This window comes from Alexandromys fortis, unplaced genomic scaffold, assembly GCF_014885135.2.
Source record: "Alexandromys fortis isolate MF-2015 unplaced genomic scaffold, M_Fortis_MF-2015_v1.1 scaffold_46, whole genome shotgun sequence".
NCBI lineage: Eukaryota > Metazoa > Chordata > Mammalia > Rodentia > Cricetidae > Alexandromys > Alexandromys fortis.
In genome coordinates, this window is record NW_026067919.1 from 10,124,809 (window position 1) to 10,196,597 (window position 71,789).

Genomic DNA, 71,789 nt, shown 5'->3' on the forward strand with positions numbered 1-71,789 from the left:
GTAGGGGTATCCCTTCCTGGTCCTTGAGTAACTTCTGTATTTTAACTATGGCTAGTCCTGGTTCTACCCTCACACCCTGCTCCTCACGTTTGTGGCTTTCTGGATACAGAGGCTGCCATCTACTCATCTGCTGCTTAAGTGAGCACCTACAAGGATGACATGGTGTGGCCTACGGTGGGCCCCTTTAGAAGTCTGTGTGGGTACATCCCAAGGGTCTAGGCTTCTCAGATGAGCCGAGAATGGGACCAAGTAAAATCAGCAGTCTCAGGCTGGGCTAGTCTGCAAGTTTCTGAAAATTTGGTGGTGGTGGTGGTGGTTCTTATTCAAAATGACAATGATTGCTTGCTGTATGTGAGGGTGGTTGATTCTTTAGTTGTTGACAGTCGAGCAATGACAGACCACGTGACACCAGCCACAGCCATTATGACTGATACATTAAGCAAGGCCAGAGAAACAACATCAAGGAAGAACAGTATTACTCAACATGAATGCTCTTGGATATGTGTGCCTTTTATGTCATGCTGAAACATCTCCCCAGGAGAGTGTCTTTGTGTGGGGATGTACAGGTGAGTGTAGGTGTCTATGGGAGACCAGAGACATCTGATCCTTTGAAGCTGGAGTTGCAGGTAGCTGAGAGTCACCCAACATGAGGGGTGGGAGCCAACTTCAGGTCCTCTGCAAGAGCGGTGTGTATCCTTAACCACTGAGCCACCGCTCCAGCTACATCCCAGGATCTCTTTTGGGTAAAACTAGAAGCTGCCCATGACTGTAACATGACTTTTTAGGCATGCGGCATGTACACTTCAGCATATGCATAGTCTGCCTAGGTGAAAGTTTAAAATAGGCCCTGGGCAACTACGTGATAAAATAGGCACTGGGGAAACTGGCAATGTCACAGGATAGAGTAAGGGAAGCAAGAATTAAAAGATGAAGCTTACCTGTTGAGCATGTTGGTGGTTTCCCGAAAGGGTATCATTGCTTCTAGAGCATCCCTAGTGCTAATTCCTACAATGCTGTGATCTCAAGTCTTCCCAGCAACCTTGTAGGGTAGGACTAATTTTACAAGGGGGAGTTTACATGCATGTCACAGTGTGTGCTGAGTGGGCACCTTGGTCTTCCTACAGAGCATGTCCTGGATTCCTGGGCTGGCAAATCTTGGAGCCTCTGACCAAGTCGATCTCTTTGGCTAAGCTAGTCTGGAAGTTTCTGGAAAGCTGGGGTTTGTAATGCAAAATGCCATTTATTGGTTGCTTGCTGCACGTCAGGGTGGTTTATGCACTGGTGAGGCTTTAAGTTGGCCATTTGCAGCTGTGGGTTCTTTGACATTTTTTTTTAATTGCTCCACTCTGCCACTTGTAGAGTAGTGAGCTAAATGAAGTAACCAATAGATACACAGCTTCCCACTGGAGTCTCTGTGGTCACTGGTCTCTCTGGGGGGGTGGACTTTGTCTGGGTAGGTAGGTGCAACATTTTCCTTGCTGATGGCTTTTCAATAGGTCTTGGTGCGGGCTGGGGTTCCCTCAGTCTTGTCCCACCTATTTCCTCTGGGGGCCAAGGGCCTGGCCTGTTCTTTATTGTAATTTCCCTAGGAGGATCCAAATAGTGGGATCTCACAGGTGCCCACAGGACTTTCAGTCTGCAGGTGTCTTTCTGCCCTCCTTATCCCATGCAGCCTAACAGTCAGGCAGAGTGTGTGGGCAGCGGTCAAGCTTCGCTCCCTCCCATGTAGCTCCACTGGCATGTCAGGAAACACCATTGGGAGCACAGAGGCAGGGCTGGGTACCGGAACTCCAGGTGTTTACAGTGGTCAGGTCAGCGAGCGGCACCCTGTGCAGAGGACCTCATAGACTCACAGGCTTGATTCCTCGCTGAGCCACTGCCCAGCTCTGTGCCCTTGGCCAGGTCACTAAGCTTCTGAGCGGTGGCCTCATTTGTAGAATGGGGATGATGAATTGCATCATGAGGTTGCTGTGACAGTGGAATGAGAAAGTATTTGCAAAGGCTATGGCTGAGCCTGCAGCATTCCCAGCTGGCCTCGTCGTCACTGGAACTGCCTTTAGCTTTAGCACTTTCCCAGCTGGCGGTTGGGTGCCAGCGCTCCCTGAGGGCAGTCGTGGACCAGAGTCCTTCCTTTGCCACCCATCCAGTCTGACTTTGGGCATGAGGAACAGCTAGGATGGGGCCACTCCTTACCGAACTGGCTGTGTGCAGTGTGACTTGGTCCAATACAGTGGCCATCAGCCACATGTGACCAGTTATTTAAATGACCAGAAACAGTTTCTCGGTCACAGTGTTTGCACGACAGGTGCTCAGGGGCCACTTGTGGCGAGTGTCCACCACATGACAGGGCAAGGGTTAGCCTTTCCATCAAAGCCTGCAGCTGTACTGGACCAGACTCTGCCCTTAGGCTTCAAGACTGCCCCTGCTGTCCTGAACTCGAGACAGGGAGGTATTTCCTGCAGCAGAAGTTGAGTTCAGGAACACCGCCACATTCCATTTTGGTCATGCTCACCCGGCAGGGTGGTTGGTTTTCTGTCAGTCTTTATCAGCCTAAGGTAGGTGGGGAGGATTGGGATTGCCTAAACCAAAACTGTCGCCTTCTGTATCTGCCTTGCCTCTCTAGCCCATCCCTCCTGACAGAGTCCCAGGGTGATCGTCCCCATTTCAGGAGGGTTGGGCTGGCCCAGTTATCCTGACCCTCTGGCCCTGCCCATGTCCCATCTACCTGTCACTTTGCTGTGTCCCTGACTACTTGTTCCTCCTGGGTACTCTCCCCAGCCTTGGTTTCCATAATTCTCCAGAAAGCTTTCTCCTACCATCCCTGTGAGTTCCTTGTCTTGGCAGGGTCTCTCCTCAGGCAGCTTTGGGCACTTAGCCTACTCCTCCGTGGTCTTGTTTTTAAGTTCATCCTCTCTGTCTGCCACATGGCAGCTGTGCTCCTATTGGCAGCTGCACATCCAGGACAGGGTGCTAATCTGATGGTGAATACCAGGCCATAGCCCTGACTCTGCTACCTTTGGGCTCAGGGGAGCAGGGCTGAGGGTCAGCCAGAGCGTTCTGTCCCGGCTCCATGATGCTGAAGCCAGGGATGGAGACAGCCCAGCTGGGCCAGCTAGGAAAGGTCCTCAGGAGGAGATGGTGGGGTGAAAAGGGGTTGTGTTGAGTTTAGGCAGCTCGGGGGGGGCAGTGGTGGGGTGGGGCGGTGGTGGCAGATTTTGTGCTGGAGTAGGTACACCAGGAAGAGAGTTGACATTTTGCAGAGGGTATGTCTGATTTTTGTCATTGGGCATTTTTTTTTTTTCTCTCACTGCTGGATGGTCATCCCCGGGAATAGCCAGCACTAAATGATTCCCACGTTCCCAGCTGCGGAACAGTGAGTGCAGCGTTCAGCAGGGGCTCAGGAAATGGCTGCAGATGAAGGAACAAACAGAGTGAGGGCCGGCATTAAGGGCTGATGGCAATGTCTCCCTGTCCTAGGGGCAGGCGAGCGTCAGGATCCCTGCTTCCCTTCACCCTGACAGGACAGTCTGAAACGTGTCACTGTTCAGTAGGTCAGGCTGGAGAGGATGGTGGAAGGGCATGAGGGGAACCAGAGGAGTTCTCAGCTTATCCACACCCATTGCTTCCCTGTCCCCCAAACCCTGTGCCCAGGAGACCCCAGTACCTTTCCAAGTGGATGCTGTCAGTCATGCTGCCTGTTACAGGCTTCCTGGCTTGGCTGGCTGAGAGCTGTTTTCCCAAAGCCTCCCGATGATGCCACATGACTGCTCCTAGGCCCCCAGCTCACTTGGCCTTTCCCCCCGGGTTCCCCTCCCCCTGGTTCCTACACCCACAGCTATCTCATAAGTATGGCAAACAGCTGGCATGGTGGTGGTCTCTAGGGCCCATTTCTGGAGCGGTGACTATTAGATATTTGCAGTGTCATCTCTGTGACACATGCCAAGCCTGGTGTGGCTGGTATGTGTCTTGTCACTGATATCCTTATGGCTCTGATCAGTCAGGCAGGCTGGGACCGAAGCTACTTCCTCCGTGTGCCTAGCACAGTGTAAGCTCAGAGAAGCACGCAGGTGACGTGCCAACACCCGACTTGGCTTCACTAACTTCCTTCTCTCTCTCTCTCTCTCTCTCTCTCTCTCTCTCTCTCTCTCTCTCTCTCTCTCTCTCTCTCTCTCTCTCTCTCTCTTGTAGGCAACCATGAGTTCTAGCCAACCTGAACCTGGTGCCCGGGAATCCCAAGGTCCCCGTCCACAGCCCCTGTCCCAGAGTTCTTCCAGCTTGCTGTGTGAAGGCCGGGAGCAGAGACCAGAGCTGCGCAAGAGTGCCAGCAGCACTGTATGGCACGCGCAGCCGGGAGAGGCCAGCACGGGTCCCCGGACTCTGGAGGAAGAGGGGTGCCAGACCGAGAGCATGGAACAAGCGCAGGCCTCGAGCCCTTGGTCACAGGGTGGTGCTGGAGGCCACTGGAGAAGCAGGACTGTCGGCAATGTGTCTACCATGGGCATCAGTGACCTGTGTCGCCTGCGGGCTCCCAGCGTGGCAGCTGTGCAGAGGAGCCACTCAGACTTGGTCCATAGCGCCCAGACCCGGGGCCGTGGCAGTGCTCAGAAGGCCAGTCTCAGCTGTTCTGCCCTTGGCAGCTCACCTGTCCAGAGGGCTCAGCTGCAGCCTGGGAGTGTTGCTGGTCCAGATGGCCAAACTCCTGCAGTCCTGCAGAGTGACCTGGCTCCGGAGGGTGGGACTTCTAAATCAGCCCGCTTGTTGGAGGAGAGTCCGATGTCGGTGCCAACTGTAGAACTGGAAGGCACGACTGGTCTCATCAGCAGTCCCCAGGGTGGACCCAAAGCGACTGGACAGCCATCTCCCACTTCCTGCCAGGCTCTGCCCCCAGCTGCTCTGCTCTGTACGATGAGGGAGGCTACATCCGGTGGCTGCTGCCATGTTCTGGCCTTTCCCAAGTTGGTAGCATCTGTGAGCGAGTCTGGGTTGCAGGCTCAGTGTGGGATGAAATTCCACTGTAAGCTGCCTGGAGGGGTTTCTGGGCATCCTCACTGTTGTGTCCACCCTTGGGTGCCTACAGGGCTAGCCACAGAATCTGGCTCCAGGACCAAAGATGTGTGGACCATGACCTCAGCCACTGACTTGGCCTTGGGTGTGGCCTCAGCCCAGGATGCTGGAGTTCAGGTAGCTCCAGTGGCAGCCTGCAAGGCTGTGGCGACCAGCCCATCCCTGGAAGCACCTGAGACTCTGAACATGTTTCCAGAGGTAGTGCTGGCGTCCAGCCTGGAAGAAGCATCATCGCCCGTGAGGGACGTGCGGTGGGATGCTGAGGGCATGACATGGGAGGTATATGGGGCCTCAGTGGATCCCGAGGTGCTTGGCATTGCCATCCAGAAGCACCTGGAGATGCAGTTTGAGCAGCTGCAGCAGGCACCAGCCAGCGAGGACAGTCTATCTACAGAGGGCCGCAGGGGCCCTCTGCGGGCCGTCATGCAGTCGCTGCGGCGCCCCAGCTGCTGTGGCTGCTCGGGAGCTGCTCCAGAATGAGGAACTGTGACCCTGAAGCAGGTCTGGACTCTAGACTTGGTTCCAGGCCAGTGACAGGCACAGCGAAGACTCGGTGTCACCAGCACCCATCCTCTCACTTGCACGCCAGCCTTGGGCTTGCGGTTCCGTGCAGCTGGGCTGTCTTTTAAGGGCTGAATTCCCAAGAGCCACCTCTCCATTCTGGCCTCTGGACTTGGGACAGGGATTTTGCATTGCACATCGGCGAACTCCTGGTTTCTTTCCTGTAAAAGTACTTAACCTTTTGTTTAGTCCATCCGCAGAACTTGCTGTTACTCCCCCAGGAGTCTCGGTGGTTTTATTTAATAGCATTGCTAGGAAATAATGAATTTTTACATTACACAGGAGGCCCAGATGGCAGGGATGCCTTGGTCCTAAGAGAACCGACATCACTGGAGGCCCCTGCCTGCCCTGTACTGTGCTTGTCACCTACCTTGTTGTGGTTTCTCCTCTTTACTGCTCTTCTCAGATGTCACAGCACAAGCCCGGCAAGGATCTAGCTAATGAGCTCTGTGGCAGACAGTGCAAAATAGTACAGAAGGCTTAGAGCTAGGGCTAGGTTGAGCCCTGGTGCTGGCTTGAGACATCTACCTAGGCCTGCTCAGTGTAGCCAGGGACAGGAAGGACGAATTGAATGCCCGTTCTCTGCCAGGTTCTGCGGGTTTGTGAGGAGTGAGATGCAGTTACTGCACTGGAGTGCAGGGAGCAGAGCATTCCAGAAGGGCCACGTGTGTCACTTGGAGGGGGTTTCCAAAAGCTTGCCTCTGCAGGACACTATATCAGGTTCCCTGCTTCAGGAAGTGGAGAACAAGTAGCCATCTGTCCCCAGATGTGTGTCAGTGTTTGAAAGGGTGTCTTTCTCACCCTCCTCTATTGGATTTTATCCTAGCTGGTGCAGTTCTTCTGGGAGGGAGCTGGCTGGGGGTGGGGGTGGGGCTGGGCTTGGGGTTCCCACCAGGTAGGAAATAGCTAGAGCTGAGAGGCTCTGAATGTCAGGGTTAGCAATGGCCTAGGGTGGGCTGGTCAGTGAGGACTAGTAGATCTGGGTGGGGAGAGGGGACACAGGGCTTTAGCTGCCTGATTTTATTCCCCATGGGCTTCTCAAGGCCCAGGAGGATTGGGATAGTCTGTTGAAGATCCTAGACACCTGGGATAGAGCCCCTCAGATAGTTCCAGCATTACGTAGATTCAGGGCCTCAAATTTGGCTATGTTCATGTAGGACTGAAGCTGTAATAAGTTGTGCACCAGGGGCTGAAGCCACTCCTGGGATCCTGGGGCTTGAAAGATGGCTTATCTGCCCCGTCTGCAAGGTCCAGGCACTCACTGAAATAGGGAAAACTCTGCAGCATGGCTTATGGTTTAGAGTAGGAACAACATGCCAGTCAAAGAAACAAGGCAAGACAGGCTGGCTTTCTAGGTGAGAAACCTCGGTTTTATAGGTACTATGCCTTTCCCAGGGAGCAAGCACATCCTTTAAAGTCCTGGGCATGTGTGAATAGTTGTGTGATACAAGGCAAGTACTTTGTGTTCTGGGGTATGGCATGTGGTCACTCTGTCTCCTTCATACATGGGCACCAGCAGCCCAACCTTGGAGCCTGAATGGGAGTGAGCAGATCATTTTGGGGACATGGGGCAATGTCATCTTCACACAGGGCCATAGCCAAGAAGGTTGTTGACACAGAGGGCTTGGGCAGGTGGATGGAGTGGGGACAGCTTGGAGATATCCGTTCTGTTGAAATATGGTGAGCCACTGTTGGGCTGGTAGCTTTGGCTGTTCATCATCAGTTGGGAGGCTAGCTTGGGTGCCTGAGATAAGCTTTACAGAATCTGCAGAAGGTGGGGGAAGATTCCTAATCCATGTGTATGAGTCTGTTCAGTGAGAAGTCAAGGAGGCTGAGATCCTTTCATTTGGGGCAGAAGGACAGTGAGGCCACTTTCTGGGACAAGCCAGGGTGGGTGGGCAGGCTCCCGAGGTCCATGTGAAGGGAAACAGACCACAGGGCTTGGCTGGTGACAGTGAAACCCACTGCACAAAGACCTTCTCCTCTGCCACATACAGATTTCAAGTTCATTGTTGGGCAGATTGTGCCAACCTGCAATTCCCATGCTGCACCTGGTACCGAGATGAAAGCCAGGTGGCTCACTGAGGTCAGAACAGACCAGCCAGCCACCCGCTTAGCTTCATCCTGATTGATAAACATTTGTACAATGGTGCTAGAACCCAGTGCAGCCTGTGTGTTGGTTGGAACTCTTATAATACCCACTAGCTCATCACTACAGTTCCTGTTCTCAGGCATGCCTGAGCACCTGTGATTTAGTTTCTGAACTGGACCCATTCCCACTCTCTTACTGGGCCCCCTCCTGGGTAAGGCCTGATTTGGGTACTGGACCAGGGGCTGTTGAACATGGTCACTGACTTTCCTTATAGACAACTGTTCTTGGATTCTTGATTTCTGGCTGGATGTATGGGGTCCCCTTTGGAGGTGGTAGAACTCACTGTCTATGTTTGTCTAATTTTGAATTAAAAATAAATCCAAGTTGAGAGATCAGAGCTTTGCCAGGCCTTGGCAGAATTGGGGCATTGGGCATGGCTAGTCTTGTTTTCTTTGTTCTGGGAAATTCTGTCCTCTGAGGCATAAGCCCCAGAATTCAAGGGCTTTGTCTGTGTCCTGGTAGGTTTCCTCCTTCTGTGTTCTGGGACCACCCTCTTCTGTCTATTTGTTCTCCTTCTGAGGCACTTGGGGTCTTGGATAACTGAAGTCTGGCTTCCTGGACTTTACCCTCTGCCAGAACTACCTTCCTGTAGGTAACACATAAGGGGTAGAGGCCTTGTCTGGTTCCAGGCTGCATTGCAATCTTAGGGAACCACTTCAAATGTAGGCTCTTTGCCTGCTGGTGGTCACAGTGCTGGGGAGGGTAGGAAGTTGAGAGAGGTCCTCTTCCACTGTGATGTCACCTGTTCCGGTCTCTGTCCCCTGGATATGTTAGACGATTATGAGAGTGGCTGACGTGGGCCTTCCCCATGCAGGCTTTGATGATTTGCACTTGGGGTGGGCCACCATTGCCTAGGAATCTAGGGCTGGAGACTGAACTCTGGATTCACACTGATGTCACACTAGTCAAGACACCAGCCCTGAAGACCTGAAACTTCTTCAGCTCTAAAATGGAGTGGTCACAGAACTTCATCTTTGGCTTATGGGAATGGAGTTGCAGAACCCTCATCAGGCACCTCCCTCCAGTTAGTGCTGGGCTCATACACTGGCATTACCCGGTGTTTCATGGCCACGGGACAGGGCTAGTAGCTCTTTGCTGCTGACTTGGCTGCTCCCGTAGCCCATAGCCTATTCCCTTGACGTTTTTCCTTCAGCCTCATCCCAGGTTCTGCACCCCCAGTTTTGTGCCCTGTATAAGACATGTGCCTTCTGGCTGGGAGCCTTTGAAATCAGTTCCTAGAGCCACACGGGGGAGGAGATCGCTCTCTACTGGTCGGTAGAGGGGGACAGAAGCCCAGCAAGGACATGTCTTGAGGTCAATCCAGACTGAAAGCAGAACTCTGGGTCTCCAAGGGTGGACAGTAGATCCCAGGTGCTTTAGCTCTTGGATATGCAGGCTTTGAAGCTCCAGGAGCCTTGAGGAAGGTCTCTGAATGGAACCCTGGGGTCTATTCCAAAGGGAGTGCTGTGTACTTACAGGCAGGGTGCATTTGTGCCTGCATCTGCCCATCACCCAGTGCACACAACCTGGAGTCCACATGCTGTCCAGGCCTTTCCTCCAGATTCTGCTGTGCTGATGGACCTGCCAGGTGACCTTGATTAAAGGAGAAGCTTGGCCTCTGTCAGTGTTGAAATCATTCTTGTTTGTCATTTTGGTCTGGTCCAGTCTTGTCATTTGAAGCTATGACTAGTCCTTTATGAGTTCCCATCCAACTTGTCAGGCAGGGTAGGGCCACTGTGGAGTCTGGAGTGTGTCGAGACTGGTCTGGACCAGTCTGGTCTGGTTGAGACTGGTCTGGATCAGTCTGTTCCAGTCGATACTGCTCTGGTCTGGTCAAGACTGGTCTGGTCTGGTAGAATCCAGTCAAGAGCAGTCTGCTCCAGTCTAGCCCAGTCAAGTCCAGTCTTGTCCGGTCTGGTCTGGACCAGTCTTGACAAGTATATTCTTGTCTGGTACACTCTTTTCAGTCTGTTCCAGTTGAGACTGGTTTGATCTGGTCTGAATCAGTCGAGACTGGCCTGGACCAGTCTCCTCTGGTTGGGACCGGACTGGATGGGTCTGTTCCAGTTGAGACTGGTCTGGTGTGGTCCGGACAGGGCAAGACAAGTTTGGACTGGTCTGTTCCGGTTGAGACCAGCCTGCTCTGGTCCAGACTGGTCGAGACCGGTCTGGACCAGTCTAGTCTGGTTGGGACCAGTCTGGAACAGTTTGTTTCGGTTGAGATTGGTCTGGTCTGGTCTGAGGAAGGATCATCAGCTACTAAAAGATATTTACTTATAAATGCTGCAGAATTAATCCAAGATAGGTATTTTGAAAATATCTTGATTTCAAAATTGAAGTAAAAAGGTATGTTAATTTGGAGAAGAGATTTTGCTTTTGTTTCCACAGAAAATGAGAGACTGTGAATTTATTCAGAGTTAAGAAAAATCAGCTTTGATCAAGGAAGACCACCTGAGAAAATTCCGGCAAGAATAGATGGCCCAGATGTCTGAGTTCTTCATCCAGAACAGGCTCAAGACTGCTGCCTGAGATGATAAAGATTCACAGGATACTTCAGTTAGGACTTGATCATAACTCTAAGTTTTCTTTAGGTCCCTATAAGATTATCAGTGCCCCCAACCAGCTGGAAGTAGCCTGGAATACTATGCCCACATTCCCAAAAAATGGACTATGGATATCTTCCTTTTTTTTTTTTTTAAAAAAAAAAGAGGGGGAAGTGGTACAGGAGAATTGTCTGCAATCTGTCAATCATGTTTTAAATAAATGCTGATTGGCTAGGCAGGAAGTATAGGCAGGAAAACCAGACAGGAAGTAGAAATGCAATGAGAACAGGAGAATTATGGGAAGATTGACATTGATTCCTCCCACTCTTGCCCAGACCACCGAAGAAGCAGGATGTGACCTTCCAGCTGAAAAAGGTACCGAGCCATATGGCAAAAATAGACCAGAATAATGGGTTAATATAAGCTACAAGAGCTAATAAGTAGCCTGAGCTAATCGGCCAATCAGTTTTATAGAGATCTCTGTGTGATTTTCTTTGGGGCTAAACAGCTATGGGAACAGGATGGAACATAAACCCCAACAAACAGGTCCCTCATGTTACATAGGCTACAATCCTCAGCCCCAGAGAAGCTAGGTATCAAGGAGGACTCTAAGAAGGATGCGTGTATTTCCATGGGAAGAGGAAATAGATGAGATGTCCTGAGTAAACTGGAGGTGAGGGGAACACAGTGGGGAGGAATATAGAGAGCTGCAGAGAGACATTGGATAATAGAGAAAAACTTCTGAATTAAATCAATCTGTCTACTTTAAGGATGTGCTGACCTCAGAATGGAAATGAGGATATATATTACATTGGGAAAGAGGTTTTGTGTTTGTTTCCATAGGAAAAGAAAAGTTATGGATACCATCAAAATTGATAAAGATTGTATTCAAACAGGAGAGACTTCTTGATTAGGAGAGAGGCAATAGCTCATCAAACACCTTGGCCATTCAATACAAACTTATAAGACTAAAAATGCCTTGCATTTGATCAGGCACAAAAAATATTTTAAAAATTCTTATTAAACAATAATACTTTTTAAATAAATAAATAAATAAATAAGAATCTATTCTATTAAAAAAAGAAGGATTAGGAGGTGTGACCTTGTTGGAGGAAGTGTGTCACTAGGGACTAAGCCTCTGAAATTGTAAACAAGGCCCCAATTAAATGCTTCCTTTTATAAGAAAAAAAGATAATACTTTTTATGGACCAGACTGGCTCAGATCAGCTTAGACTGGTTCAGACTGGCTCAGACCGGACCAGAGCAGTCTTGACCGGTTCAAACTGGTCTCTACCAGCTCAGACCAAACCAGACCGGCCCAGGCAGGTTTAGACAAGTTCAGACTGGACCAGACCGGTCTCGACAGGAACAGACTGCTTAGTCTGTCTTGTCCTGGGATTCTTCATTTCACAGCATCTATCTGGAAAAAAAAACCCTAGTGTTCCTTTTTTACATAATATCTACACAGCCAAGGGCAAGCTGGCCTCCCACCCTTTCCCCTAGAAGCTCTTTCTCTACTATCTTGTCCCTTTTTCTGTCTCAATTTCTCTTGTCCCTAGACCACTTTGCTTCCCACTGTCCCAGTATCCTTGTCCATGGAGCCTCCTTTGGTTTATGTCAGGGATCTGTCTTGCCTTGGCTCTGTCTTTCTCTTCCTGTGGTCTGGAGCATCGCCCCCAGGCCACGGCTTGGCCTGGGTTTTGGTGTCCTTGATTTTAGGGGGCTAAGCCCTTACCTCCTCCTATCTTGTTTTCTTCTGAGCATACACTGAAGGACTGAGTTTACAAAACAGTTTCTGAGCAGACCCTTAGACAGGGAGGCCTCCCTGGGATCTCTTGGCTGGGTTTCCATTGCTTTGGGCCAGAGAAGAAATTACTTGTCAGTGGTCCTGCTGGGTGAATGCAAGGACCCAAGAACAACCAGAAAAGAATCTCATGAGTTCTAGGTTTGGTGGGCACACGTGCTGGGGTCATCTCTTTTTTCGAGTGTTAGGCTTGTTAGGTTTGGGTGTGGTTTGAGCCTCCTTGTGGGGTGGGCATAGCAGCACTGTCCTATCCTTGGGGTGTCTTTCCTGTATAGCAATGGGCTCATATCCAGGAAGTCAAGCCTAGAGACTGGGTTGGAAGATTTCTGACTGACACCATCTGCCTACATTTCCTTTCTAGGCCTGAGGAGGGCAGAAGCAAGGAGCGAGCTCTTTCGGGCCAGAACTTCCCATGTGTTCCCCAGAGCTACACTGGGGTGCTGAAGCCCAGGGGAAAGAGAGGGGTCTTCTCACCTCATACCCCTGCTGTCCTACCTGCAGCTCTGTGCCCCATTCCTGCTTTCCTTTGCTCAGTTTTAAACAAAGGTCTGAGTAGACAATGGGCCAAGGGTGACATTTTGTGTATAAACTTCTGATGCTTTTACTTTGGCAGGGTTTCTGGTTCTTATCGTAGATTGGAGCTAATGAAGGAGGGAAATGATTTCTTGTGTGGGTTTCCATTCCTAAACTCACGGTGCATAGCTTATCCTTCTCAGGGTGGGCACTCCTCTGGGCAGGGCAGAGCTAGGAATGTGGTCACAGGCCATTGGCCTGGGAATGGTGCAGAACCCCGCTGAAGCACACAGGTCAGCAAGGAGAGCCATGTTTTAACAGAGATAGTTTACCATTTACTTTTTCATTGGCACGGGTTTTAAGGTATTCCATTAAGATATTATTTGTCTTAATTACAAAACCTTTTGGCTTGCCTGTGCTGTTGGTTCCTAGCCACTGCCTGATTTCCTGGGCCAGGCTCTTGAGTCCCTTCCTGCTGGGACTGAGCGCCCTCTTTCCAGCTTATACTAGTTCTTCCACGGTGTCGGAAGGGTGACCGGATGCCCTCTAGTGGCGAGGTGGGGCACAGCATGGGAGCATAGGGAAGTATCGGTGGGATGACCATCTGGGGAAAAAGTCTCTACCCTGCTAAGCCCACCTACCACTTAACCCTTTAGCACTCCTCCCCTAGTGTTCACATGGTGCCGGGGGTGCTCCCTTAGGCTCTGCTGACTGCGAGTAACTGCATTGTGAAATGAGAGTTACCTGAATGCTTAGAACACTTCCTTCCCACTTAAGAATTCAGGAGGTCTCTGGTTCCAGGCTTGGTTCTGTGGCTCGACATAGATATCAAGGAGTCGGGTTCTTTCCAGCTATCTGCTCTGCCATCTTCAGGGTCTTAGTGAGGGCTGAGGTGACCTCCCTGTCACATGATAGCTGCTGCACCTTCGTGAGCTAACTTCTACAATACTCTTCATCCAAATCTGCCACGAGAAGATATTGGCACACATATTAAAAGATTGAAAAATTGCATTTCTTAGTCTGATTTATAAAATAATTTAAAAATGGTCTCTGGGGGAAATTTGAGGACAGTTTTATTTTGTGTGTGTGTGTGTGTGTGTGTGTGTGTGTGTGTGTATGGAAACAGCAGGCAAGCTGTAAGTCCGAGCAGTTGCCAGGAGGAGGGAGATAGAGAGGAGGGAGAGAGAAGCCATGGCAGTTGAGTTAGGCCAACACGATCTGCCCTGGAGGTCATGCAGACAAAGAGCTGCATGGTGTGGAAGGAGGAGGGGACAGCTTCAGAAAGAGGGAGGAATCCCAGAGTGTCTAAGAACTCATACCTGGGCCGTCACCAGTATCTGGAAGAAAAAGAAATAGAAGGAAAAGGAGAAGTATCCTTTTTATGGGTAACTCAGGAAAGCGAGCAGTTTCTGCAGTGACATTCTAGAAGTATCTGCAGCCAGGGCGGGGCTTCTGGGAGAGATAAGGGAGGGCATCATCTCGTTAAAGGGATAAATTTAGTCTTGTCCCCTTAACACATCTTCAGGTAAACCAAATTTGAGGGGAGGGGAGGTGGTCCTGGAGACCAGTTGATTGATAGGCCAGCTGCATTAACGCTTTAGAACAAACAATATTATATAATGTTTGTCTCTTGTTTTCTGACCTGGTCTTGTTATGACATCTGTGGTTTTAAACATCGTCTAGAGGGACTCACATGGCATGCAGCCTTTTCAGACTGGCTTCTGTCGCCTAGTGAGATGGAGTCTGTCAAGCTTCCTCTATGTCTTCATGGCTCGTGTAGAAGCCTTTAGAAGTCTTCATGGCTTGAGAGTAAGAATATGATGTTTCGAGGCCACACCGCCTTGTGTCAGCTCCTCCTCACTTTCACAGATGCTGGTACCCTATTGAGACATTATCTGTGAGTCCATAGCTGAAGGACTTCCCAGGGCCAGGCTCTCTCACCTGGGAAGTGAGTTTACACCAAAGGAGATACTGGTTGACTACATATCCGGATCCCCACCTACTTCCCTATCTCTCGCCTGGGCATCAGAAAGCCTGGCTGCAGACTTGGCCTGTGAAACCTTCCCCCACCTCAGAAGCAAACACTTCTGTTTGCCATGTGGACTCTGATTCCCCTTTTCAGTGACCCTGCCACGCTGTCTGTCTCTTGTGCTGGTCTGAGCTCTCCTTGGAGCTTCCACCATGGCCATTGTCTGCCTGTCTGTCCAAGACATCAATAACTTTTATCATAAATTCTGTATTCCCCGGTAACCAGTCTCAGTGTCCTTCTTGAATCCCCTTCTGAAATCTTTCATTTTGTCACTTCTTTTTAGTACTGAGTAGTATTTTATTGTACGGATGTACCAAAGTCTGTCTGTCTTGCTGAAGGACATTTTGTTTGCTATATGTTTGGGTTTTATAAATCATCATACGACTGCGACAAAAGTCCAGCTCGATTGGGTAAATTCTTAGGGGCATGATGCTGGATTGAGTGGTAAGATGACTCTAGCGACTCCCAGTTCAAAGCCGTCTCCACAGCAACCACCCCAATCTGTATTCCCACTAGCACGGTATGAGAAGTTTATTTCTCATCTTTTTTTTTTTAATCTTTAGCCATTAACACAAGCTAAAGTGAATATCATTGTGTATAGAATTTTGTGGGTATATGTGAGACTATCTGTATTTTTTCATCAGCCGAATTACTTTTCAAAAATATTTTTATCCACAATGACTGAAAATGCTCACTTTCACGCCCACATTTGACTGCATGCTACCAAACTTTAGCATTTTGGCAATTTGACGAGTGAGAAAAGGGTGTTTCCTGCAAAGCTTTCACTCAGAGTGAGCGAGGTGGCGTTCTGTCGACTGCCTGGGTGAGATTCTTTATCTGGTGACCTTCAGGATCTGCAATGTTGGGTGAGTTACTGAATGTCTCTGGACTTCAGTCCTTCCTGCTATAAAGTGAAGATAGCAATGGTCCTCACCTTGTTAATTGAACTTGAGGCCTCAAAGGCGTCCGTCAACACTTGTGTATCTTTTACTAATGCTAGTGACCTGGACAACTAACCCAGATATCACTACTAATCGTGTACCCAGGGTTTGCCCAAGGTAATAGGCTCAAGGAAGGCAGCAGAGGCAGGCAGGAGGGCTGCCTTCTCTATGTGCTCTATAGTTTCCCTTTGTGGTGGTCCGCCTCTGGTCAGCTTTTCCAGCTCCAGGGTTTCTTACACAGCCTTTGCCTGGATGGCCTAGCTAAGGGCCCCCATGACTCCCACGACTACTTCTCCATTTAGAGACTGGCAGGCCTTTCTGGACGCCCTATCTCCTCCCTGCTATTGCTCACAGGCCATTACTGCTGTGTTCACGGCTCCTCTCAAAGGCCTTGCACGCAACTTCCTTCCTTATCAACCCTGGTGACTCCCTTGAGCCATGGGTGGTTTTGCTGTCTGGGATGCTGCAGCAAGGTGAGGCTGTGGATACCTTGGCTCTGGGTTTGACATGAGCAATGGGCCTGGGCCTGGGTGCCCAGAGCTCCTTACTTAGTTAGGGTTCTGTCTGAGCCAGGTACTTCCAGGAACTTAGCATCTTCTTTACAGCATTTGCAGAATGATAGCAATGGAACTTTATTCAAAGCAACGTGGTAGTGTAGATCAGAAAGAAATAGCCTATCAAGACTGTCACCAAGGCGGCCTGCAGATATGGCTTAGTGGTTAGGAATACTTGCTGCTCTTCCAGGGGACTGCACTTCAGTCCCTGGCATCTGGCACCAGGGCAGCTCATAAACGCCTGTAATTCAAGCTCCATGGGATGCTATGCCCTCTTCTGGCCTCTGCTGGTGCCTGCATAGATGTGGCAGACACAAACATGAATACAAACAGAACATTCTTGAAATGTTAAAAGATCTTAAGGGGTAACATCAAGCTACATGAATGTTAAAGAACCCAAGAGCTATGACTGTTGTGTGGGGCTTTGTTTATGAGGTTCAAGCAAAGGAGTTTGGTTACCAGAGGTGTGATTTAAAAGACTCTGTTATTATTATTATTACCACTATTGGCTTAAATCTGTTCTTTCCATTCCTACGTGCCTGTCACCTACTGGCTGAAGACCTATGGGCATCCCATAGGATCAGGGCCCTGCTTGAGCAAGACTGAAACCTTTCATTCTGATTTTACTGTACTTTCAGGGATCATTTCTATAGTTCGTTTTTAAATCAAAGAGCTTCCACTTCTGTGTTCCCCACGATTTCAGCAGAGCCAGAGGTGAATAAAGGAAACTACTGGAACACTGGGCAAGGGCTGTGCTTCCTGGTCGCATCAGCTGGCCTCACAGACTCCACACTTCTCCCTGCAGCTGTGTGCAGAGTTGAGGACAGATGCAAGCAAGACTGGAGGAGATAGAGCTCTGCAGGGCTGCGCTTGGAAGGTGATGCAGTTTGTGTTTCCAGGACAACCATTCATAGACTCAACAACTGGCCTGTTTATGAAGTGCTCGCTGGCGTGTGTTTATACGTGGCCTTCTGTGTGCCAGACATTTAGCTGCATTTTGGCTGCTTGCAGATTCCACCCACAAGGCGTTCACAGCCAGGGAGAGATAAATGTGTCGGGTAAAACAGTCTATGGTGTGAGAAACACTTAGTCCTGCCTGTGTGTTGGAACAGTCCCCTCCAGGATCTTCCCACTTTTCAGAGTATTTCTTGTCCAGCGTGGAGGCAAGCACCTTTAATCCCAGCATCGGGAGGCAGAGGCAGGTGGACCTCTGGTATTGCGATTTGTAGGCTGGTTTTTTTTTTTGCATTATTTTAAAAACCACTTATGAGTGAGTACATGTGATAATTGTCTTTCTGGGTCTGGGTTGCCTCACTCAAAATGATGTTTTCCAACTCTGTCCATTTGCCTGCAAATTCAAGATGTCGTTATTATTTTCTGCTGTGTAGTACTCCATTGTGTAAATGTACCACATTTTCCTTATACATTCTTCGGTCAAGGGGCATTTAGGTTGTTTCCAGGTTCTGGCTATGACAAACAATGCTGCCATGAACATAGCTGAGCACATGTCCTTGTGGCACGATTGAGCATCCTTTGGATATATACCCAAAAGTGGTATTACTGGGTCTTGAGGAAGGTTGTTTCCTAATTTTCTGAGAAATAGCCACACTGACATCCAAAGGGGCTGTACCAACTTGCACTCCTACCAGCAAGCAGAAGTGTTCCCTTTTCCCCAGAACCTCTCCAGCATAAGTTGTCATCAAGTGTTTTTGTTCTTGGCCATTCTTACAGGTATAAGATGGAATCTCAGAGTTGTTTTGATTTGCATTTCTCTGATGACTAAGGATGTTGGGCATCTCCTTAAGTGTCTTTCAGACATTTTAGATTTCTCTGTCGAGAGTTCTCTGTTTAGGTCTGTACTCCATTGTTAAAAATGGGATTATTTGTTTTTTGGTGACCAATTTCTTGAGTTCTTTGTATATTTTGGAGATGAGACCTCTATCCGATGTGGGGTTAGTGAAGATCTTTTCCCATTTTGTAGGCTGCTGTTTTGTCTGTTGACTGTGTCCTTTGCTTTACAGAAGCTTTTCAGTTTCAGGAGGTCCAATTTATTAATTGTTTTTCTCAGTGTCTGTGCTGCTGGGGTTATATTTAGGAAGTGGTCTCCTGTGCCAGTGTATTCAAGTGTACTTCCCACTTTCTCTTCTATGAGGTTTAGTGTGGCTGGCTCTATGATGAGGTCTTTGATCCATATGGACTTGAGTTTTGTGCATAGTGATAGATATGGATCTATTTTCATTCTTCTATATGTTGATATCTAGTTATGCCAGCACCGTTTGTTAAATATGCTTTCATTTTTCCACTTGATATTTTTGCTTCTTTGTCAAAAATCAGGTATTCGAACATGTGTGGATTGATATCCGGGTTTTCTCTTCTATTTCATTGGGTCTCCTGTCTGTTTTTATGCTAATACCAGGCTGTTTTCAGTATTGTAGCTTTGTAGTAGAGTCTGAAGTAAGGATTGTGATGCTTCCAGAAGTTCTTTTATTGTACAGGATTGTTTTGGCTAGCCTGTTTTTTTTTTTTTTTTTTTTTTTTTTTTTNTTTTTGCTTTTCCATATGAAGTTAAGTATTGTTCTTTCAAGGTCTGTGAAGAATTTTGTTGTGTACCCCCATTTTTAATTGTATTATTTGGTTTGTTGGTGTCTAGTTCTTGAGTTCTTTATATATTTTGAATATTAACGTTTTGTTGGATGTGGGGCTGTGAAGATATTTTCTCATTTTGTAGGCTGCCATTTTGTTCTTTTGACAGTGTCCTTTGTCTTTCAGAAGCTTTTCAATTTCATGAGGTCCCATTGATTGCTATCTTAGTGTGTGTGCAATTGGTATTCTGTTCAGGAAGTTGTCTTCTGTGCCAATGTATTCAAGGATGTTCTTCACTTTCTCTTCTGTCAGGTGCAGTGTGTCCTGTTTAATGTTGAGGTTTTTGACCCACTTGGACTTGACTTTTTTGCATGGGGATAGATATGGATCTATTTGCATTCTTCTGCATGCAGAGATCCAGCTATACCAGCACCATTTGTTGAAGATTATTTCTTTTATCCATTGTATAATTTTGAATTCTTTGTCAAAAATCAAGTGTCAATGGGTGTATGGATTTAGTCCTGGGTATTTGATTACATTCTGTTGATCAGCCTGTTTGTTTTTATGCCAATACCATGATATTTTTTTATTACTATTGTTTTATACTAGAGCTTGAAACCAGGGATGGAGATACCTCTGAAAATTCCTTTATTGTACAGGATTGTTTAAGCTATCCTATTTCTTTTCCCATATGAAGTTGAGTATTGTTCTTTCAAAGTCTGTAAAGAATTGTGTTGAAATTGTGTTGGAAATTGCATTGAATCTGTAGATTGCTTTTTGGTAAGATTGCCATTTTCACTATGCTAATCCTACTGATCCATGAGCATAGGAGATCTTTTCTATGTTTTGATATCTATTCCAAATTCTTTCTTAAATGGCTTGAAGTTCTTGTCATACAGATCTTTCATTTGCTTGGTTAGAGTTCCACCAAGGTATTTTAGATTGCTTGTGACTATTGTGAAGGCTGTTGTTTCTCTGATTTCTTTCTCAGCCCATTTATCATTTATATATAGGAGGGCTACTGATTGTGTGTGTGTAGGCTGAAAATTTTGGAGGGGGGCACTTATTTTTGCTATCATATCATTTGCAAATAGAGATACGTGGATTTCCTTCTTTCCAGTTTGCATCCCCTTGATCTCCTTTAGTTGTCTTGTTGCTCTAGCTACAACTTCAAGTACTGTATTGGATACGTATGGAATAAGTTTTGTTTTGTCTCTGATTTTAGTGGAATTGCTTTAAGTTTTTCTCTATTTAATTTGATGTTGGTTACAATAGGCTTGTTGTATATTGCTTTTATTATGTTTAGAAATGCCCTTTGCATCCTTGATCTCTCTAAGACTTTTATCATGAAGGGGTGCTGGATCTTATCAAAGACTTTTTCAGCATCTAATAAGATGATCAAGTATTTTCTTTTTCTTTCCGTTTATTTATATGTGAATTACACTAACAGATTTTCGTATCCTGAACCATCTCTGCATCTTTGGGATAAAGCCTAGTTGATCATGGTGGATGATCTTTTTTGATATATTCTTGGATTCAGTTTGCCAATATTTTATTGAATATTTTTGTATCAGTGTTCATGAGGGAAATTGGTCTGTAATTCTCTTTGTTGAGTCTTTATGTGGTTCGGGTATCAGGGAGACTGTGGCATCATACAATGAATTTGGCAATGTTTCTTCTGTTTTTATTTAGTGGAATAATTTGAGCAGTATTATTTCTTCTTTGAAAGTCTGGTAGAATTCTGCAGTAAAATCATCTGGTCCTGGCTTAAATTTTTTTTCTTTGAATTTCTTTTTTTGGTTGGGAGACTTTTAATGACTGCCTTTTTCTTAGGAACTATAGATTTATTTAAATTGTTTATCTGATCTTGAATTAATTTTGATAAGTGGTACCTATGAAGAAAACTGTCCATTTCTTTTAGATTTTCTAATATGGTGGAGTATAGGTTTCTAAAGTATGATCTAATGATTCTTTGGATATTCTTGATGCTGGTTGTTATGCCTCTCTTCTTGTTTCTGATTTTGTTAATTTGGATATTCTCTCTCTGCTGTTTGGTTTGGATAAGGGTTTGTCTATCTTGTTGATTTTCTCAAAGAACCGACTCTTTGTTTCATTGATCTTTATATTGTTCTTTTTGTTTCCATTTTATGATTTCAACCCTCAGTTTGGTTATTTCTTGCCACCTACTCTGGTGTGTTTTCTTCTTTTTGTTCTAGAGCCTCCAGGGGGTGCTGTTACATTGCGAATATGAGATAGCTTCTCCTCCTCATGAAGGCATTTAGTGCTGTGAACTTTCCTCTTAGCACTGCTTTCATAGTGTCCCATATGTTTGGGTATGCTGCGGATTCATTTTCACTGAATCCTAGGACGTCTTTAATTTCTCTCTTTATTTCTTCCTTGACCCAGTGATCATTTAGTGGAGAGTTGTTCAGTTTCTATCAGTTTGTAGGTTTTTCTGTTGTCTCTGTTGTTGCTGAAATCCAGTGTTGATCCATGGTGGTCTGATAAGATATACAGGGAGTGTTCCAATTTTTTCTTCTATCTGTTGAGACTTGCTTTGCGATCAAGTATATGATCAGTTTTGGAAAAGGTTATATGAGGTTCTGAGAAGAAGGTGAATTCTTTTGTGTTTGGGTGAAATGTTCTGTAGATGTCTATTAGATCCATTTGAGTCATAACATGTCTCTATTTTTCTATTTAATTTCTATCTGGATGACCTGTCCATTGGTGAGAGTGGGATGTTAAAGTTTCCCACTATTATTGAGTGAGATTCAATGTGTAATTTAAGCTTCAGCATTTTTTTTTTATATAAATGTGGGTACCTTTATGTTTGGGGCATAGATATTCAGAATTGAGACATCATCTTGGTATATTTTTCCTTTGATGACTATAAAGTATCCTTCCCCATCTCTTTTATTAATTTTGGCTGGACGTCTGTTTTGTTAGATGATAGAATGGCTGCACCAGCTTGCTTCTTGGAGCTGTTTGCTTGGAAAAATCTTTTTCCAACCATTTACTCTGAAGTAATGTCTATCCTTGATGTTTCTTGGACATAGAAAAATGATGTATCCTGTTTTTAAATCCATTCTTTAGCTGGTGTCTTTTTACTGGGGAATTGAATCTATTGATATTTAGAGATATTAATAATGATTCTTAATTCCTGCTATTTTGATGTTGTTGTTGTTGGTAGTGTCTGTGTGTGTGTGTGTGTATGCATGCATGTACATTTGTGAGTGTGTGATTGGTTGTATTCATCTTGGGGCATATGACATGATGCATCCTTGTGATCTTAACCACATTTCTTTAATCACCAATGACTTTGCCTATCTTTATATGTACTTATTGACATTTATAGATTTTTATTTGGAGAAGTGAATATAACACTCCTGTATGGAGACTTTAATTGGAGTGTTTGTATCATTGAATTGTAATTGTTATTGTATTTTTGGTATCAGCACTTTGATTTGAAAATAGTTTTTTCCACTATTATGTAGGTAGCATTTTCACTTTCTTGATAATTTCTGTTTAATTTTTTATTTTATTTATTGATTTAATTCTGTAGGCTGGCATATAATGTGGGTTCTATCATGACATCTTTATACACACATAGTATTGAACTCTGTTTTCATTTGTTCCTGCCCTCCACTGCCCTCCATTATTTAATTTTTTTTTGTTTTTTTGAGACAGGGTTTCTCTATGTAGCCCTGACTGTCCTGGAGCTAACTCCGTAGGCCAGGCTGTCCTGGAGCTCACAAAGATCGACCACTTCTGCTTCCTGAATGGTGGGATTAAAGGCATGTACCACCACCACAAAGGTTATTTAAAAAAAATATTTCATTTATTGTCATCCTGAAATTTTCTTGATGTAAAAAAGTTTATTATTTTTAGGAAGTCCACATTTTTGTTTACCTTTTGTTTTGCAGCTTTGGTGTCTTAGCTGGAATCCAAAACATATTCTATCTCATATCAGCATGGAGCAAGCATGTCTTGAACAAGGAGGAGCAATGCAAAGGTCCAATGCCAGAAAAATTCCCAGGCAGGAGGATTCCTAGCCTTACACAACTGGACTCAGCAATCAGGGTCCACAGCAGTGCAACATGCCATTATCAAAATGCCAGTCATATGTCAGCAGCCACCTGGCCTCTCCTACAGTGACTGGAGGACAGCAGCAGTGTCAGGAGTGGCAATGAGAAAGGAAGGGCTTGTAGAGGAACTTGCTTCCCTAGAATAAGGCCGGAGAAAAGAATATAGCCAGATGAAAACTCCTAGCATGAAACCTATTAAAGCTAAATCGGTTTGAGGAAGAAGATAAAGTTGGGGAGTTCCCATTACCTAACTTCATGATTTATCACAAAGCTCCAGTAATCAGGTATGCTGCAGGCAGAAGGACAGACACATAGATCAAGGAAGAGAAAGGATAACTCAGAAATGAACAATATTCCTGGATAATTTTGACAAAGTATAAAAGCAATTCAATAAAGAAAGAACAATCTTTCCAGCAAGTCATATGATGCAATTGAACCTCCTCAGGCCAACAGAAGGAGGGGCCTCAACCTGAATCTTACAAGTGCTCAAAGTGTATCATAGATTTAAATGTAAGATATAAAACCTTTGGCAAAAATATCATAAGAAAAAAATCTTTAGGCGACAGATCTTAGACTTCAACCACAAAGCACAATTCACAAGAAAAAAAGTGAATATATTGGAATTTATTAAAATTAAACTTTTTTCTGTGTAAAAAATTAAGAGACAAGAAATTATTTGAAAATTATATAGAATCAGATTAGTATGGAAAGCATAATATCACCCCTAAAACCAACAATAAAAAATACAATTACAAAAGATACAAATCGACTGTTCTAGTTTCAGTCTGTTGCTAGGGCGAAAAACTCTGATCATAACCAACTAGAGGAGGAAAGGGTTTGATTCCTCTTTTACTTCCATCACTGAGGGAAGCCATGGCAGGAGCTCGGGCAGGAAGCTGAGGCTTCTCACTCTTCCACACAGTGCTGCTCCACCCAGGGCACCCACTCACAGTCCGGGGAGAAGAACAGGAGTCATGGAGGTACTGGTGCTAGCCAAGTTACTTCCAAGCTCAAACCTGCTGTACAGCTCGGGACATGCCTAGGAGTGGGTCTCCCTGCAGTGGACTGGGCCCTCCTTGGAATCCAGGCTGTCATTTGTCACCTTCTTTCATCATATACTATTTTCCTAGGCTCTCCACTTTCTAATCTCATGAATTCATGGTAAATTAATAAATAAGTAAGCTACTAAGCACCACGGTGATGCCCCACAAAGGGTCTTTGCCCTGAAGGATCTGTTCATCCCTGGGAGAGGACAAGGTTGTACATATCCAAATGTATATGACACTTTAGAGAAATGCCAAGTTTTAGGTCTCAAACCTGGGACAAAGGACTAGCTGAGGCGCCCATTTAACATATCAAAGCATACTTGGCCACCAGATTTTTTTCCAGCATCCTTCAGTCTCCACCTCAAGTAAACTTCTCCAGCCCAGGGGCTAGATTACTCTTCCCCCTGTTTCCTTTCCCTATATAACCCACCCATTCTGGTTACCCGGCCCTTTCAGCTACCCTCCTCTCCTGGCTCTGCCTTCCTCTCCCCTCCCTCTCCTCATATCCAGCTCAGGGTCATGCTTACTCTGGACTCTTCCTGATGTCCCTGTCTCTGCCTACACTCTGCCTTTTATCTACAAAAAATCTTTTCCTCCACCCCATCTAGGAGCGGTCTTGTCCTTCCTTTTTTATTTCTTGTTTTTCATTCATCTGGATCTGAAAACCAGGATTGGCATATGAGTGCCTCTCTGAGGGGCTAGGCCCCTCTGAACCAGCTGCTGGTTTGACTCCTAAGGAATGTATGAATCATTTGTTTTTGCTGGCTTCTACCACCCACCATATTTGGCTCCAAATTCTAGAGTCCAGTTTCCCTCTGCTCCTCCCCTCCGCCTGCTCTACCACCCATCTTTCCTCTCCTACTGGGGTTAACTTTTCAGCCGACCTATGCAGATCTTCTCTGCTAGACCTGGGATCCGAGGACTTGAAAGAATGGGGTCGACTACAGTCTATGTGGTAGCTGTAGACAACCTGACTTTGAAGAAAACAGTGGCCTAGGAAGGTTGTTTGAGTTTGGAAGAACATGATCAGGAAAACATGTAAATACACTCCAGTAAGCACACACTAAATATTAACAGGGAGCCCTTTCCCAGAACTCTCCCAGGCATGTACTATAGGTTCCATCTGGGAAAGCATGAAACCAACGCAGAAGGCCATATCCAGATTCAGGACACACGGACCAGATTGGGTTCTGTAGCTATGATCTGACATCCACCAAGAATACATGTGTCTTATAAACTGAATGTAAATGTTCATCACAGGGGGCAGGAAATCACATCCAAGAAAAATCCAGGGAGCAAATGCACCTGTGGTAAAAGGCCCTCTACCTTTTCCCCTGGGGCCTCTCTCACAGTTCCCCAAGGCATTGTTCACCATGGGACATTCTTTTGACTGTTCCCACTGTAAGCCCCTATGGGACACCTACCATGTGGGCAACTCTCTACTTACTAAGACATTTATGCATCTCACTTTTTTTGTTGTTTTGTTTTGTTTTTCGAGACAGGGTTTCTCTGTAGCTTTGGTGCCTGTCCCAGAACTAGCTCTTGTAGACCAGGCTGGCCTCAAAATCCCAGAGATCCGCCTGCCTCTGTCTCCTCTGCTGGGATTAAAGGTGTGCATCTCACTCTTTTGGAACCCTCCCTTTTTCCAAAAGCCCCACCCCAGCTCACAAGCTGTTCAGCATGTTGAAGATTTTATTAAGGATTGAGCTGAATGAATCTGTGGTTTTAGGAGGTAGTGACAGGGACTGGAGGAGTCCAAACTAAGAATGCTTGCTGGTCTGCTTGGGGACGTCCCCTTCACAGAACAGTTCTTTCCTCTTGGTTGTTAAGTACATGGAGAACAGAAGTCAGAGAAACTCAGCTTCTAGTGGAAGGGCATGCCTGTGTCCTCTTTCTATTACCCTACTGAAAAGGAAAGAACACTGTCCTGGGGTGTCTAGATTAAGATCCAAGTCAGGGATTGACTAAGGAAATGAAGACTTAGTGGCCGAGCACAGCTTTTTGGAGTAGAGAACCAAGAAAACCTTGATAAAGTTGGGGCCAGAGAAAGTTCAACCCTTTCATGAAGAAAGGCTGAGGTAGTGGGAGTGGGGAATGGCCTTGTCAACCATCTGGGGTGTGTTATATGAGGCCACTTGTTCATTTCCTGGCCTTCCAGACTCCCAAAATAACCACACAGAAACTATATTATTCAAATCAGCGCTTTCTTTAGCTCTAGCTTCTTATTGGCTAACTCATATCTTAATTTAACCCATTTCTATTAATCTGTGTATCACCACATGGCTGTGGCTTACCAGCAAACTTTTGGCATGTTTGTCTCTGGTGGCAGTTCCACGACTTCTCCTTGACCCCACCTTCTTTCTCCCAGCATTCGGTTTAGTTTTCCCCACCTAGCTCTGTTCTACCCTATTTAAACCACTGCTTGGTCAATCACTTAAGACCCAGTAATACCACTTTTGGGTATATACCCAAAGGATGCTCAATTGCACAAGGACATGTGCTCAACTAAGTTCATAGCAGCATTGTTTGTCACAGCCAGAACCTGGAAACAACCTAAATGCCCTTTGACCAAAGAATGGATAAGGAAAATGTAGTACAAATACATGATGGAGTACTACACAGCAGAGAAAAATAATGACATCTTGAAATTTGGGGGCAAATGGATGGATCTAGAAAACATCATATTGAGTGAGGCAACCCAGACCCAGAGAGACAAATATCATATGTACTCAATCATAAGTGACTTTTAGATATAAAGCAAAGAAAAATCAGCCCACAATTTGCAATTCCAGAGAACCTAGACAACAATGAGGACCCTAAGAGAGACATGCATGGACCTAAACTACATGGGAAGTATAAAAAGACAAGATCTCCTGAGTAAATTGGGAGCATGGGGACCACGGGAGAGGGTAAAAAGGGAGAGGGGGGGAGAAAGGGAAAGGAATGGAGAAAAATATAAAGCTCAATACAAATTTAAAAAGCAATTTAAATGTTGTTATTTCTTAGGTCTCTTAGTCCTTTGTACCCTCCCCAGCTTTTACCTGTGTTAACTGTTCTATAGACAAAGACTACTAGCTGTTACACACCTCTTGCCCACTTGTGCTGCTAAATGCCACTGAATTGATTTCATTTGTGGTTTTCCTCAAAGTTTCAATTATTTCTTTTGTATAAGATAGATCTTTCGTAACTATTGGTCAGTGCGCTTGAAGAGTGATCTAAAATTCCAGAACAAATCTATTTATTTCCATTTTTTTTGTTTTAGTTTCTTAAGAAAGGATCTTATTCTGCAGTCTAAACTCATCTGGGACTCACTGTGTCGTCTGGGCTAACATTGAACTCGTGGCATCCTCCTGCCTCATCTTCCTGAATTCTTTGACTTTCTATAGCAGAAAGTTCAGAGCAGGTGCTGAACAATCTTGCCATTATCTGTATTATTTTTTTCTTTCAGATGTTCCTTGGCATATTTCTTGGCTTCTTCCTTCTGTTGGAACATTTTCATGTCTTTAGCTAACCCATCAACCCAGAGAGAGGTAGCTCCAAAGCTCTGCCATGAACTTTGATTTTTTTTCCCCCTTTGAGACAGGGTCTAGCTGTCTAGCCCAGACTGGCCTGGAACTTGCTATGTTATGAAAGCTGACTTCAAACTTATGATCTCCTGCTTCAGCCTTCCAATTGCTGTGTCTGCATGTGTGTACTACTGTGGTCAGCTGTAACTGGTGTGATGCTTTACTTTTTTGGTTTTCTTGGGGGCCCGCCACCCAGCTCCCAAATAAACCACACACGGAGGCTTAGTCTTAGTTATTAATGCCTGGCCTTAGCTTAACTTGCTTCTTACCAGCTTTTTTTTTAATCGATAAAATGTTTTTTCTTAAGAAATTTTTAATCCAATCTTTTCTAATTTTACATAGCTATCCCTGTTCCCACTCCCTCCCCTCCTCCTGCTTTCTCCACCTGCCACTTACTCCACCTCCCCATCCACTCCTCAGCCAGCTTTTCTTATTCTGAATTGCCCTAACTACAGTAACACAGATTCAGAGTTAAACAAACACAGTGTAAACAAAAGTCATGCATCTGAAAATAATATTTCCTAACATTTCCTTTTTTTTCTTTCTAAACAAAAATGAAAAGTTTTAACTTTATCAAAGTAAGACTGTATACAGTAAGAACAAATGTCAGGTAAATATTACATTCGCAATGTATAGAATTCCAATTCATTTGTGTCTGGTAAATTTGAAGAAAATATTCCATAATCTATCCTATCTTAGTAAACCCAAAATTTTATACCTAACTTACCATCATATCTAAGAAAAACAGCAACTATAACTTTCTAGTCTTCAATTCCATCAAAGGCACCAGAAGGTTATAATATTATTTAAATAAACAAAAAATACAATGCAAATGACTTCCAAAAACTCTATAAATAACAGATATCTGGCTGCCTGAACAGTCACCCAAAGTTTCTTTGCAATGTTGGGGCATTCATCTTCAGCCTTCAGGCCCAGAGTATCTGGCAGACTTTTCAGTGAAGCAGGAAATTTGAAAGACCATTTGACCTATATTGGCTATTTGTCATTCACTTTCCTCTGTATCCTGCAGAATGTCCGGCATTTTCTTCTGTGAAGTAAGAACCTTGAAGGACCATCCCATCTATTTCAGTCTGGCAAATTTCACTGGTTGTCGATTGCGTTGGGTGGGTCACTCAGTCTAGGGGTTGTAACCCACCCTGCAATCAGTTACTCCAGGGTCACGGAGGGGTGCTATCTGGAAGAGAATGAGCTAGAAAAGAAGGAGAAGGCAATGCTAAGTTTGTCACAGCCTCCGTTTATTAGGGTCCTGGTTGCTGCTTATATAGCCCCCTGAATGAGGGACTTGGGGGGCAGGGCATGGGATCTCGCCACGTGGTCCCGGTCACGTAGGCCAGGAGGTTACATTCGGTCAGGTAGGCCAAGAAGTCAAGAGTTGCCACACCTAGTTCCCTGGATAGTTGGAATGTAAGGCGGGTTCCGCTAACAGAAAACTCTCCATTAACAGCTTAATTGGGTGTGGGGCAGGTTCTGTCAACACAATTATAGGTGTGGGGTTCTCTGCAGACTCCCCAAGGCGATGGTTCCTATAATGATTTTAGGAGGAAAATGGCTCCTCACAACTGGTCCCTTTCCTGTGGGTCCTGCATGTCCAGTGTATACAGCATACTGTCTAGCAGTCCAAGCAAGAGCAGCTTCTTGCCCAAATGGTTAATCTTGCCACAATGACAGCAAACTCCATTATGGGTTGCTACAATACCCATAATCTCTGAAGTAAATCAGTGTGGCCAGGGGCAGATGTATCTCATTGTCATGAGAGTCCCTAAATTAACAAAACATTTTAAATGCCATATTCTGTGGGTCTTTGAATGGTTCGAAGACCATCTATTGATCTAAAATACATCTCCATATGATCTGGAAAACATACCTAGAATATCTACACATTTGATTGTTATAAAGATGACTAACTACTGACCTGTGTTTGATTGTCCTGTATAGTTCATAATAATAGCTTTCAAAAACTAGAATTTTACCTTACATTTTAAAATTTACTGCATAGGCATACTACCTTAAACAAGAGCAAAAACATATAAAATATGTTATAAGAAAATAGCCTTAAATTTGTATCAATATACAAAATCTTTTAAATAAGAGTAGAAACATACATACAGTGTGCTGTAACAAAAATTACCTTAAATTTGTATCAACATACAAAAGTCCTTTAAACAAGAGTAAAAACATATATACCGTGTAACAAAATTGACTTTGAATTAGTACCCATATACCAAAATCCATGCCAATGCAAAATATCTGAGATTAATAGTTGTCTTTTTATCCTATACTTCTCTAAATTATAACAAACATCCATGACCAACAAAATAACCAAAGACCACCCACACTCTCTCCTGGGGATGTGGATGTTGTTTTCTCTAGACTGCTTCCTGCTGAATGTGGGTGAAGGCATCTTTAGAACCCAAGAAAGAAAATCCGACATGATGGCCAAGCTGGGAAGACCAGTTATAACCTTTGTTGATAGATATGACCTGTCAAGTTTCAGGAGGTCTCCACCGATCAAACCAGATCCAAATCAATCTGGAACAAATCCACAACCTCTTGTTTCCTATGGCAACAAAAGCAAAACCTCTTCTCCAAAGCATTTTTTGATGTCCATTTGACAAATACATTTTTTTTTGCCCTTTTTAAAGTTAAGGCATTCTTAAAATATCTAAGCCACAGTCTACAATTTTCAGCAATTGTGTTTTATTTTCAAGGGTCCTTTCTAGTCTTTTTAGTTTCTTTTGCTTCCTGCCAGTCTGCTTCTGTTGTACGAATGCAACCTCGTCTGTAGTCTAAGGACTAATGGAAAGCTTTTGATCTCTTAAAGCGCTTTGCTTTTTGAAGTCAATTATTTTGTTTATTCATTTTGATATATCCTCTCTGCCATGCTGATTTTCTAACCATACAGGCGACTCTTTATGGGAGTCAGCAAACAAGCTTTACCCTGGGTGATATGGCATTCCTGCACCTTCCAGGGAAAGAAGAACAACTGCTTTACCCATGGGGGCTTTGTGCTCTTGGGCCATGCTTGCATGACTTGCTTAGGATGAGGAGATGTGTGTGTGTGCATGTGTGCGTGTGTGCGTGTGTGTGCGTGTGTGTGCGTGTGTGTGTGCGTGTGTGAATGCACAGGATGGAGAGTAAAGGCACATTTTGCAGCTGGGTCTCCAAAAACGAGAACGGATTTTCTATGTGGAAGGCTTGAGGAGTATTATCTACAGACTAACTCACGAGTAGTCCCTAAACACATAGAGTGTTAAATGGAGAATAAATTTCAGAGAGACCACAATAAAGGTCTCAAAGAAAAATGTGGTCAGGATGATTTTAGCCGTTTACTATGCCCAATCCCCGGGTCTCCCTAGGACCACCATGGGATATTCCCGAGAGGCGGGTGAGACATGATGTGGGTCTGGATCAGATTTAAACTATAAATGACAGGGGCTGCCTGTTAGGAAGGGTGGGCCAGGTGTGTGGAAACTCAGGAAGAGAACATAGCTCATCTCTGCGGGTGCTTTTCACGTCTCGTATTTTCTCACAACAGCCCTTGCATGTTTTAGTTGTAGCACTACTACAAGCAATGAGATGCCGTCAGGGTCCAGACTGTTACCACTTCCCACACAGGCTGTCAGAGCGGGGACAGCAGCTAGTCTTGGGAATCTCCAATCAAGAAGTCTGTCTTCTGACTCTCAGCTTGGCTCACTAGTTGAGTGAACCAAGAACTCTCACGGATTAGAAAATGCCCTACTGGCAGCAGACTGGAGGGTGGCACTCGCCTGGGGGATCGCTGCTCCCCCTGTACTCTAAAATGATTAGTGGGGCACATTCTGAGGGATGGCAAGTGAGGCCGTTTCCAAGTCACTAAGGAAGGTCAGGGGAGCCAGCTCTGCCTGTAGCAGAAGGGAAGCCGCACCTGGGGTTGGAGAATGCAGCTTGTCTGCAGAACTTTGCAGATAGGTCAGCTGGTCATGGCTGCCAGAGAGTGGGAATGATCCGGGGGTTTCCATGTGGGCGCTTTAGATGCTCCACCCCTGCTAAGGCAGTGGTTCTCAACCTTCCTAATGCTGCGACCTTTTAATACAGTTCCTCATGTTGTGGTGACCCCAACCATAAAATTATTCCATTGCTACTTCATAACTGTAAGTTTGCTACTGTTATGAAGTGTAATGTAAATATCTGATATGCAGGTTGGCTAATATGTGACCACCCCCAAAGGGGCTGTGACCCACAGGTTGAGAACCTCTGTGCTAGGTCTGGCTCTGATGCCACTAGAGGGCGCTGTTTCTTTCCCTAGCAGAATCAAAGTATCCAATAGTCAGTGCCTAGCATGCCCATCACACTCGGAATAGAAGAAAAAAAAGTACCTTTTTTTTTTTTTAAAAAAAAGTTAATTAATTAATTAATTAAAGATTTCTGTCTCCTCCCTGCTACCGCCTCCCATTTCCCTCCCCCAATCAACTCCCCCTCTCTCATCACCCCGAAGAGCAGTCAGGGTTCCCTGCCCTGTGGTCTTCCAGGTCTAGTAAGGTGAACATCCAAACAGCCTAGGCTCCCACAAAGCCAGTACGTGCAGTAGGATCAAAACCCAGTGCCATTGATCTTGACTTCTCAGCAGTCCTCATTGTCCGCTATGTTCAACGAGTCTGGTTTTATCCCAGGCTTTTTCAGACCCAGTCCAGCTGGCCTTGATGAGTTCCCGATAGAACATCCCCCATTGTCTCAGTGTGTGGGTGCACCCCTCGCGGTCCTGAGTTCAGGACCGAGAAAAGGACCTTTGATCCTGGGCTTAAATTCCAGTCTCCCAAGTACAAGTTGAATTGGTTGGAGGATATTGCACCCTTCAAAGCCCAGTTTTCTCTCCTGTGAAAACATGTGATCATACCTGACAAGGCTGTCAGGACTTTAGAACAGGGTAAGTTCTCTTGCCCGGCATAGGAATAGAGCGAATTTCACTGCCTGCTGAGCTTCGTTGCTAGCATTCTCTAACCCATGGGTGCTCAGGCTTGTGAAACTTGGGCAGGGGTTGTCAGATGTGTCCATGAAGAAGGCCTCCCCCGAAAGCCTTACAGGCACACAGATCCTTTACAACTACCAGGTGAGGTAGTAGTGACAACATCTGAGTTGCTGCCTCTGCACAGGGACCGGGTGTTCATGGATCTCTGCTGGAGTTGAGTGGTTTCCACACAGGCAATAACTTCAGCTGTTATCCTTCTAGAAGCGACCATTATAATCAGGCCTGTAAAATTCCTCTCTCCTCTGTCAGAGGTGCCTTCATGTGTGCACCAATGCGAGGCCCGGATGACAGGGAGAACTGTGCCTGGAAGACAGACTGAGGAGCCAGGCGGGGCTGGAAGGTCGTGGACCTGCACACGTGGCAGGGTCAGTGTCCTAAATCTGGTTGCTTCTTCCGCAGAATGACTTCAGGCAAGATGCTCAGCTGTGGTCCCACTGCTTCACTCGGGAGGCAGGGATGGAGATGTCCATCTCTCAGAGCAGCGGTGGTGACTAAATCAGGTGATTGCTGTACAGTTTTCAGTGCCATCAGCGACAACTGAACAATCACTGGCCACAGCGCCAGGACCCATTTCCACCGGGAGCCCCAGAAGAGTTTGCAGGGAGGTGTACATACCTAGTATTTAGGAGGCTGCCCTAGAATCGGCTATCTTACCCCCAGGAGGCACTCTAAGCGCAAATGTGACTTTACCATGTGGCCTCTTGGGGGAGGGGGAGGGGCTGCGTTAGTGTGTTAGAACAGTTACCTGGCTCCTCATCTAATTCTCTGCCACGACCTTGAAGGGCTGTCTGGGACTGTCCTGATTGCTTTTCTGGAAGTCCACCTCTTTCCTTCTGACCACACTGCCCTAAGGCTCTGCCTTAGTCCTTGCTGTGCCCTCCGCTTATACGCAGGTCCACTTGCTCTCTGGAATAACTCATTTCTGTGCTGACCTTGTCTGCTTCTCCAAGCCGCAGAGCTCTGGGATGATGTCAGCTCTGGAAGACACCTGGACCAGACTGTCTCACCCAGCTATGTGTGTCCAGCGGGACCAAAAAAGTTCACAGCTGGGATTAAAGACGTGAACCACCACACCCCACTGTAGGAAGGTGCATTTTCTTAAGCTCCATTCCATGGCTGAGGAAACTGCGGTTGAGGGAGAGGAAAAGAAAGGGAGAGAGAGGGAGAGAGTGAAACGCGAAAGGCCGGCTCAAGTGGTGTAGTTCGTCCTCAGGCTGCAGGGTGATACATGGGGCGGACCAGCGTGCAGCCTGCACCTAGATGTTTGGGGGCTGGCGGTGGGTGCGGCTCCAGAAGCGGGCGGTGCTAGAGTTTTGTGGGCAGGCGCGGACCGGGGCTCAGGCAAGGGCCAGAGGGTGGACCCAGGCTAAGGAACACCGCGCTACTGCGGGAGGAGCAGGTGAGGCCAGTGCAGAACCATTAATCGCCCAGCGGGTTCGGGATGCTGCCGGAGAGGGGGCCGAAGAGCTCAAGGCATCCTCCAGGAAGTTGGACGCGCTGCAGCAGCTTCGCCCGGCACCTGCGGCAGGGTTTCTGGTGGGTTTCCTAGCCGGGGCTTGGCGCCTCATCTCCGGGCTGTGGAGCTCCGGTTTCCGATCTTCTCACCTGGGATTCGGTAACCTGATCCTTTACCAGAGTGTATCCGAGAAAGTAAGTTGCACATTTGAAGTGTTAAAGTGTCTGCAGGCAGGCATTCAGAGCTGGTGGCTGGTTGTGGAGATCATCCTCCCGGGGTGATAGAAATTGTTTTATTGGTTTTCCTTAGATGGGCTAGGAAAGGGTGCTGCCGAGCTTTGGGCTGGGGGCGGCAGTGGGGGTGGGGCTGGTGCAGCGCACTCATTTCCGCTTCAAGAAGAAATCCAGGCAGGGTTTTGCTGACCTTGCATAAAGGGCTCCCCTTCCACACAGAGTTATCACCCTTGCTAGTTCCTAGGGGACTTGACAACAGCAGCCCTGGAAAGTGAATGTGGTCACCAGCAGGAGAGTCAAGTTTACTTCTGTTTGAAAAAGACCTAGGGTTGAAGAGGCAGGCTATTCATTGTTGGTACTGCCATGGAGTGGGCTTTCTGAGCTCTCCTGTGGGATGATTACAGGCCAGATAACTGTCCAACAGAAGACGGGGCTTCTGGGACACCCTCTCAGGTGTCTGAACCACATCCCAGCATTCCTATAGGCTCCCTGGGACCCGCTCCACAGATCAGGTCGGGTTCTGTCAATGGGTTAGGGATATTATCTTCAGCATCCACTGGCACAAGCTCGCTTCTCGTTCCTCTCTTCAAATTCCGTGTTTGGCAAGACGGGTGTCAGGGAAATCAAAGCCAGGTTGGCCAGGGACCCAGTTCTACTTCTTACAAACTGCAACCTTGGCCAGGGCCCTTCATCTCAGTAGGCTTCCTCTTTAAAATGGAACCAATGGGGCTGGACAGACAGCTCAACGGTTAAGAGCACTGGCTGCTCTTCCCAAGGACCTGGGTTTGATTCCCAGCACCCATGTGGCAGCTCACAACCAGTTTCAGGAGACCTCACTTACTCTCTTTCTGGTGTCTATCAGCACCAGACATACATGTGGGACGCAGATATACATGCAGACAAAACACTCATACACATAAAATAGCAATTAAAGTTTAAATGGAGCTAGCATTAGATAGGACCACATGAATCTGCCGTCTTTACAGCTCAACTACTGAGCATACCATATGGATCAGCCTAGTGATGCCTTTCTGGTGGGAATATGGTTATGGCTTATAGTTCAGGGAGATGGAAGGGAAAACCGATGTTTCTCTTCTGTATTATGTCTCCTAGGAAACAGAATCCTTCTTATCCCCCTTCTTGAAGAAGGGGTACCTGTAACCTGCCTTTCAAAACCCCTTCAAAATGTCCTGCTCTGTCTCTCCTACTTCAATTGGCTCAGCTCCTCTCCAGGTCCGGTCTCCCTCGGGTTGTCCGTGGCTCAGAGAGAGATTTTTGCACGTTTCTTGCCACTGCCTTATTCTCCGAGTCTATCTGGAGCTCCATCTTTAGGCCAACTGGTGGAGGAAGCAAGCGAGGCTCATTTCAGTCATCCACAGCTGTCATTGGCTGGGGATGGGGTTGGTCTTCAACTCTGTGGTAGGAAGAGCAGGAGTGTGACCCCTTCCAACCCTGGGGCCAGAGGGGTCCCGCCCTATAGGTGAGCTCTGAGTGGGGCAGGGCATGATGGTACCACACATGAGAGCTGTTTAAGGCCAGTGCCGGCAAAGGAGCAGAGAGGGTAACGGGTCTTGGCACAAGTCTTTGTTGGGATTGGGATTGGCATTTCTGGATTGGTATCAGACAGCTGCAGTCAGGGAGACTCAGAGGCCTGGCCATGGGCTTGTGTTGCCATTTGTCCTGCTGGGAGATGAAGTCCCTTAGGGTGGAGTTGGTGGAATGAGTGAGAAAAGAATTAATATTTGATTGACACCTATGATGATCCAGTTTGGCCTTGGGTACCTCTACCTCCAAGGAAGTGGCAAAGAAAGTTCCTGAAGAGAATCTTTTCCATTCATCAGTTCCACTGTTTGCCTGAAGAAGACAGAGACTGACTTGTTCACTTGTTCAGGGGCTAGGAGCAGCAACTCCCGCTTTCCCACTACCCCCAGCTTCTTCGCCATCCTCTGCCCTAAGACTGAGTCAGACTGCCCTGTAACACAGGTGCCATCCTCCCTTTCTCCTTTATATCACCGAGGAAACTGGGGTTTAGCAAATTTCAGTGACTGACAAGCCACAGATAGGTGGCAGAGTTATTGTTATTTAAGCCCAGTACAAATGTATAGCCTGCTGACCTGCACAGGATCCTGACATGACACTTTGCTCACCTTTTATACACATGTGATGGTTCCATTTGTGTGGGAGAGAATCCTGCCTTTGACCTCAGAAGCTCTTTGACAACCTGGGGACTAGGCTGTGTCGTAGTGTCCCGGGTCATAGGCAGCTACCCCTATGAGTTAGAAACCAATGGCTTCTCTGAGGATAAGAACATGGGCCAGGCAAAACTCTGAATGTTGCCTTTAAATGCCCTCTTTCTTCTGCCTTGGCTCTCTCAGAGTCTCAGCCTACCCTCTATGTCTAAGTGACTTCTCTGGAGTGCACATGGCTTGGTGGCAGCCTTTCAGTGGCTCCCCTGTCTTTCCTGGTCTGGTTTATCTCTCCAGCCTTCCAGCCTCGTCCTCTCTCCTTCCTTCTATCTCCTAAGATCCAGCTGTTCTGAACAACTTGCTTGTCTCAGGAGGCTGCTATCCTTCCTGCCTCTGAGCCTCTGTGTGCTATTTCCTGTTCTTTGAACTCTCCCCTCTCCTTTGTCCGTTTTCAGCCTGTGAATCTAGGTTCTATATCATCTCTTCTCTCTTCCTGCCCTTGGCTGCCACTCTGACCTTCCAGGTTACAGGCACACACACTACCGACTGTGGCAATAGCACCATAGCCTTGAGGTCCATCTGCATTCCCGGTGATCAGTTTCTCTGGCCTGGGAGGGACATGGTTGTAAAAGTCATTTCTGTGGCCCTTGTCCTTACCCTAGGACTTGGCCCTTGTTGATCGAGCAGATGATCAAAAGCAACGATCCTTGTCTGGCGCTTTCCCTGTCCGCTAACTTCCCCCTGGTCATGCTGGTGTTGCTTTACACTGATGTCCTCACCCTGGCTGATGGTCAGATGGGTTCTTGGGCTTCTGTTCCTTTTGCTGCCTTGGGGTTAGTGTGACATTTGCTGCCTTGGGGTTAGTGTGACATTTGTGACAGCTGGAAAACCAATTTTTACTCATCTCTGGTTAATGTGGCCTTTCTGTCAAAACTGCATTTGATCATGAAGATAAGTGTATATTGAGAACGGGATGTATACTTAAAAACAGGCATGGCTAATATATGGCATCAAATATTCCATCAAACAGATTACTGTGCTACAAAGAGCATCTCTCAAAAGACCCCCCAATCATGTGCAGCCAGCTTGCCAGATTTTACATGCTGCTTGTTTTTTTTTTTTTTTTTTTTTGTTTTTCGAGACAGGGTTTCTCTGTGGCTTTGAAGCCTGTCCTGGAACTAGCTCTGTAGACCAGGCTGGTCTCGAACTCACAGAGATCCGCCTGCCTCTACCTCCCGAGTGCTGGGATTAAAGGCGTGCGCCACCATCTCGCCCCACCTACATGCTGCTTGTTAAATACAGATTCCTTGGACCCATCCCACACCCCTTAACTGGTTCTCCTGGGGAGAGGCTTTGGAATTTTCACTCTGCCCACATCCCTGTGATGACTCTGATGTCCAGTAAAGGTTGGGAATGGCCGACTTGAAGGTTTAATGATGGCCAGAAAATCCAAGTGATGGTTTCCAGGGAGATGTGCAACAACCGGGTAGGCGACCCTCCATGTCAGACTGCCTGTCACTAGCATTGCTGCTTGAAGGATTTGGCGTCCGGGGTTGGAAGAGTCGGTGCTGTTTGAGGATCCGTTTGTTCAGGGAGCCCGAGTGGAATGGTACCCAGATGCTAGCGGGTGGAGGTATGTCAGGTGAGTGTGTTGGAGGGAGGGTGATGAGCATCGTGTGTTGGTGGCCAGGAGTGCGTGTGATTCTTGTGGGCAGCACGGAGAAGGCGGTGTGCTGACGAATCAATCAATCTGTAGCTCGGGCAGTCTTCATCTTCACCACGCGCCACCTCAGGAATAGGGATGACAGATGTTAGAGTCTGAAACCAAGCCCCAAAGTTCAAGTTCCATGGGTGTGATGAAGGCTGGCAGGGTTACTATATGAAGGAGAATCTGTTGCTGCTTTTGTTGGGAGGACACAACTAAGGGCTTTCTGTGCTCCAAGTTCTTTATCATCAAAACAACCTCAAACCCTGAGGCCAGAGGGAGTTTGTCAGGAAAGTTATGGCATCAGACAGTCAGACACCTTATTGGCTGTGAGAGGATAGGTAATGGCTTCTGGTATGGCTATTAGGTTTTCCACCAATGAATTAGGTTGATAATACTTGTCAGAATAAAGTAACTAATATGCAAAGCACTGAGCACAGTCTCTGTCATGTACAAGTGCTGTCTACAAGGCAGTGATTATTGGATGCCAGTCTCTTACCTTAACCCTTATATGATAGCTCTCAACTCCATGGGATAGAAGGAGCCAAGAACCTTCTCCCTCACCCTTGTTCTTACCTGGTTCCATCCTAGAGGCATGATCCCCAAGTCCTGTTTGTTTGCTTTGCAGGCCGCACCTCTGAACTGGGCCTCCTGGATCATCTTACACCCACCATGAATACCTCCCATTTCCCAGCCTCCCTGTTCCTGGATCTTTTCCTACCCACCATGAACACCTCCCATTTCCCGGTTTCCCTCTTCCCAGAGTTCCTACAGGGTAAGAATGGGACCAATCCTTTGGGTTTCCTCTACAACTTCTCTGATGGCTGCCAGGATTCGGTGGACCTGTTGGTCTTCATCATCACCACCTACAGCATTGAGACCATCTTGGGGGTCCTGGGAAACCTCTGCTTGATATATGTGACCACAAGGCAGAAGGAAAAGTCCAACGTGACCAACCTGCTCATTGCCAACCTGGCCTTCTCTGATTTCCTCATGTGCCTGATATGCCAGCCACTCACAGCCACCTACACCATCATGGACTACTGGATCTTCGGTGAGGTCCTTTGCAAGATGTTAACTTTCATCCAGTGTATGTCGGTGACAGTCTCCATCCTTTCGTTGGTCCTCGTGGCCTTGGAGAGGCACCAGCTCATCATCCATCCAACGGGCTGGAAGCCCAGTGTTTTCCAGGCTTACCTGGGGATTACGATCATCTGGTTCATTTCTTGCTTCCTGTCCTTGCCCTTCCTGGCCAACAGCATCCTGAGTGACCTCTTCCACCGCAATCACTCTAAGGCGGTGGAGTTTTTGGAGGACAAGGTGGTCTGCATTGTATTCTGGTCCTCAGACCATCACCGCCTCATCTACACCACCTTCCTGCTGCTCTTCCAGTACTCTGCCCCTCTGGTCTTCATTCTGGTCTGCTACGTACGCATCTACCAGCGCCTGCGGAGGCAGAGGCAGGTGTTCCGCAGGGACGCTTGCGGCTCACGCGTGGGGCAGATGAAGCGGATCAATGGCATGCTCATGGCAATGGTGGCTGCCTTTGCGGTGCTCTGGCTGCCCTTGCATGTGTTTAACACCCTGGAGGACTGGTACCAGGAGGCCATACCCGCTTGCCATGGCAACCTCATCTTTTTGATATGCCACATGCTTGCCATGGCTTCCACCTGTGTTAACCCTTTCATCTACGGCTTTCTCAACACCAACTTCAAGAAAGATGTCAAGGCCCTGGTGCTGACCTGCCATTGCCGGTCACCCAGAGGGGAGTCTGAGCATCTGCCCCTGTCCACTGTGCACACGGACCTCTCCAAAGGATCTCTGAAGCAAGTCTAACTTCATATAGTCCTGCCTAGGCTTTTCCCTGCTGTTTCCTTTTGACAGACCCTTTCACTTAGCCAAGCAGACACATTGCAGGTTGGCTAGTATCCTGCTATTTTTAGCTTGGGAATCCAGATAAACACTTGAAGCTTGGCATTTAGACTGTTTAGCCATTTGCTTCTGGGAGAATTTTGAGTCCAGATTCCGCAGATCACACAGTGAACTTTGTGCTTGAGTTTCGGGGTGTTACAGCTAGAGATGTTGGACTCTAAAGGCCACTCAGCACAGATGCCTAGCCTAAAAAACCTTCATCCACATCCTGAGGGTTCATCTAACTTGCCATGGGCTATGTGTTATGCTCTTTCAAGGGATGCTGGAAGTCCCAGTAGCCTTTGACAGAGGCAGATTCATAGAAACAACTTCAGGGGTTTGGGAGTCTGTTTAATGAAATACTTGCTGAAAGGAACAGGGCTACAATGAATGTGACTGTCTCATTTATGGGGGTCAAAGTTCAGTGCCCCTCTGGCTGCTGAACTGGGTTCATGGCATCCTCAGTGTGTGGACTAGACATTTTGTCTTTAGAAAAAAGGAAATGCCAAGGTTGCACTTGGTCCACATCAGATTGGATATTGCCCCTTATTTCTGTCTGTGTAGAGCAACCTTCCAATAAAGTGAATATACTGGTCCAATGACTGTCCCCACACCAAGCAGAGTCTAATGGGCTTTTTGGCCTTTGCCCCTTCCAACCATATGTGCAACTGATGTCCAGGCCAGGTCTTTTGGTCACCACCTCCTTCTAGCTTGTCTCAGCTTTTGATCACACCTCCAGTTTATCTCCTTTGTTCTTGGATTATGAGATTTCTTTTATATTTTTGAAATGGGATCTTACTATGTATTCTAGGCTGGCCTAGAGCTCCTACCAACCCTCATGTACTAACTAAAGCTGAACCCATCACACACATACTGAGAGATGAGTGAGGCTCTCTTCTTCTCTGGTATAGGCTGTTGCTGACTGTCTCAAGTGACCGACTTTGAGCAAAGCTCAGATTTCAGGCCCATCCTGGCAAGATGTCATTGTCCAACCTGAATGCACACACACACACACACACACACACTCTCGCGCGCGTGTGCACATACACACATTTGCACAAACATGCACACACACACACACACACACAAAACAAACAAAAATCTGAGGCCTCAGACTTCTTCAGATACTGTTCTGGTTCCTGGAATTTATGATTATATTAATAATAATTCATTAATTAGGCTCAATGGGACCAAGGTGCCAATGGCTCAGAGTAGATATTAAGTAAAAGTATCAGGAATTGGGATGCTATGCAGAAGCTCCACTGAGTGTCTTCCTGTTTCCCTCCCACCTTAGTTAGGATGACATTAGCCTATCCAGATGACTGTCTCCTGATCCTGGTGTTTAATGGCCCTTGAGATATCTGGATTAACAACATCCTTGATGTTTACCAACCTAAGCATATTCTGAAGACCAGCAGCCCTCGCACCTGGTCTGAGGTTAGGTGTTGGGGGCTGTTAGATATATCCTGGGGCATGAGGCTGTTGGGTGAAAACCTGCAAATGTACACTCTAGGGTCTGGAGTAGATCCGTGTTCTGAACATCTCCTTAAATGTTGAATTGCTGGTAAGATATGCTCTGTTTTGGCAATCGTTTCTCTGGCTGTATGTGGACATATTTCTTGTGAAACTTTTTCAATATTTCAATAAATATTTGCCAAATACATAGAGTGCAATGTTCTGTCCATAGGGAGCCTGTCCTTTTTATTCTGTTCTGCTTCATGTAAAAGTATACTATTAACAGCTTTCCATCGGTTTTGATAGCTGCTTACCAGTTAAGAAACTGCAGGCACCTCTCAGTATTTCTCCTTGCAGCGGTGGCTGGGGAAAAGCTCCTATGACAAATGCAGAGGCGTATTAAGGTTAGAACTGGAGACTGTTTTCACAAAGCAAGCCTCGGAGCTCTGAGATTGTGCGAAGCCTTATCAAATCCTGGCAGCAAGGGCTCTAACTCTAGCCTTTTCCTCTTAAATAAACGACCTTTACTTGCTTGATAAAAGTAATCCTATTCAAAGGTAAACATATTCCAAAATAAAGTGAAAGAAAAAAATTGTTTACAGTTCCTTTGTTTGAATGATGGAACCAGATAATCACTGGTCATATTTTTGGGACTCATTTCTTTAGTTAGTTTATGCATATGTCTGTTTAAAAATATCATTGAGGTTAAATTGTGTATGTATTGATATTTATTTATTTAAAAATTATTTTATCTTGAATTGTTTGTAAGCATGGGCATCATGTGTTGGATTGCGAACATGAGTGCATGTGCGCACGGAGGCCAGAGGTGTTGTGAACTCTGAGTCTGGGATTATAGACGATTGTTTCTCCAGCACCTGGTGATGTGGGTGCTAGGAGCCGAACTCGAGCCCTCTGTAAAAGCAGTATCTGCTCTTAACCCCAGGCATTTTCTCAATTCTAGGCTTCAGTTGAAGATTTACCATTTACCATTATTAAAGTCTTCGTCCAGAGTTACCTGTTCTAGAGGATATCTCTCTTCTTTCTCCTGTGATCCACCCGGCTCTGGGAACACTGACCTTTCTAAGTTCAGCTGCTATCTCTGTGAGGCTCCATATGGCCCTGCAAGACTGTGGTTCATGTATTTGAATATGTAGCCCCCAGCTGGTGAAACTGTGTAGGGAGATGGAACCTTGCTGGAGGAAGTACATCACTGGGGGTGGGCTTTGAGGATTTATAGCCCTGTCCCACTTCCTGCTTCCTTTCTCTTTTGACTTCGAGCGTGTAAATGAAATGTGAGCTTTCAATTGCCTGTTCCTGCTCCCACCTTTCCCCTACGTGATGAACCCTGTTCCTCTGGAACCGTAAGTCAACACAAGCCCTTTGCTTTCCTATCTTGTTTTTTGCCAGGGTATTTTATCACATCGACAGCAAGGTAATACTGCAACAGAACACTTCATCATCTAAACGCGGTAGTTAAGCCCTGATCATGATCATTCTGGGACTGGTAAAAACTACCCCAGTCACAGGAACGTGAGGGGTTTTAAAATGCTTGCCATGCAGTCCTGAGAACCTGAGTTTGAACCCCAGAACTCATGTGAAAATCCAGGTATGCTCACGTGTGCTCATAATCCAAGCACTGGGGAGGCAGAGACAGGCAGACCCTTGGTGTTGCTGGCCAGGAAGTCTAACCCAACAAACAAGACCTAGGTCCTAATGAGAGACCTTGTCTCAAAAAACGAGGAGAATGACTCTTGAGGAACAATACCCAAGGGTGACTTTTGTCCTCCATGTACATCTGCGTGCAAGCATATGCCACCGTCCCCGCCCTTTTGCTTTGTGGACACACACACACCTCTTCATCCCACATGTGTACAGCATTGGCTGTGAGCCCCATCTGTTCCCCAGGTTGTCATTGTCCTTTAGCACTGGAGCATCATCTCAATGGAGAAAAAACCCGAGGAATCTCATTGCTGTCTTTAATTTTTCCGAAGCTATGTTCTGTTCTATCTTCTGTAGATGGAGGTGGGTATGGATGGTTGTGTGGCATCTGATGGTGTGGGTGATGTTCCAGCCATTTTCCCAGCCCTGGAAAGAGAGATGTAGAAATCAGGATAGGGATAACCGGGATGTGGCGGTAGGTACAAATTCTTCAGTACTTTGTCTCACACATTCGGCTTCTGTGTCAGACTGCTCCCTTCTGTCACCTTGATTTTTGGCTCTCCAGAAACTGAACTCATGCCCATCTCCTAGACAAGCAAAACAGACATCTGAGACAGCCCAATAGACTTCCAACTAAACTCAGGGTTAATGAACCGAGGTTCAGTCTCATCTCCCTGTAGGTTTTCTGGGTAAGTTTGTGTACGGCCTTCACTCAACTTTTCCTAACTCTTACCGTTAGGTGTGAACTAGTGGAAAGAGCACAGGCAGAGTCGTGAGGAGTGAAGGGCTTCTGAGGATGAGGAGGCTGCCCAAGAAATCATGCAAACTGCGCTCCCCTACTCTGGCTCCTCCCCTGACTGCCTTGATACTCTCCTCAATTGCTTTATCCAGACTTCTTCCCAACCCAGAAGTTGAGGGGGCTTTGTGTCTGAACCTTTATTCTTATCCAGAATTGGCCTTGGCATCCAAGGAGCCTAGTGGATCCTGGGGTCGTTTTCTTCTTTTTAATTCTTTGTTTGCTCTTTGGGGTCCTGCCACCCAGCTCCCAAATAAGTCTCGTGGAGACTTATTCTTACTTATAAATGCCCAGTCTTATCTTGGCTTGTTTCTAGCCAGCTTTTTTTAACTTAAATTATCCTGTCTAAATGGGGGTGTTCTATCGGGAACTCACCAAGGCCAGCTGGCCTGGGTCTGAAAAAGCCTGGGATAAAACCGGACTCGCTGAACATAGCGGACAATGAGGACTACTGAGAACTCAAGAACAATGGCAATGGGTTTTTGATCCTACTGCACGTACTGGCTTTGTGGGAGCCTAGGCAGTTTGGATGCTCACCTTACTAGACCTGGATGGAGGTGGGTGGTCCTTGGACTTCCCACAGGGCAGGGGACCCTGATTGCTCTTTGGGCTGATGAGGGAGGGGGGGGAGTTGATGGGGGGAGGGGGAGGGAAATGGGAGGTGGTGGCAGGGAGGAGGCAGAAATCTTTAATAAAAAATAATAATAGTAAATATCCTGCCTACCTTTTGCCTATGAGCTTTTATCTTTCTCTCTTCTATATACCTTTCTTTACTCCTTACTCTGTGAGTGGCTGTGTAGCTGCATGGCTGGCCCCTTGCATCCTCCTCTCCTCCTTTTCTCACTTCTTCCCCCTTTCCCAGATTCCTCCTCCTGTTTATTCTCTCTGCCCGCCTGCCCAGCCTTTCCTTTCTCTGCCCAGCTATCCATCAGGCAAAGTAACACAGCTTCACAGAGTTAAACAAATGCAACATGAAAGAATGCAACACAACTTTGCATCATTAAAGCAAATGTCCCACAGCACAAACGAACGTGACACATCTTAAAATAATATTCTACGGCATCCTGGTGGACATTTTCTCATTGTATAGTCGGTTCCATGTCACCTTCTTACGGAGAAGGATTGAGAGTTAGTAATTCTCAGTTTCCATGTTAGTCAAAAGGACATTTGGTCCCGAAACTCTGTGATTTCTTTATCTCTGTTGGAACCGGAGTGATTCTGACTCTCTCCAACCACAGAATAGAGTCCCTTAAGTGGGTGTCTGGGCTGAGTGGAGAATCTAACATGGAGGAAGTTATGTGGTTTTCATTACATTCCACGTTGTCAATTTGTGAGACCTGGCGTCCTTTTCCAGCCTTGCATCTCAGACCAGAGTATGATTTGTGGTTTGATTAGTTATTCATTGAAGCCAAGATTAGCCATATCAGAGCTATATAAATTGTTATTAAAGCCAGACAACAGCTTCATTGTTCCCAGTTATTGCTAAGAACTGTTCTGTACGTGGTACTAGATAAGGTACTGCAAGCGTCCAACATGTTGAGAAATAAAAGCATGGCTTGTGCATTGCCAGCCTGGGGTCCAGCCTGGGGTCCAGCCTGGGGTCCAGCCTGGGGTCCAGCCTGGTGTCCATCCCGGGGTCCAGCTTGGTGTCCATCCTGGGGTCCAGCCTGGTGTCCATCCCGGGGTCCAGCCTGGTGTCCAACCTGGGGTCCAGCCTGGCATCCAGCCTTGAGTTCTGTGAGGCTCCACCTGTGCCATGAGGTCAGGACGGAAACTTCCCTGGCAGCTTCTTCACAGCCAGCTTCTACCTCGTTACTGCTTCAACTTGGCTGGCTTGGCGCAGGGCTGGGGAAACGGCAGAGTGGCCAAGCCTGGTGGCCATGACACGCACAAAAGACACAAGATCTCTTCCTCTGGGAGAGTTTCTCGGTTGGGTTGTACAAAGTCTCACGACTTCACCAACCCCTCCAAAGTATTAGACCATCCTGGCCACCACTCCCTTTCCCCTCTGCATGTCAGCTGACTGACAGTTTGACTTCTATGGCTGCTCAAATTGATTATCCTTGGCTCCTCACTCTGCTTGAGTATTGTCGTCGTTGTTATTCTTGTTGTTTGAATTCCTCCTCCCGGTAGTTTTCAGGATCTGACTCCAGTGTGGTCTTTCATCTCTGATGCACTGCCTGACCGGCTCCTCTGTCCCCCGACACGGGGCTATTCCCGAGCTGCCTTGGCTTCACCGGCCCACATCACACACTTGAACCTGTTCCCAGAGTAAGGACAGGCTTGCCTGTTTCTTACTCTCACATCTCCATTCTCGCTGGGAACAGCTAGCTCGGGCTACCTCTGAGATACTCATACACAACACTACTTCAACTCTAAAGCAAACAGGAGCCCCTCCCTGGGGTTTCTGTCGGACTTTCTATCACATCCACGTCTGTCATGAGCATCCTGATAGCCCCTTTACCAGCATCTGACTCATGCTTATCCCCCTGTTGCTTGGAGGGCAGAAGTCTCCCTTAATGGCCCCTCTGCCTCCTGTCTTACAGGCTACTGGTCTCTTCACACGGGTCCCAGACCTGGCTCTAACTGTGTCATTTCACTGTTCCTGTCACCTACTGGATAGAGTCCCAGTGCTTATCTCTGCCCCTGGGCCTTTGCTGGGCTTCCTATTGCTGGCCTTCTTGTCTTGCTTGCGCTACACTCCATTCGCACTCTGTTCTGCCACGCCCCTTGTCTTCTGTTCCTTCAGTGTGTCACAGTTTGTCCAACTTGATGCCTGTTGCATCTCTGTGCATTTTTCAATTCTGTGCTTAGCTTCTCTGGTTCCGTCTGATGTCTGCATCCACTGCGCGTGCTGTCAAGGCTATGTTGGGCATCAGGGAGTCAAAAGTTGGAAAGAAGAAAGGATAGTTCTCGCTGTCTTTCCCCCGCCTGTCACCTCTCAAGCACAGGGATGGGGTCTTTGTCTTCTGAGTAGCTATCAGACCTTGAAAGGAGAGTGGGCTAGTTTTCACCATGAGGAACAGACAAGGAGCTGATAGGCGTTTGGAGCAGGTTTTAGTCTCCAACAGGGAAGCAAGGAAGAGACAGGTCACAGCCTTGTCTTCACCATGAGTCAATCAGTGTAACAGCTGTCATCAAGCAACAGCGAGACAAGGGAGGCTCTCATTACAGAGCACTGAGCTAGCCTTTGGGGTCAGGTGGAATGAGACGCATCAGCCATATTTAAGCAAGTGGAGCAGTGAGACTTCATAGAGTCAAAGGGAGGTAGAGGAAACGGGAGTTGGCAGGGGAGGGAGGGTGGGCGGGCTAGGAGGAGAAGAAGATATTAGGCGGCTGCAAACTACAACTCTTGATTCCCTGTTACCAAGGCCAGTTTCCAATCATCCTGACAGGAGAAACGAAATAGGACACCCACAGTTCTAAGCTTCGCAAAATTACCCAGTTATCTTTTCTCCCACCTGCCAGTCTGTGAGGTAGCATGCTCTTAAGGGATGGATGTTCTGTCTGGTGACATTTGATCCACCCTATTTCTCTCCTGGCCTAGCCTCCAAGGCTCCTGTTCAGGCTGTATCTTCAGACATTCAGGCCTTGTTGAGAGATGAGGATCAACGTGCTACGGGCACAAGAGACAGGGGCACATTTCAATCAGTCTTCATCGGCATTATCGCAGAGAGCTAATGAGTCTGAGGTTACTAGGGACCTTTCTCTTCTCTGGCTAGAAGGGTGTGACTCCTTTCGAATGGCTGGTTGTCTCCAGAAGGCCGATACTGCAGCTGCTCTGGCTGTAGCATGACCGGACAGGTGGCGGGAAGCAAAGGGCTAAGGCAGAGGGAGCACTCAGCAGGTGATCCAGCAGATCCTGGGCTGTGACAGTCTGTCCTGGGTTACAGTGTCCTTAGCTCCACCATGTGTCTGTTCTGGGATCCACAAGGCTAGGTGAACTCTCGGGGTGTCCCGAATGTCTGGATAAAGTCAATGGGTTTGCTCAGCAGCGTCTGCTGTGTTCCAGGCTATTTGATGGTCAAAGCCTAATCAGGATGTCAGCCTGATTTCTAGGAGTCTGTCTCTATGGGACTGAGATAGGCCCAATGCGATGAAGTCTTCTTTCCTGGAATGGATGAAAAGCTAGGGAGGAGAAACCTTGGAGTTGTGTCAGAAGTGAGGAAGAGGCCTTCCTCGTCTCAGCCCATCCAGCTGAAGACCAGGGCTCAGGAGCGAGGGTGACGACAAAGGCTGATGAGTGTTTCTCTCAGCCTTCCCTTGTTCTGCAGCCATGATCCAGCTTCTGCTGTGTCCCCAGAGACGTGTGAGCCATGAACTGGGCTTCGCAAGTGGACTGTTATTTTTTATAGGAAATCCCCCCAAAGTCAATATTTGTTAAAAAGTGTTTAGTTATCTTATTTTCAAATTATGCCTCTAAACTGCAGGCATAATTTTTTTTTACATTTATAAACACATTTTATTTTTAACATTAATGGTACTTATGTTGCTTTTGGAGATATCCTGTAACTGCAGCTTCTTTAATTGCAGTTCATGACCCATATAGAAGGGTAAAAATTTGGCAACATTAAGCACTTCTAAATATATAATAACCAAAATCAAATCGGGAACTAAATGTGTAATGAATCTGAGCTGTTTCTGGCAGTGTTTACCCATGTAGCCTTACAAGACTTCACCGCAGTCTCAGTTCTGAACACACAGGCACAGTCTTGCCCTGAGCTTGTAGTCAGCCCATAAACATCAATGAACATTGTCTGCAACGCCTTGGCTCAAAATCCAAGACCCAGGCTGTGAATTGCAGCATGTTCACCGTGCACATGAAATTTTCTGCTCTTGATATGAATCTCATTACAGAAAACAAAGACTTTCGTATTTTCCTGTCTTCATTCCTCAGCATGTAAGAATCAAATCAATCACTATGTCCTTTGAGTTGTATTGTCTTAGAATATTTGATTTTAAAAATGAGGTTGTTGACTTGAGTTTCAACCAATTCTGTGCTGTTTTTTGCCCCCCAGTGAAGGGCATTGAAGTCCAAGCCTCACACTAGCCAGACAAATGCTCCATCCCTGAGCCATTTTCTGAGCCTTTTTCTTACCTTGTTATTTTGAGAAAGGGGCTTCACAGAATTGCCCAGGTTGGCTTTGAACTTGCACTAAATCCTCCTGCTCCAACCTCCAGGGTAGCTGGGGACACAAGCTTGAGTTACCAGACTCACAGACTGAAGAATGCCAAGAAATACACTTTCTGTTGTCAGCACCTGGCGGATTAGAAATTCGCCAAGTTTGCTAAAGGTATAGCCATGCTGGCTTCAGCTCTTTCTTTATAATTGAGTCTTGGTAATGTGTGGATTGTTTATTATTGTGACATGACTTGTGACTGATTCCATCTATTTTTTGAGTGTACATAAGTGAAAATGTAGAGAATGTTTTTGAAAGCTTTGTCAATAGGTTGACTTTAGGGAGGCATGCTGGCTGCTTAGTATGAGCCCTTAAACCTCCATTCACTATAAATAAAATGAAAACTTTACTCCTGAGATGCCAGCCAATGAGCTATGTAGATAACTTAGGATATTCACATCCAAACGCCTGTTCAGGAAGGAGAAATGCTTTTGCTGATTCTGTTGGTGGTCTATCTTTTGGACCAAATATTGGAAAAAGATTCCTTAGAGAAATAGAATTTAGGATTGAGTCAACTTTTAAAATATGGCTCCATTATAAATATATTTATCTTTTAATTCTGTGATAAATGAAATGACATAATGTTAAGAAATTCTATATTAAGAAATGTTTTCAATGACAAATGTGGCCATGTAAGGTGCTATCTCTAGTTTTGAATTTTAACTTACTAACCACAAAAATTTGTTTGACTTAATGGAGATGTTCTGTGGTTTTGTTTATTAAATAGTAGATAGTAGGGCTGGAGGGACGGCTCAGCTGTTAAAGGCTAGGCTGACAACCAAAATAGTAGATATTGTTGCTAAAAATATTAAAAAAAATATCCAAGGTTTGCCATATTTAAAGGCACTAGGATTTTACTTAGTTCTATTCTTGTCAGTTTCAATCCACAACTATAGTTTGGTCTGTGTCTTTAGGGTGACAGTGAACAGTTACTTTATATCTGTCATTTCAGAGCAACGTTAGATCCGTTAAAGGAACATTTGGGACATTGAGCTTGTATATTTATTACAGACTAATGAACAAGAGAAGGTGAATTAAAAGTTATCTTGGCAGGACCCCTTTTATAATTTTGATTTATTTTGGTTTTGATGAAATATAGCTTAAGTTTTTATTCTCTTTAGGCATAAGAGACCCATCAAACTACAAAAACAAACTCCAAGAGAATAAGAAACATACACACATTGGAAAGCAATTATGAAAATGGCCAGAGTAAATTCTTCTAAAGAATAAACCAGAATATACACAGATTCAACCTCTCAGTCAGAAGACAGAGTAGCTGAATAGATTTAAAACTACAAGCCCCAGATGTCTATGAAAAAAAAAAACTTACTTTGTCAGAAAAACATACACACACACACACATGCACAGGGAGAAAGAGAGAGAGGGAGAGAGAGAGAGAGAAGGGGGAGGGAGAGACTAAAGATTTGAAAGACGGATTCCATATAAACCAAACAGAAGTAGCTGTAGTTTTTTTTTTCAAAGAAATCAATATTTAAGAAAAAAACAAAAACAAAAACAACAACCAAAACAAAGAGAGAAAGAAAGATACTATTCACTGACAGATTGATTCAGCATGATGGAAGAATAATTATGTCGAATATACATTCAACCCAATCTTGGAATACTCAGGTATACAAAGCTACCACTATTGGCTCTAAAGGATCATTAATGGATCAAACATACTAATACTTGGGTATTTCTTTTTTTTAATATTTATTTATTATGTATATAATATTCTGTCTGTGTGCATGTCTGCAGCCAGAAGAGGGCACCAGACCTCTTTACAGATGGTTGTGAGCCACCATGTGGTTGCTGGGAATTGAACTCAGGACCTTTGGAAGAGCAGGCAATGCTCTTAACCACTGAGCCATCTCTCCAGCCCCCAATACTTGGGTATTTCAACACCTTTCTTTTGTCAATAAATATCCAGGCAAAACTGAACAATTGGAGTTCAACTGCACTGTCAACTGAATGGACTTAACAGACATTTCTAGAACACGTCACCCAAAGAGCTTTGGGATTCACATTCTTCCATCAGTACACAGGACATTTTCCAAGACAGAATGTACTGTACGTCACAAGACAAGCCTAAATACTGTGTATAAAACTGCTTTGGTGTACTGTGCCTTCTCTGACCACCATGAAAGGAAACTAGAATCCAGCGGTGGGAAGGACTTTAGAATTTCTGAATTACTACCACTAAGGAATCTCCTTAAGTAAGGAAAGATGGGAATGTAACATCTCATGAGCTATGGGAAAAAAAGTACTCAGAAGTTTCCAGTAATGTGCCTCTATCTTAAAAAGGAGAAAGATTTCACAAGGGCAATCTTATACCCTGAATTAGTGAAAGGGAAGATCAGAGAAAAGATAAATGAAATAGGTAATGAGAAGAGCACTGAAAAAGACCACTGTGATCATCATTAATCACACAAAAGATAAATAAAATGAGGATGCTAGGTTTTGAGGAAGCAAATGAAACCAGCAGCCCTTTAGCCAAGCAATTGAGAAAAATCTTAGTCAATATAACCAGGAACAAGAAAAGAGGCATCACAGTGGAGGAGGTCAAGGATACAGAGAATCATCAGCGACCTGCTAGGACACTCTTAGAATCTTTCCTGGTGCTTTAACTCACTTGTACATTGCAGGTACACACAGGGATTGGTGTGATTCCCCCAGTCTCGGAAACTGTATCCAGAGAGGCTTTTTGGGCTGTGGATGTGGACCTGGTGCCTTAGGCTACAACTGATTGATTATAATTGGGTCTTGTGATGCTCAGAGAACTAAGTTTTCAGCCAGAGGACCACTGATATCAGTTCGTGAATATTCATGTGGCTGTCCCAAAAGATACGAATTTCATAGTGTCAGTCCAGCAAGGGACAGCATACATGTCACTGTGTCTCGGTAGATAAGAAGCCACCAGGAGTAAGACTCAGGGAAGCTCCCAACGCTACAAAGGTATGGGGTAACCGCAGTGAGCCCAGGACTTGCACATGCTCAGCAGGCTTCCTCTATCGAACTACACCCCAGCCTCTTCTCTGTACCTTATGTGGACTAGAGCGACCAGTTTGGAGCATGCTCATCTCCAAACCACGGACTAGAGAGTGCTCTGTGACTCCTGCTGGTGTCTCTGGCACCTCTTGAGTTCTTGGTTGTTGTAGGAACTGCGGGCTGCATTCCTGCCGCCTGGCTCCTGTTCACCAGCTAACTTATGCCCCAAAATAACAACACACAAATTGTATTCTTTTAAACATTGTTTGGCCCATTATATCTAGCCTCTTCTCAGCTAATTCTCACATCTGGATTAGCCCATTTCTAATAATGCATGTAGCACCCCAAGGTGCTTACCGGGAAGACTCTAGCCTACGTCCATCCTGGGTCGGAGCTTCATTGTGTCTGCTCTAGAGAACAGAGCTATCGAGTCTGAGCTCATTTCCTTTTTCTCTCAGCATTCTGTTCTGTTAACTCCACCCACCTATGTTCTAACCTATAAAATGGGCCAAGGGAGCTTCTTTATTAGCCAATGGCCTTCCTCCATCACTTGGTCTTTGCCCTGTCAAGCCCAGGCACAGCAGATCTCTTTTTTATCCCTCCTCTGACATTCCGTTATTATCCCAACTAACATACTTCTGAAAGAAAAGGAAGTTTGTATGATTCTTCAATTGCCACAACTGACATGGTTTAAAAATGCAGAAATCTGTTTTCATATGATTCTGAGATCAAAGTGTCACGGGCTGTGTTTGCTTCCTCCTCAGCTTCTAGGGGAAAGAGGTGACCCTGTTGATCTCTTCTAGCCTCAAACACTTTAGGCATACTCTCCTCCCCTACCCCAGGCTATCCTGACACTCAAGATTTTACTCAGGCTGGCCTTCATCACAGTTCTCCTGCTATGACCTTCCAGTGTTGGAATTATAACTGTATGTCACCACACCCAGCTTAAGTATTTTCCCTTTGGCCATGCTGGGGGTGAACCCAAGGCCTTGCATATACTGGCCAGAGAAGCCTCTTTCATGAAGCTACATCCAAAGCCTTCTTTTCGATCTCTTATAAGGACACTTAATACTCAATGTTTGCATCTGATAAACCCATAGCATCTAAAAAGAAACCTCACAATTCAATAATATGAAAACAACCTGATTAAAAATGGACAAGCCGGGATGACTTCATATAAAGATCTTTCATTGAATTATTGCAACACTGACCTTTGTAGACTGTCTCACACACTGGGCATGCTCAGTGGCTCAGCATTACAGAGGAGCAGAGGCAGCCAGAGTCTGTTTGGGGAAAGATGAACACTGGCAGAGTTTTCTCTCTGCCTCTAAGGAATACCTACATGGTCTTGGAACTGATGTTTTATGGAGAGAATTTTTCTGCCTGTCATAGAGGCCTGCAAAATCAGTGGTAGAAAGAGAAGGCCTGGGACTATTTCTTAAACTCCTGGATCCAACCACATTTCATAGTCCTGGTCATGGACATGCTAGTTAGGCAAGCCATATATGCACTTTGCCCAGTCTACCTTAGAGGGCATGAACATAAACTATAAAAAATTTTATGACATGGGTTTCTTTAAGAGATGGACTCTCTGTCCCCTCCCTGAAATGTTGGTGGGCTACATGACATCTTTAGCTAACTAAATGGGACAGAGTGATGCTACATGCATTTCCAAGAGCAATACTAACTGACTGCTGGTTTCTGCTGCCTATGCCAAGGTCACGTGATGCTACGAGAAGCTGACAGACAGCAAGCCATGGATGGCCACCCAGATGGCTATTTGGAAAACTCAGACTCCATCTGATAACCAAGTGAGACTCTAGGTAGGATCTGTCTGCCATATACTGCCAACAGTAAGACAGAACAACAAATGACTGGTCCAAGCTTTAAGGTGTTGAAGTGGCTCATGAAGCAGTAAGTGTCCAGGAAAGACCATATTTGGACCAAGAAGGATCATGGCCCATATGAATTTTTTTTTCGAGACAGGGATTCTCTGTAACTTTGGGGCCTGCCCTGGAACTTGCTCTGTAGACCAGGCTAGCCTCACATACACAGAGATACACCTGCCTCTTTCTCCTGAGTGCTGGAATTAAAGGCCTACTCCACCACTGCCTAGCATTATGACCCATATGGATGCCCAAGGTCCTCAAACATATGTGTCCTCACACAACTTAGACATCAAAATAGGAGTCTGCATCTTGAATCTCAGTGAAAGTGTGCCGTGGTACATTGGTCAACTTTGAGTATTCTGGAGTATATGGGCTTCAGATAAAAAAATTCTTGAAAACAGTTTCTTATCCCCTATTGTGATATGAGATTCCCCTCTGTATGCTGTGATTGCCACTGATTAATAAAGAACTGCTTTGGACCATTAGTAAGGCAGAACTTAGCTAGGCAGGGAAAACTAAACTGAATGCTGGAAGAAGGAAGGCAGAGTCAGAAAGAAGCCATGTAGCCCTACTGGAGACAGACACTGGAACTTTACCCAGTAAGCCACAGCCTCATGGTGATTCACAGATTAATAGAAATGGGTTAAATTAATATGTAAGAGCTAGCCAAAAAGAAGCTAGAGCTAATAGGCCAAGCAGTAATTTAGGTAACAGTTTCTGTGTGGTTATTTTAGGAGTCTGGGCAGCCGGGAATCGAGCAAGTGGCTTCCTGCTAAACTATAGCACCTTAATTTTAGGGGATACAAGGAATCCAAAACATTTCTGAGAGTCTACTCTGAACATCTAACAGTTGAACATTATATATATATATATACATATATATACACATATACATATATGTTTTTGAAAATGAGGCAAGAGGAGATTTTCTTCAGAGGACAGTTCATGTAAAGTGTTCATGAACGTAAAGCATAAACAAAACATATAAAATTTAATACCCATGTAATGTGGTTAATTTTCATTGATTGAACCATTGTAATTGGCACCCAGAGTAAAGAACAGAGAACTAAAAACACCCAGAAAACCACTTGTACTCCAACTAGTAATGGTCACTTCTTCCTGTCCCAGAAGCTTTGGGCACTACTTTAGTACCATTCTGGAAGTTTCTCTGGGCAGGGGTCCTTGGGGACTAGTTATTTTTGATACTATTATTGATGCCTGTGGTATCACAGTCCAGGTCAGCAGGCCTTTGGACTCTCTGGTAGCCAAACTTTATGACCGCGACCGCAAGTGGATGTAAATGCAAATCTGTCCCAAGCTGCAGGGTTTGAGCATGGTATAGCTCATCTGTTGGGCAGCCAGGGAAGGACCATCAGGGCAGACCCCAGCAGAGGAACCTTATAGATCTGAGGCCCTTTTATCTTGGTGGGCCTTTCATTGTGTGACTTTGGATTAACCAAGGGAGCAACAGTATGGTCCCTAAAGGTGCCCAATGATCAGGTTCTTCTCATTAGGGGGTTGTAGAGGTTTAGATAGATGGTCACACGAGAGCTTCATCAAGGACAGAGAGAGGAGAGGGCAGGTCCTTCCCATCAGAGATGGGAAACGGCAGGTTCTTCTAAATGCTGGGGAGAGCTAGGATGCCCAGCGTGGCTACAGCAAAAGGGTTCTGGAAATAGCTGTGGAAGATGAGAGAAGGCAGGTAGAAAGAGTTTTCTTGGCAAGGCTGGAGTTTCAGTTTACCCAGAGGTGATGTGAAGCCAGCCATGTCTTAGGGGAAAACAGGGGATTGGGTTTTTGTCCAGGCCTCCTAGCAGGAAGCGTCTAAGCCCATGGAATTTCCAGAGCTGGAGGAATCATCGTTATTTATGGTGGTGATATGCCTGGTATGCTAACAAAGTGGTCCATGGTGAAGCCCTAGATAGTGGCATTTTGGGACCAATCAATTATGTGATTAGAAGGTTGGGACTTGAAACCACAGATATCAGCTGGGTCTTTGGAGAGGGGAAGGGTCAGCTGAGTGCAGCTTTGAATTTGAATCTTTCCAGTTCTCATTTTTTATCTCTTCACTCAGCTGGTGCTGGCTTATATCCTTCATGCCAAAGCTATAGACTTCACTCTAGTGAATTACTGACCCTGAGGTCCTGGTGGGAAGCTGTATATTTGTAGCCACGAGGGCAGGTAATACGAGAACGCAGCTAATGTCCTCTGGAGTCTTTACGCTGTGACATCAGCATGTCTACCCACATAATCTTTGTCTGTCTTTGCCCTATCACTCTGTCTGTCTGGCTCTGTCTCTCATCTAGCATACTTGCCTGTTCTGATACATAGCCCCTCCTAGGGGGAGCAAGAGGACACATAGATAAGAGCCCTGTGGAACCAAAATTCTGACTGCCATGTGGGTAGCAGAGGCCTGACCATTGGCCCCCCTATTGGGGTAGGCAGGATGGAGGGCCGGCTCTGCTCAGGTGAGTTTTCTGCCAGCTCCGTCTCCTCCCCATCCTGTTGCTGAAGCCTCAGTTTTCTTATTTTCAAAATGGAATGGGTCTTTGCTTTCTGCAGGGCCCAGAAGGATGGAATGGGGTCGCAGTTTGTGCTGCCTTGGGCCACAAGGACACAAGTAAAAGCCTGACTGCGTTAAACAGGGACAGTAAAGCTGCAAGGCCCCCACACTCTGCACAGAGGCTGGGGGTAGGTGAGGGATTCTGTATTTCCTTAGGGGATCATTTGTGCCAGGTCTCTTCTGGGTGCTGACTGAGTGTCCTCTGCCATCCCAGATCAGGTCTCCCAAATCTGTGTATTGGGGCTGGGACACTTAGAATGGCTGCAGCCACAAAGGGACATAGATCCAGGGTGCAGAGAGTCAGTGGGTATTGTGTTAAAGGCAGTCACCCAAGCCAAGGGAAAGATGTGGATGCTGAGGAGTTGCTCGGCAGAAGCAGAGCTCTGAACATCTGGAGGAGGAGATGGCTAGTACCTCTTGATCAAACTTCGGATCCACTCAGCCTTCAGAAGCATGCACTGGGCTGCGGTGATCATCCCAATGGGGAGTCTCCGATGGCAGCAGGAGGAAACCCAGGCATCTGAAACAGGAATACATCCTCCCCCTCCCCCAACGGATCTCTTACTCCCCCCACCAATGCCCTTTATCTGGGGACTGTGACCACTTTGCCCTTTCAGTTCCCACCCCCAACCCACTCCTAGATTTCCCTGCAGCAGAGCTCTCGTTACCTCCCGACTGTGGCCTCAGCTTCCCCTACCTCAGCTGCCGATGAGCACGCCCTAATTTCATTGCCTCCAAATGAATGCGACGCAAAATTAAAAGAAGGCACTGTCATCAATTGGACAAGCTGGCTTCAATTTATTGTGTTTCTAATGCAGTTACACACCTCTTCCAACCTGTTCGAGGACCAGTCCAACTGGTGGCTGTGGAGCAATCTCTGCGAGGGGGGTTGTTTCTGTCTCGTCTGCTTCATTAGTCTTGGACTTCAGCAATAGCATTGAGTGGAAAACCTTAGTCTGCACACGGGGAGGGGGGGTCAAGGGAGTTCAAGGCTAGCTGCCGAGCCTCCCACCAGCCAGCCAGCATATTTCCTGTGGGGGAAGAGAGTCAAAGCCATGTACCAGATTAAGACGGCTTAAAATTATTTTTAGTGCATAAACAATTCAAGAGACTACAGAAAAAGGGAGTGTTACGGTCATGGACTTTGTCATATGATGGGCCACAGGGGATGTAGTGATGGGCGACCAGGGCTCAGCTTGGCCATAAACCCTATGTAACTCGGATGAATCATGAGTCTCTCCTAGTCTGTTTCCTCATTTGAGAAATGAATCTTTGGACTCCAAGGGCCATTTTCAGGAACCTTGGACTTTGCATAGTTACTCTCCTACGTTTCTGTGAGTATCCAGTCTACCTAAGACCCCACTTTTTAGCTGCTTCCAGGGCTTTCCCATTGGCTGGCCAGAGGTTAGAATCAGCCAGTGGGAATCTCTGACTGCAAGGTGACCGTGTAGCCAGGGAGGAGTCAGGGTTCTCTCCCTTCCACACAAGGTTGCAACCTTCTGAGTTTCTAGGCTCTACTACCAGCTCTTGGTCACATCTCTGGCTGTTTCTGGCTCTGGGAACCCATGCCCTCTTTGTCCCTTTAGTCTCTGTGTGTGACCATAGCCTGCAGTAGCTCATCTCTGTGTTCATTCAATCCTTATTAGTTCCCTTTCTGGCACACATTTCCACAGGGCAAGTCTTCATTAACGTGCCCTCATTTGAACTATGCAGGATGAATGTCATTTTCTGCCCTGAGTAACGCAGATGGGAGAGCTACTTTTTGATTAAGTTCCTCATCGAGGTGCCCCAAGGAGAGGGATTGCACGTGGGGCAAAAGAGGGATCCTGGTTAGGGAGACTGGCGCTCCTGGGGAGGAGGCCTAGGGACACCTGCAGCCATATCTCTCTCTGATACAGAGAGAGGCAATGAGCACAAGAGAGGTCCTGGAAAAATGCGGCTGGATTTCAGAAAGAAAAACAGTATTGTAGACGATAAAGAGCATGAAGAAAAGCCCTCCCCAATTTGATCCTCCGCCAAGCTGAGTTCTGGAGAGCGAACGGTCCATGATGAAGGATAACATATCCCCCAGAGAACCCTGGGAAAGGAAGGGGCTTTGGAAAGGGCCTGGTGACACAGACATTTTCTTCTGGAACTGGCTTCTCAAAGAGTAGAGTGATAAGGGCACAGTGTCAGCCACGGCCACAGAGTCAGAGTCTTCCCACTCAGGGTGGGAAGAAAATGGCACATACGAGAGGTAGCGGAGTTTGCCTTTGACGCAATGGCCATGTGTTGCAGAGGCAGGCTCGGGAATGGACTCAGGAAGCTTACATCTGCCTTCTAGGCCCTGGAGGAGGTAGGAGCATCCCATTGCAAATATCTAGTCCAAGAGCCTTGCATGCATTCCAGGACTGACTAGAGATGTACCCTGTAATAAGTGCCAGGCCAGAGCACAGGGGATCAGCATCCAGGGCTCTGGCAGGCTTCAGTGTCCCCCACCTTTTGGCCTCAGAAGGAAGGGAAGGAAGCCTGGTAGGAAATATTTACCTGGAGATTCAGAGGGGAGGAGTTGCCACCAGCAGAGGAAGATTGTGTGTTATTGAAGGTGATCAATATTATCTTGCAGCTTTTTATAGAGCAGTGATGCAGATGTTAGGGAAGGACACAAACAAAGCAGATGGCCTCTGGGAGCTTCCTGGTCTGGACTGTGGATGGCTGTGACCTGTGAGTCAACAGGAGATGTGAGGACAAGGAAGCCAGACCAGAACTTCTGGACAAGCAGAAATCAGGGAGGATCTAAGCCAGGAGCCTAATCTAGGCCCCCAAGGAGCAAAGGGGAATGGGGCTTGGGCCAACTGCCCTTCATATATACACAGTTACTTCTCCTGGCAAGGCTGGCAGGCAAGGATGGCATAGGACCATACAACGGAGCTGAGTGGGTTAAGTCCATCACCTTGACCGTGCAGGAGACAGATGAGCCACATGCCTGTAAAACAGAAGATGGGAGGAGAGGCAGGACTTCCTGAGAACTCCAACACCTCACTGTCTCCCGGAGAGAGTTACAGTAATTGATCCTTGCCTTCCTGTGTTCATTCACCCACGTGTCACTGTGTGTGCGTGTGTGCTATTCAGAGATAGAGATGTGTTTTCTATTATGGCAGATTTTAGAAATACTCATATTTAATTTATTTTTAATCTAATTTTTTTCAGTTGAGATAACAATAGTCCGTCTTTATGGGGTCCAGTGTCTTGTTTTGGTACACATTCAGACTGAGTAATGAATGCGCACACTGAGTAACGAACACATTCATTGGCTATGATCAGGATATTTAGTTCATCCATCATCTCTGACACTTATATTTCATTGTGATGCAAATCTCCAAATGCCTTTTTTTGAGCTATTTTGAATTATACAAGTAATATTAACTATGATATTTCTTTTCTCTTTTGATGTAATTGACTTAGAATGTCAACTTTTTCATTAAAGTAGATAGAAAACAAAGTACTTTCCTTCTTTAAAAACATACCTGAAGTATTAATAAAGATGATCCTAAAGTAGACATTTTCCCCATAACCTTAAAATAGTCATAATCCACTCTACCCATATTAGTCAGGTCAGTGCTCCCCCATCAAAGCTCAGGACATCCATTCAGATATTTTGAGATCTTTCCCTCCTGTGACTTGTGCTTGGTACCTTGCAAACAAATGTGATCAAATCAGCTGAGACAGGAAGGCTTGCGACAGGAAGATTTACGACAGTAGCTCTCAACCAGATGGGGGTCAAATGACCCTTTCGCAGGGCTCGCCTAAGAACATCGGAAAGCATGTATATTTAAACTACTAGTCATAACAGCGGCTAAATTACAGCTATGAAGTAGCAACGAAAATAGTTTTATGGTTAGGGGTCACCAGAACATGAGGAACTGGGTTAAAGGGTCACAGCATTAGGAAGGTTGAGAACTGCTAGTTTCTGAGGAAGGCAAGCAGCTTCCAGTCTCACCCTACCCTGTCCTGGGCTCAATGTTCTGAGGCTTCCTTTAAACACTTCCGTTTGTAGTATACCTCTGTCACTCTAAATAGCACACACGCGCGCACACACACACACACACACACACACACACACTTCCATGGAAAATGAGAGGGCTTTGTGTATACATCTCTTCCTCCCTTCGCCCTCAAAAGTTTTCTCTTCTTGCCGTAACTGCTTCTGCTCTTCTGATGCCCGCCTTTAAACTGGCAAACTGTGAAACGATTCAGCATTTCATCAGCCCCAGGGAGGGGTAGAGGACGGGCTTGGCCGGTTTGGTCGAGTCCCTTCTAGTTTGCAAGGACTCTCCCCTGTATCCTGGGTAGGCTGCACTGATGGCCCAGGGGCACACAGTGAGGCCTTTGTCCTGGCCGCTGGGGAACACCGAGTTAGTTACCTTTCATCATGAACACTACTCTGTTTTCCCACACTGGCTCTGCAGGCCCTCACAAGCCCTTCCTGGTGGAATGGGTTTTCCTGAGCAAAGGAACCCAAAGGCCAAAAGAGGGGAAGATGAAGCTGTGGAGAGAGATGGGTCATAATGAGAAAGAGATGGCGCCTGCTCATCTTTTTATCTTTACAGTTACTTCAGTTTGGAGTTTTATGTTAGTACCGATTGATTTTCCTAGCTCTCTTACCAATACTGCTGTGGAGAGACTCCATGACTATGGCCTCTCTCTCTCTCTCTCTCTCTCTCTGTCTCTCTCTCTCTCTCTCTCTCTCTCTCTCTCTCTCTCTCTCTCTCTNTAGATCTTCTGTCTCTCTCTCTCTCTCTCTCTCTCTCTCTCTCTCTCTCTCTCTCTCTCTCTCTCTCTCTCTCTCTCTCTCAACTCTTGTTGCTTCTTTGTGGATTCCACAGCATGCATTGCGATCCCACTCACCTCCCTGTCTCCTTGCCTCTATCCTCTGCCCTTGCAAATAATTACATTTCAAAAGAAAACCCAAACCCCCTAAAAATGAAGAAACAAGACAAAAACCAAAAGAGAAACAAACGGGTAAAAAAGTATCTTGTGGAAGATGCTGTGTAGCCAGTGAGACACAGTTTACCCTTGAGTCAGTTCATCTTTACCTGCAGTGTTCACTGCCGGGAGTCGGGAGTCCCTGGTCTGGCTGAGGTCTTCCATTTCTGCCACACCAGTGAGGATGGGCTCTCTCACTGGGACTCCTCTTGGATATCCTGCTGTGTTATCCTGGGTTGAATCTGTAGGCTCATCCGCTTCACATGCTCCAAAAGTTCATAGATTTGGTGGACGTTGGTTGTGGCCCAACTCATGGCCCTGGTTCTGGGCCTGGCTGGTGGCTGAGTTGGTCAGCTCACCAACTTCCCCCATGGTCACTACCCAGGCGAGCTCTTCAGTGCTGCCCGGGCTAGCTCACCTAATGCAGCCTACAGCAAGGAGTCAGGTTAGCTGTCCTGTTTAGCCCAGGCAAGATGCGGGGCCCTCTCTCCTGATTGCTGTGGGAGGAATACAAGAGGGTGGTGGGGTTAGCTCTCCTGCTCTCATGCCTTCAGGGTCAGCTCACCTCTGTCCCCACCAGAGTCATCTCTAGTGTGCAGCCCCAGGTGAGGTGCACAGCTTTGGGGAGGGGTGGGACCATCTCTCCCCAGTGTGGGGATGAACTCTCTCCTGAGGGGTAGGGGCCAGCTCACCTAATACAATATCCGGGGAGAGGCAGGACCAGACATCCCAGGGCCAGTGAAGAGCGGGCTGGCTCAGGACAGCATGGATCCAGTGATCCCCGTGCTAATACAGACTCAAACTGCAGCAGGACCGTGGCCCCAGACATGGCCTTCAGCAGCAGCTCGGGCCAGGTCACCACCATGGCCTGGTGGAAGCACAGGCCACCGGGATCAGTACCACCCCGATGGCAGCATAGCCCCAGGCACCAACATGGTCCCAGGTAACTGATGTTTCTTTTGGGGTACTGTTACTGTGATAAGACATCATAACTAAAAGCAACTTGGGGGAGAAATGGGTATATTTCACTCCTAGTTCCTCCTAACCATTCACAATCAAAAGCTGTGCAGGGCAGGAACCGGGAGGCAGGAGCTGGTGAAGAGGCTATGGAGGGGTGCTGCTTACTGGCTTGCTCCCATGACTTTCTCAGCCCACTTCTTATAGAACCCAGGACCACCAGCCCGGGGGTGGCACCACCCACAGTGGGCTGGGTCCTTCCTCATCAATCATCAATTAAGAAATGCCCTACAGGCTGGCCAGTAGCCTGATCTTTTGGAAGCCTTTTCTTAACTGAGGCTCCTTCCTCCTTGATGACTCTAGCTTGTGTCAAGTTGACATAAAACTAGTCAGCGCACCCATGATGGCCCTAGGTAGGACCTGCCCTTTTGTAAAATGTTGATTAAAGAGAAGTCAGATTTTAAAAAGTGACAGGAGAATACAGCCCATTTTTTTCATTTACTTAATGTATGTGTCTCTGTGTGTCCCGTGGCATGCCCGTGGGGATCAGTCATCTCCTTCTACCACATGGGTACCAGAGATTACACTCAGAGTCTGGCATGGTGGCAAAAGCCTTTATTGGATGAACCATTTTTTTATTGGCTCTCAATCTATTATTTTAAAATGAAGGAAATATAAAACAATGGTGAGTGAAGGTCGACAGAGATTCAGCTTTCATCTGCTTGCTTTTATTAGATGAAAATGCACACATCACATGAGAGTGTACACAGAGGTACTTACACACACACACACACACACACACACACACACACACACACACACCACACTCACCTCTCAAGCTTCCAGAGCTGATCAGGATGTTGCAATCTTTCCCCCCATGCTTTGATAGGAGGAAAACGTTCTTCCAGGTCCACAGGCTTGAAGGTCCTCCACAGTGGTACATGGCCTTGGGGTCCTGCACAGTGGCACACGGTCTTGGGGTCCTCCATCCACAGTGGCACACGGCCTTGGGGTCCTCCATCCACAGTGGCACACGGCCCTTAATCCCATTGTGGAGGGCAGGCCGTTTGTGCCTCTGGAGCCTGCTTAGCTGATAATTCAATTTAATGACCAGACTCCATTTGTAAGCATTGATGGCATACCCCGTGGAAATCCACAATTCGATTAGGGGCTGGCTGTATCATCTCTCATCCTCATGTAGTCTTCCTTCTGTTGCTTAGGCCATTCATTTTTCTTGGCTGAAGGCTCCCTGAGGTTTGTGGGGCGAACTCCCACCAGGAGCCTACGCTACTGACCCTCACAGTGGCCAAGTACAATAGAATGACAACTTAAGGGGACAGGATCTTTTTTGATCCCAAGGGTTGGGGTACCCGGGACAATTGCAGGTGTGTGATGAATCGTTATACAAGTCATGGAAGTTCTGGGTACCTTCAAATACTGGCCATCTAGACAGCTAGACAGCGTGAGGCCACTCAGGTTGTTTTCTGGCAACAAATACTATAAAAAAGTGCTGAAATCCACATGTGAAGATTTTTAAGTTTAATCTGCATGGTTCATATAAAAATGCAAGTGTGCTTTAGATAAAGACAACATAGCTTGTCTGGAATTCACAATCACTTTCTAAATTCTTTTTTTAATAGTTTATTTTATTTATTTTTTACATACTAAACCCAGTTCTTCCTCCTTCCCCTCCCACTCCCCACACTCCCCCTCACTCCACCCCTCATCTGCTCCTTAGAGAGGGTGAGGCCTCCCATGGGGAGTCACTGAATTCTGTCACATCACCATGTTAAGGCAGGAGCAAGACCCTGCTCCTCGTGTCTAGACTGAGCAAGGTTTCTCTTCATAAAAAATGGGCTCCAAAAAGCCAGATCATTCATTAGGGACTGCTCCTGGTCCCACTGCCTGTGATCCCCCAAACTGCCCAAGCCCCCCATTGTCACCTGCGTTCAGGGGGACTAGATCAGTCTCATGCAGGTTTCCTGGCTGTCTGTCTGGAGTCAGTAAGCTCCCACTAGTTCGGGTCAGCTTTTTCTGTGGGCTTCCCCATCCTGGTCTTTTGTTCTCTCTCCCTTTGACAGGACCCTGGGAGCTCTGTCCAGTAGTTAGATCCACATAGCCACTCCGCACCAGCATCTGCTTCCAGCAGTTATAGGATGAAGGTTTTAGGAGATCATGTCTATTTCCCCTTCCTAGGCGGACCCATTAGGTCCTCTTTGTTACCTCGCTTCACTGGGGTTATAGACGTAGGCGTGGTATGCACTCACTCATAGTGAATGGCCAGCCTATAGTCTACCAACACTTTCAAAATTCTAGGACTATTGAAGATTCCTTTTCTAGAAATCTCTGCTGAATTATATTTGTTCCATACTCCTTACTTTATGGACTATTTGGGTCAGTGCCAATGGAAAAGTAGAAGTTGCTTTTAAATGAGGTCTAGAAGAATTCTGTGACATTATGGTGCTTACGGAGAAAGAATGCCACATTTAACCAGCAAGTCCCTTGTGGTTTAGGTGAGTGAGAGGTGGCATGTGTTAAATGACATGTTAGTTTTGCATTGAATCATGCTAAGGTCTGCAAAGGTGACTTGTCAAATCATAAGTATGTAGCTGGGCATGGTGGCTCATGCCTTTAATCTTAGCTTTCAGGAGGCAAGGAAGCAGAGCCAGGAAGATTTTTGTGAGTTTGAGGCCAGTCTTGTCAACATAGCTAGTTCTAGGATAGTCAAGGCTACATAGAGAGACATGGTCCCAAAATAGAAATGTGTGTGTGTGTGTGTGTGTGTGTGTGTGTGTGTGTGTGTGGTGTTGTGTGTGTGTGTGTGTAGGCAGCTGTAGAAATAGTTCAGTTGTTAAGAACAGTATCAAGAGGACCCAGGTTCAAATCCTAGCACCCATATGGCAATTCACAACCATCTGTAGATCAAGTTCCAGGGGATCTGATGCTCTCTTCTGGCCTCCACGGGAATCAGGCAGGCGTATGGCACACAGACATACACGGAGGCAAACACCAATACACATGAAATAATAAATTTTTTTTAAAAAGATATTTTAAAAGCCCAGTAGACAGCCATTGGTTGCTACAAACATGTGAGGGCCACTTATTGCACCTTTGTGAATATCGTATCACGCTGGTCATTGTCAGGGTTCATAGGGGTTACAGCTAGGAAGTCTATTTAATTGCCTCCCCCGTCCCACCTTGGCAGCTTGCGCAGTAGTTTCTAACACCACAGAGGCTGGAATGCATGAAGGAGGCTTTCAGGTCAGGCCCGCCTCAGATCGTCCTAGTTCTGTGTCATGAGTGTGTGATGTTTTCAGCAACAGGGGCCACCTCCAGCCTCTGAGAGGAACCAGGGCTACAGGGACCATCTGTTTTGTTTCGGGAGTCACTCAGACTACCCTGACCAACCATTCCAGAGGAGGTTTCTCATGCCTGGTACTGGGGAATTTTTTTTTTTTGAGATAGGGTTTCTTTGTGTCCTGGAATTCACTCTGTAGACCAGACTGGCCTCAGACTCACAGAGATTTGCCTGCCTCTGCCTTCTAAGTGCTGGGATTAAATGCACACGCCACCCACCACCATATATCGCTCAGTATATCTTTTCTAGGTCTATCCATTTACCTGCAAATTTAATGATATCACTTTTCTTTCCAGCAGAATAGTATTCCTTTGTGTATGCCATGCAGCAAACCCAGCTAGCTTCCTGGGGCTAGGGAGGTCATGGACATTAGAAAAGAATCTCCTCTTGCTAGTGTGCTAGATCGGGACAATTCATTACTATTCTAAATCTTATCCTTATGCCCACAGATAAGTCTAGACCCCATACCTCATCAAAGAAGCCTCTATTTACAGAAAATGGAGCCCATCTATGAAAACCGCAGCTGGGTGTAATGCAGAGATCAACGGATCATGAGGAGTGCAGTGCCAGGGGACACACCTATATCCCAGCTCCTGCACCTATGGCTCAGGGGACATCGAGGACGTGGGGGCAGAAAGACTGTAAGAGTCAGAGGATCGGGAGGTTGGCTGCGAGACGGTTTCTCCTAGATAAGGCTGCACACGTAAGAGTGGAGCAATGGCGATTTCAATAGACACAATAATGTGGAAGGGAGAACTTTGTGGGTCCCACCCAGGCAGCTCATGACTGCTGGTTGGAGAATTAGCCTCTTCCTAGGGTTGACACCCCTTACTGGTTGTCCAATGCAGGGAGTAGGCCCTAAAACTATATACATGCAAACAACAAAAATGAACTCAGAAGGTTGGGTCTATATATTTCACACACACACACACACACACACACACACACACACACACGCTCGCACACTCACCAGGCCTCTGCACAGGAGACTGCATTGAATTGCAAGGGATTTCCAAGCAGTCTTCAGTAGACAGTAGCAGGCAGTGTTCTGTGCCTCTTCTCTCCTTTCGCTCTGAGAAACTTAAACTATGGAGTGAGAAAAAAAAATATTAGGGTCAAAATTCAAAACAATTTCCTAGAAGTTTTATAGACAGTCTTGAGTTTATTGGCTGGAAGGTAAATGACACAGTGACATCAGCACAAAGAAAGGACATGATAATGTGGATATTTGACTTATAAGAATCCTAAGGGCTTTCAGTATAACACCATCCCATTAAGGCACCAGTCAAACAATGATCAGAGCTTTCTGCCAGAACTGCACAGGAACCCAGACTACAAGGAAACCTGCAAGAATGGCTGGACAAAGACTCTTGAAGGCCAGCAAGTGGTGGCACACACCTTTAACCCCAAGCACGGGGGAGGCAGAGGCAGGTGGATTTCTGTGAGTTCATGATCAGCCTGGTCTATAAAGTGAGTTTCAGGACAGCTAGAGCTGTTACACAGAGAATCCTGTCTGGAAAAACAAAACAAGCCATACAAAACAAAAGATTCCTGAAACCCTCTTCTGGAATAGCAACAAGAGTACCAGCAAAAATTGTTACAATCAATTCTTTTCAGAACTCTGGAAATTAACTGAGAGTTTCTCAGCAATTTCAGTTGCATTTGGTCATTAAAAAATAATGAAATAGCAGTAAAAACGGTAAGCATGATACTTTATCTTGATTATTCTTGTTTTCCTCTTCCCAGCTCCCTGGGAGACTTGAAAGTGGAAGTCTTCCCACAGCAGCTGAGGATGGCAAGAAGCCTTGAGACCTCTGCTGTAGACGGGACAGGCTCGTGCTCCCTGCACACCCCAGTTCCAGGGAAGTGACTCTGGGAACAGTGTGACATTGTCTGGAAGAGCTCTATTTGAGAAGGTTTTCTCATTTAGTATGGTTCAGAGATTAATCTGTGTGAGCACAAACACCCTGAGGGCATTTGTGTAGTTCAGTGGTATCAAAAATAACCAACCAAATAGATACCCCAATAAAAAAAACAAAATAAAAAACAACCACAATAAACAAACAAAACACTGAAAATCAGCTCACAAAACTTGCTTAACCCTGCAGCTGCTGACCTGTGTGAATCGGATCTAATAAGAGATGGGCTGGGCCAGAGCAGGCCTAGGACAGTGAACTCCAGAGCAGGAGCAGATCCAGACTAGGGTCATTTGCAGAAGCAGGACTGGGCCAGTGACCTAGGCCAGTGTAGGCCTGAGGCAGTGAGCTCCACAGAGCAAGTGAGACTGAACCAGCTACCTAGGTCCCAGTGGGCCTGAGAAAGCAAGTTCCATGGGGGTGGGAGCAGATCCAGACCAGGGACATTTTCAGACCAGGACTGAGACAGCGACCTGGGCCAGAGCAGACCTGAGACAGCAAACTCCACAGGAACAGGTACAGGGGAGCAAGTGAGCCAGAGACAGAAACCACTGTGGGTTCAGATGTGAATCTGGATCCTTCAAGGGAGTAGACCTAAGCCAGGACCCCTGTGGGTCTGGGTGTGAATCTGGGACCTCTGAGAGAGTAGGCAGGAACCAGAGTTCTCTGTGGGTCTAGGCATGAGTCTGGGAGCCCTGAGGGCATAGGCCTGAGCCAGGACCTCTGTGGGTCTGGGTGTTGGTCTGGGACATTAAAGGGAATAGGCAGAAACCAGGAACCTTTGTGAGTCTGAACGTGAGTCTGGGAGCCCTGAGGGAGTAGGCCTGAGCCAGGTCCTCTGTGGGTCTGGGCACACTGAGCCTGAAAACTCCCAGGGAGTAGATCAGAGCCAGAGTCCTTTACAGAACCAACTCAAAGCCAGGGACCTCTGCAGGAATGGAATCAGGCCAGGAACATTGACAGAACTAGGTCGGAGCCAACAACCTAGGCTAGAGCAGGCCTGAGACAGCAAACTGCAAGGGAGTAGAGCAGAGCCCAGGAGCGCTGAGAGACCTCCAGGAACACAGAGTGACCAAAGGGGTAACTAGAACCATGGCACTGACTGTGCCATGAGGAACAACCATCTGAGCCTTGGATTCACTGGCACCTAGGAGATTAATCAACAGAATCATAGACAACCCCAACCATACCTATTAGAGGAAAAGATGAGTAGAAAAGGTAAGAACACACATAAAACCATAAAGAGCAATATAATACCAGTAAAACCTAAAGACCCTACAACAGCAAGACTTGAACAAACAAATATAGATGAAGCAGAAGAAAATGATCTAAAAAATAACTTCAGGAGAATATTTGAAACTCTTAAAGAAGAAATGAGAAATCCCTCAAAGAAGGAAATAGAGGAAAAGACAAACAAAATGGAAGACATCAACAAATCCCTTAAAGAGAACCAAGAAAAAGCAATCAAAAATATGAAAGAAACTATTCAAGACTTGAAAACTAAAATAGAAACAATAAAGAAAACACAAGCCAAGGGAATTATAGAAACAGAAATCATGAGAAAATTATCAGGAACCACAAACACAAGCATGAAGAGGAGAATACAAGAGATGGAAGAAAGAATCTCAAGCGCTGAAGATATAATAGAGGAAATAGACTCGTCAGTCAAAGAAAACATTAAATCTAACAAAAAGGCTTAACACAAAATATCCAGGAAATATGGGACACCATGAAAAGGTCAAACCTAAGAATAATAGGTATAAAAGAAGGAGAAGTTCAACTCAAAAGCACAGAAAATATATTTAACAAAATCATAGAAAAAAATCCTCTCTCCACATAATAATCAAAACACTAAACATATAGAGTAAAGAAAGAATATTAACAACTGCAAAGGAAAAAGGCCAAGTAACATATAAAGGTAGACCTATCAGAATTACAAATTACACTTGACTTCTCATTGGTAACAACGAAAGCCAGAAGGTCATAGTCAAGTGTTATGCAGACATTAAGGGACCATGGATGCCAGCCCAGACTACTATACCAAGAAGGACAAAACAAAATATTCCAAGACAAAAATCAGATTTAACTAATACCTAGCCACAAACTGAGCCCTACACAAAGTACTAGAAGGAAAACTCCAACCCAATGAAGTTGGCTACATCAACAAAAGCACAGACGGTTAATGATCCCATAGCATCAAATCCCAAAGAAGGGAAAAACACACAAATTAACATCACCAACAATGAAAACTAAATAACAGGAGATAGCAATCACTGGTTTTTAATATCCCTTAATATAAATGGACTCAACTCACCTATAAAAAGGCACAGGCTAATAGATTGGATATGAAAACAGAATCCATTCTTCTTCTGCATACAAGAAACATACCTCAAACTCAAAGACAAACATTGTCTCAGAGTAAAGGGTTGGGAAAAATATTCCAATCAAATGGACCTAAGAAACAAGCGTGTGTAGCTATCCTAATATCTAACAAAATAGATCTCAAACTAAAATCAATCAAAAGAGACTAAGAAGGACATTTCATATTAGTTACGGAAAAAATTATCAAGAGGAAATCTTAATACTGATCATCTATGCCCCAAATACAAGGGCACCCTCATATGTAAAAGAAATACTTTTAAAGTTTAAACCATACATTAAAACCCACACACTAATAGTGGGAGACTTCAACACTCCACTCTCACCACTGGACAGGTCAGTCAGACGAAATATTAACAGAGAAATAAGGGAACGAACAGATGTTATGACTCAAATGGACTTAACAGACATCTATAGACTATTCCTTCCAAACAGAAAAGAATATACCTTCCTCTCAGCACCTTATGGAACCGTCTCAAAAATTTACCACATACTCAAACAAACCTCAACAAATAAAAAAAAATTGGAATAACCCCATGTATCTTATCAGATCACCATGGTTTAAAACTAGAATTCAACAACAATACTAATTCCAGAAAGCCCACAAACACATGGAAGTTAAACAATGCTCACCTGAATCATCAATGGGTCAAAGAAGAAATAAAGGGAGAAATTAAAGACTTCCTAAAATTCAATGAAAATGACTACACAACATACCCAAATTTATGGGACACAATGAAAGCAGTGTTAAGAGGAAAGTTCATAGCACTAAATGCCTACATAAAGAAGCTGGAAAAATCCCACACTAGTGAATTAACAGAACATTTGAAAACTTTAGAACAAAAAAAGCAAACTCACCCAAGAGAACCACATGGAAGGAAATAATCAAATTGAGAGCTGAAATCAACAAAATAGAAACAAAGACAGAGGGGAAGAGATCTTCAATAACCCCATATCAGATAGAGGTCTGGTCTCCAAAATATACAAATAACTCAAGAAATTAGTCATCAAAATAATCCAATAAAAAATGGAGTACAGAGAACTCTCAACAGAAGAATAAAAAATGGCTGAAAGACACTTAGTGAAATGTTCAACACCCTTAGTCATCAGAGAAATACAAATCAAAACAACTCTGAGATTCCATCTTTCATCTGTAAGAATGGCTAAGATCAAAAATACTAATGACAACTTATTCTGGAGAGGTTGTGGGGTAAAAGCAACACTCCTCCATTGCTGGTGGGAATGCAGGCTGGTACAGCCCCTTTGGATGTCAGTGTGGCAATTTCTCAGAAAATTAGGAAACAACCTTCCTCAATACCCAGTAATACCAAAGGATGCTCAATCGTGTTACAAGGACATGTGCTCAACAATGTTCATATCAGCATTGTTTGCCATAGCCAGAATCTGGAAACAACTTAAATGCCCCTTGACTGAAGGAAAATGTGGTACATTTACACAATGGAGTACTACACAGCAGAAAAAAGTCATCTTGAACTTTGCTGACAAATGGATGGAGTTAGAAAACATAATTTTGAGTGAGGTTACATATATTTGTCATAGAAAGACAAATATCATATGTACTCACTCATAAGTGGTTTTTAAATATAAATAAAAGAAAACCAGTTTACAAATCACAATCCCAGAGAACCTAGACAACAATGAGGACCCTAAGAGATACATACATGGATCTAATCTACATGGGAAGTAGAAAAAGACAAGATCTCCT

At 45.9% G+C, this 71,789-nt stretch overlaps 2 protein-coding genes across 3 annotated transcripts in view; both read left to right on the forward strand.

Moving 5' to 3' along the window:
• Positions 1 to 6,460, forward strand: part of Gprin2 (G protein regulated inducer of neurite outgrowth 2) — a 7,744-nt gene extending 1,284 nt beyond the window's left edge. For both annotated transcript variants that reach the window (XM_050140677.1, XM_050140678.1), the window contains exon 2: positions 4,189 to 6,460. In XM_050140677.1, the coding sequence (XP_049996634.1) occupies positions 4,195 to 5,544 (1,350 nt within the window). In that variant the 5' untranslated portion in view covers positions 4,189 to 4,194 and the 3' untranslated portion in view covers positions 5,545 to 6,460. The remainder of the gene's footprint in view (positions 1 to 4,188) is intronic.
• A 27,369-nt stretch (positions 6,461 to 33,829) lies between these two features.
• Npy4r2 (neuropeptide Y receptor Y4-2) lies at positions 33,830 to 42,019 on the forward strand. The gene is made up of 2 exons (XM_050140681.1): positions 33,830 to 34,117; positions 38,676 to 42,019. The coding sequence occupies exon 2, from the start codon at positions 38,720 to 38,722 to the stop codon at positions 39,881 to 39,883; it is 1,164 nt and encodes a 387-aa protein (XP_049996638.1). The 5' UTR covers positions 33,830 to 34,117; positions 38,676 to 38,719; the 3' UTR covers positions 39,884 to 42,019.
• The last annotated feature ends 29,770 nt before the right edge of the window (positions 42,020 to 71,789 follow it).

Excerpts from the sequence above, each read along its gene's own strand:
- Npy4r2 (XM_050140681.1), top strand. The coding sequence starts at position 38,720 with ATGAATACCTCCCATTTCCCAGCCTCCCTGTTCCTGGATCTTTTCCTA.